Raw genomic sequence first — 71918 nt, 5'->3', positions numbered from 1 at the left:
CAGTTACATAAGATATCAAAGATCTCATGGTTGCTATCTGATGGGAAATGTTGCTGCCAGATCTCACAGACTATTTCCAGGGAGAGAAATCCTTGTTCCACTGGTTCCAAGTACTGTTGTGATTCTGCCTTCAGCGGGGTCAGGACTTTGCTGTGGCTCTCTGTTTGACTCGGAAGTCACATCGGTCCTGTTGAAAGCTGCAGATGATCCAGTAATGAAGCAATGTGTCAGCATGGTATGAGGAAACACCGTACTGCGAGTGCTGCCATCTTTCCAGTGAGGCACAAATACAAAGTCCTGACTATTTATGGTTATTAAAGGTCCCAGCGCACCTTTTGAAAAGTAAGGCTCTTAATCCCTGTGTGCTGGCCAAAATCTATTTTCAGTGATGCCACTCTGGCTATCAGCATTTCCTGTATTGTTCCAGATGGAGATAGTGTTGGCCTTTGCGTCCTGTTCCAAACTGCATGCTGGGCTCCTCTCTGTTTTGGAACAGCTGATACTTTCCAGAAACAACCATGCTGCACTGGTGTGTGAAGTGATCTCTATATATCCCTCACTTGTCTCACAGGAATGGAATGAGGATTAATCAATTATGACCGAATAATGATCCCAGTGAAGTCAAAAGAAGGTTTTTTTCCATTGGCATCATAAGGGCCAGGGTTGGCTTCTGTGTGGATATTGTTTTGAGATACCTGCATGTAAAAACAAATGAAAATGCAAAGCATTACCTTGTTGAAGGTGTCTGTGTAGTGCGAATTCCTTTAGCTGGAGAGGAAAATGCATTTCAAAGGCTGTTTCCTCAAGAGCCTAGTTACTTGTCACAACAGGCGTTATTGTGCATGAGAAAATTCCAGTTCGTTGAATGTAGCTTTAAGCATGTGGTGTTGGTTGGCTGGCATTTGTGGCTTTGCATGTCCTGTGCATTCAAAACATGCTTCGTTACGCTTTCAGGGCTGGCTCCTGCTCTTTTCCCAATGCAGCTAATGGTGTGGAATTGTATCTCAGAAGCCATGTTCTTAAAACCATCAATAATTCAGCTTTAAATACTGGAAGACAGTTAATACTGAGTAACAATAGCTGCAGGTTATTCTCTTTGACCAAAAGTTAATTCTTCTGGGCAAACAGAGGATCTAAAAAGAGCAACTCTGGCTAGATTTCTAAGAGATTGCAAAACAATTCCTGCTTAGATCTTCTGTCACATGCCACTTATGATGTCACATTTCAAATTGTAAATCAATTTACAAGTTGGACAAGTGATATCACTGAAAAACATTTTTGCAGGATCGACTAACTTCTTCCATGCAAATATAATAATAGTACATCTCTTGTGCAAATATAGGAAAGAGTGGTCATGGACTATTTTGGGAAAAGTGTACTCACCTGATGGACATAGAGAGAATATTGAGTCAGCCACTGAGGAGCAGAAGAACAGTAATAAATATTATTAAAGGTGGGTATGGGTGAAGATTAGCCTATTCCTGCAGGAAAACTATCAAATTAAACTTAGAAAAATGTTGGTACATTCACAACATAAATCATGTGCTCTTCTGCAAATGAACAGTAAATGAAAAATAGAGGATATGTCATCCATATTTTATAGTGTTGACTTAATTTTCTCAAGTATGTAGAAAAGGTTTTTATGTGTGTATATTAATATTTCTCTATTGACTAAAGATTAATTTAAAACAAAACATAGCTCAAAGCTTTTCTGGAAGTTGTAAGTGTTCTGCTCCACCTTCCACCAAGTCCCATGGAGTTAAACTGAATTCTGTAACTGCGTGCTTGGTGTCATCTCCCATGGTAGTGCACTGTGATCCCTCCCCTGGCTCCAAAGCCCTAACTGAACTGCGGCTGAAAAACTTAATATGATATTAATGCATGGCTGCTGCTGCCTGCCATCCCTTTGGTACTTCTTCAAAACCCAGCTAAGCACCCTGATTCTAGAGAGTGCTCCTCCAGGTGCTTGAGCTGCAAACATGTCCCTAAAATGTTTTTTTTAAAACATTTGCAAGTGACTAAAAATTTTCCTCCGACTTTTTAAAAAATATGGATTTTATACACCCCCCAAGGACTATGAAATTTCCTCAGAAAAGTGGAATCTGTGTTTACCATTAGATATGAGCACTTTTATAACTTCTGTTAACTAGAATTACACAAGATTGGATTTAAGAATGTTGACAGTAAATAAATACTTCCTGCAAAGCAAAATATGGAGCTGAAAAAAATCTGATTGTGTTTGTTTAACTGACTGGTAGTGTTTATATACTTTGTCATCCAAGTATAGTTGCAGAACAAAGTTATATTAGGTAGAATTAGGAATGCAGAAGCTCCCCTTGAGCTAGTTTTATCTAGGGAAGACATGCAGCCCAACTTCCCACCCAGTAGATTCTTTTAAAATGCCTTTCCTCATCAAAGTATTCCTGGCATCTTTCTTTGTGGGAGCTGTATTCTCATTGTTCTTTTGTCAAATAACTGTTTTTTACTTTTCCAGACTTTAATTATTAGTGTAGTAAAAAGAGAACAAATTCTGCATGATTTGTGGCCTTCTGGCTTCACTTTTATTATTGATTAATTATTGTAGTTTAGCAGGACCTAGACATCAGGACTGGTATAAGTCAAGGTCTTTAGCTTTATTTGAAAGTGGTATAATTAAGACCAGTAGGGTTTTTTGGTTTTGTTTTTTCTAATGCATTTTGGAAGCATCAAAATATTAGCCTACTTCTTAAATGCATCTGAATTGCTTTCTATAGGACAGTCTGCAGGGTGAAAAACTCAACACTTTTTTCAGAGAATTGTGCAAAATATAGCTGTTGTGGTGACAAACAGTTTCCTTCACAAATGAAAGTTATCCCTGTCTGTAAAAGACACCCAGAGCTGGGCACTTCCAACTTCATATCTCTGAGCCAGGTTTGGCTTCCCTGAACTCAAGATATTTTCCACCATTGGAGGAGAGAAGACTTGTGCTGCAGTGCCACTCGTGTCCGTATGACCTTTATTGAGAGCTTTGGGGTGCTCACCACTATACCTCAACCATCAGTTTTTGTAGATAGGCTTGAAATCCCATGTGGCTTCATTCCCACTTGGCACTCTGTCTGTACTGCTCAGTCCTTTGAGAAATTCACCCAGGCGAGGGATCCAGAAACCTCTGCCCACAAGGAAACATATAAGCCTTTATCAAGCCATTGGGCATTCATATAAATGACTCAGACCTCCGGTGTACCCAGGGAAACGTCCTCCTTTTCCTGTAAGGCAAGCAAGGACCTGATTGAGGGGCAAAGTCCACCAATGAGTAAGTTCTAAAGAAACACAAAGAATGAGGTATTTTGCACCAGTCTGAAGTATGAATTCCTACAAGCAGCCAAGGCAAGCAGTTCTGGAGAACTAAAATGCTCTGAAAAGTCTGGCCCCAGCCTCTCTTCCTCTGTCCCATTTTATATGGGAATAGTGTTTTTTTGGGAGAGTGAGGGTGGGGATACAGTGGGGAGTGACCCTTCAGGGAGGGAGCTGGGGGATGGAGACGTCCCTGCTGGCACGTCTGGGACCCTAAGAGAAGGGCGAGGGGGAGACAGGGTGTCTTGGAGGAGGACAGGCTGCAAAAAGAAAAAAACACATTTCTCACTACAGTCCCTAGAAACATCCCACATCGCCTTCTCATCCCCTCCCCTGGCTCCCACTCCCTTTCCTTCTGCTGTACCCGTCCCCTGTCCCCACATGTCCCTGATTACACTCTGAAATTGTACCCATTGCTGCAGAAAGTCAGGTGTGGGGCAGCAAAATTCAATTTTGCTTATGGCACTTGAGCTGGCTCTGGTCTCACGGGCAGGATTAGTTTTACACATGATGCAGGACCACAGCAGAGTCCCAGGCTCAGCAACGGTCCCTCAGCCTTGCAGCCCCCTTGGAGGCCAGACCCCCTTCCTTCTGCAGGAAAGCCGGCTGCAATGAGCCTGGGGGATCTTCTCCACCTCCCCTCTTCCCTATCCCCCCAGCCCCTGTGGCAGCACAACCTCCTTGCCCGGCTCGCCGACCCGCACCCACACCAGACATTGTTCATGCACCGTAGAGCCCGACGCAGCCAGTATAGCAGAATGGGCTAATTAAAAAGGCAGCATTTAAAATGCCAGTCCATGGTTGCTTGGAAATGTAATCCAACTTTGGTATTATTTTCGAGCTTAGATTTTTGAATCCAAAATTCCATGTGACGGAAGAGATGGGTATTTAAACAGATGTCTGCAATTTCTTTAAAAAATAGAGATTGAGTTACAGATGGTAGAAAGGGCCTGAGAATTAAAAACTCCTGAGCTACAAGAAAATTTACATGTGAGCAAAATGATTTGCTGAAATGAATGGTCGTGCAATGCTGCATGTTTGAAAATTAAGCTTCTTTCACCAAAAATGTGAATATCTTTTCCCTTCCGTATTATCTGCTTCTCTACTAGTAGCCTTGGCTGTCACCATCATCGTCACAGCCAAGTTGGAATATGAGGGTCCTTTCTCTAACAGACAAGGCATATAGTTCTTTCCTTCTCCTATCTCTTGTACAATTTGGCCTGCCAGGACCAAAAATTTTGATCTGAATTAGTTTAAAAGAAAACTAATCTACTCCATCTGCGTAACTGGTGCCTGATTGCTCTAACTTCCATTTTATAAATCACAAATAAATGGAATTTTGTGATGTAAGCCTGGAAGGAAACCAGAGTCATCATCTGTACTCACAGGTGAAATGGAATTTTTTTTTTCTTCTTTTGGGGATGTAAAGAGAAAATGACCAAAATAAACTTCGAGTGAAAAAGCTGATAACTTCTAAAGTGACATATGAAATGCAAAGCGCTGCATATTGCAAGGGAAAAACTGAACACATTTGGTACAGTTTTGAGGAGCAATTCAGGATCCAGCTCATCAGCTGGGAGACCTGTGCATTGCTTAAGCAGTTTTATGAAGATCTCCCCTCATGCATATGTGCTCAAAAAAAAAGCAGTATTAGGATGTATATGAAACAAGTACCTAGACTCAAATACAAGCTGTAAGGAGACTTTTACATGCAGTGCTCCTCACCTACTCTGCAGAGTCCCAGTGTGTCCATTGCAAAACCAGTTCAAATTAGCATGATTTCAGAGAAGAGCAGCAAGACCCACTAGGTGCAGAAAAAAGCTGTCATGTGAAGAGTGGCCAACCTTATTTACTTTACAGTAGAGTGGACATAATCAAAGTGTCTACATCAATGAAAACATTAAGAAGGAGAATTGGGAGTATCTGTTTGCTCTGTCTTACCTTGTAAGTACAAAGAAATAGGTCTGTTAAAGGGAACAAGGTTTGCTCCAAGTATGGGACCACCTTTACAAATGTTCAGGTTCAGCGTGCACTCCTGGATGTGTCCCAGGCTGGATTTCTAGGAGACCAAAGTATGGAGGATGCCTAGAGGATCTGTCCCAAATTGTTTATTAATGCTGACAGATGCTCTCTGACTACACCAGTATTATTAGAAATCCTAAATCAGCCTCTTGCAATTCTGCAGCCTTCAGCACTGTGCTGGGTACTCACATTCAGGGCTGGGAGACCTGTGGTGGCTGGTAGGGCATTATTCTGGTTTTGCTGGCTTTCTTTATGTGTCTATCTCTTTTCTCTCTAAAGTCTTATTTAATATTGTCTTCATTGAGAAGGCAGAGTATACCACAGTGTGACGACGACAGCTCTTTGCATTTACATAAAAATCTGCTTTGAACTGATATTTGCATATTTCACAGGACAACTTTTTGAAAGTGAGGTACAAACCGCTTGTGTACCTTCTATTACTCCACTTAGATAGGAGCTTCCTGGCACTAAGTAATTATACATATAAGAATAAACTGCAAAGAATAGTAAGAGAATGTGCAACCTACTCTTTTAAAGATGATTGACAAAACATTTTTAAATGGGCTTCTCCTTTTTTACTTTTAAAGACACAGAAAGTAGTCCTACATGATTGTTCTGGGATTATTTTGGTTTATTTCTGGAGGAGAGTGGAGAGGAAAACTGCTTTTACCTTAGAAATCATGTGTCTTGCTGGAGGACTTGTTGAAGGTCTCAGATGTTTATTGTGAGCTCTGACATTCTAATTGAAAGGACAGGAGTGTTGATTTTTTTAAACAAATAGATCCTTTGTCCAAATTGTTTATTAGGTATTGGATTAAGTAGGTTTTAACAACAAAAATCGTAAATCAGAGTGTTTTCAACAGTCTGACTTAAAATCCTTTCTTTTCTCAGTTGCTCATCTTTAAAATTTTATATCCAGTGATATTATAATTACATTAATTCTCCATTTGTCAGGGGATTTTGAAAACTAATTCTCTGTTTCATATGTAAAAATCAAGAATTCCCCAAAGCTTTTTTGGTTAAACTCCTGGATAACATTTAAAGCTTGAAAATGGTTGGTTATTTGTCAAAGAAAAAAAAAAAAGGGAAATGGCACCATTCTGTTGGAGTAAAAAATGCAAATTTCATCAGTCTAGTTGGAAAAAAGAGAAAATCACAGTATCGAATATTTTATTTAATACTATCTGCCATGGGAAATAGGGAGAAGACTGTCTTGAAGTATAATAGTTGAAAAAGACTAAACAGCAGGTTTTCTGAAATAAAATTATATCTAAAATAAAACAGAGTGGCAAAAGACAACAATAGTGAAAGCCAAACAAAAGGAGAGAACAAAACACTGAGAGAGAGGAAGAGACCGGTGAGCTCTTTGCTTTTCAGAATGCAGACTGGGTACATACTCCTGATTGCTAGATCAGTTTTCTGAAAAGGATATTCACCCTGTATCTAGGAATCAAAAAATTATATCTTTAGGAGGCCTGTGGGAATAGGAGAAATTTCTCGTCTAAAGAAGTTACATCCATTTACAGAATGTGGATATTTTTATTGCTCAGCTTGAATCATACCGAGGGATCCTGTGCCTTCAGTATTTTGAGTCTTCCTAACCGTGCCACAGTAATAAGAGCACACTTGTGAATACTAAATGAGGACTGAATTACCATCATGTACACATCCTGCATCGGAGCCAAATCGGAAGTGAAATATCATGTCACATATGAAAGCTTAAGAACTGATTAATTTTGATAGTATATTTATAGTTCTCATTTACGGAGAACTCAAAATACTTTAAGAAAATGGAATACTAAATTATACTAAAATAATGTAAATCAATAGGAACTATACACGAATTAGGACTCTGTGATGGTGGAGGAGTTCAAGATGGAACTGTCTGTAGAGCAATCGCTTCATTCAATATTGATAATGTTAAACGATTTCCATGAGATCTGGGCCTCATTCAAATCCATGGGACTTTTACCATTGACTTAAATTGAGGACAGGACTTCATCCTCTTTTTGGCAGAGCTAAGAGGACAACAACAGTGCACCACACTTCAGAAAGAGGAATATCTCATCCATTTGGAAGAATAGAGGGAATTTCAGACAAAGGGAGTGCACTTCTTACAGAAACCCAAATATGAGCAGAAAACTGGGTTAACTTGCTGTCTGCCAGACCAAATGTCTCAGGGTCCTTGAGAAATGGGACCACAACTCTGTCTCTTCTAGAAGACAGTTCTGAAAAGAGCATAAATCAAATGGGAAGACGTTATGAACAAAAGCAATATACAAAATTTTGTATCGTGAATTTCACAGCCAATTATGTTTCCACAAGCTTGAGCTTTTTGTATAATTGGGGATGAAAATACACTCTTGAAGGCAAGACTGGAAAAGATTAAAACATTAGAAAATGCTAAGGCAACTGCAGTTCCAATTTCCAATTTTCATCTTATCATGGAAAATAAGGAGGTGATTGGTGACAGCCAACATGGCTTCACCAAGGGCAAATCGTGCCTGACAAATTTGGTGGTCTTCTATGATGGGCTTACAGCATTGGAGGATAAGGGAAGAGCAACGGACGTCATCTACCTGGACTTGTGCAAAGCATTTGATACTGTCCCACACAACATCCTTCTAAATTGGAGAGACATGGATTTGATGGATGGACCACTCGGTGGATGAGGAATTGGCTGGATGGTTGCACTCAAAGAGTTGCAGTCAACGGCTCGATGTCCGAGTGGAGACCAGTGACGAGTGGCATTCCTCAGGGGTCGGTATTGGGACTGGTGCTGTTTAACATCTTTGTCAGCGACATGGACAGTGGGATTGAGTGCACCCTCAGCAAGTTTGCCGATGACACCAAGCTGTGTGGTGCAGTCGACACGCTGGAGGGAAGGGATGTCATCCAGAGGGACCTTGACAGGCTTGAGAGGTGGGCCCGTGCAAACCTCATGAAGTTCAACAAGGCCAAGTGCAGGGTCCCGCACATGGGTCGGGGCAATCCCAAGCACAAATACAGGCTGGGCGATGAGTGGATTAAGAGCAGCCCTGCGGAGAAGGACTTGGGGGTATTAGTGGATGAAAAACTGAATATGAGCCAGCAATGTGCGCTCGCAGCCCAGAAAGCCAGCCGTATCCTGGACTGCATCAAAATGAGCGTGGCCAGCAGGTCAAGGGAGGTGATTCTCCCCCTCTACTCTGCTCTCGTGAGACCCCACCTGGAGTACTGCGTTCAGTTCTGGGGCCCCCAGCGTAAGAAAGACAGGGACCTGCTCAAGCGAGTCCAGAGGAGGGCCACAAAGATGATCAGGGGGCTGGAGCACCTCTGCTATGAGGACAGGCTGAGAGAGTTGGGGTTGTTCAGCCTGGAGAAGAGAAGGCTCCGGGGAGACCTTATAGTGGCATTCCAGTACTTAAAGGGGGCCTACAGGGAAGATGGGGAGGGACTCTTTATCAGGGTGTGTAGTGACAGGATGAGGGGTAATGGTTTTAAACTGAAAGAGGGTAGATTTAGATTGGATATTAGGAAGAAATTCTTCACTGTGAGGGTGGTGAGGCACTGGAACAGGTTGCCCAGAGAGGCTGTGGATGCCCCATCCCTGGAAGTGTTCAAGGCCAGGTTGGATGGGGCTTTGAGCAACCTGGTCGAGTGGAAGGTGTCCCTGCCCATGGCAGAGGGCTTGGAACTAGATGATCTTTAAGGTCCCTTCCAACCCAAACCATTCTATGATTCTATGATTCTATGACACAGGTAGTAAGTGCATTACCCCATTTTGATCCAATTCCATTAGATATTTGTAAGTCACATACAGTGCTGGTTCATAAAACACAGCTTTCGGATACTCACAAAAATGAGCTAATTAATCAGAGAGGACTAAGACAATTCCTCTCTGAAGAATGGAGTTTGTAATTTAACAGAATTAAGTAAATGGTGTATAAACTGCGAGATAAAATCATCCAATTTATAGTGGGAGTTTTTTCCACAAGATTGCTAGCCTGCTATTTTTTCCCCTCAGAGAACACTACCCCTCGCTGTTTCCCTAAGAAGAGAGGAATGATCATATCAAAGCAATATTCAAGGCTGCAGCCCATCATGAACATGAAAGGGTTGTCACTTTTTCCATGGCTATCCCAGAGGAAATGGAACCTCGCCTTCAGCTGGCAGAATGGGACATGGGAAGTCTTTAGACATCAGTGATTAGGTAAGGAGTTAAGTCTCCTTCAACATCCACAGTAATCATCTAACCATGGTAAAGAGATATGTTGGAGTGGTGTCATCCCACAGCCTTTTGAAAATGTCTATGTAATTCACCCTGCTTTTTTTTCCCCACAGCATAGACTTGATTTGAGTGTATGGGATTTAAATTCCATTTTGGTGTTCCAGACATCAGGAAATAGTAATCTGTCAGAGTGGGAGACAGTTTCATTGTCCATAGCTGGCAGGTGCTAGGTTGCTGGTTAAGTTTTCCTTTGACGGTTCCCATGAGGTCCCCAAGTAATACTGGGGACAACCCCAGTTATTACACACAAAGCTAAAGCAAGCAAATATAAAGCCTTTCCCACAACTTCTAAACTTTCTTTGAAAGAAAGGATAAATCAACATTAGATAAAAAAAAGATTAAAATAATCACTCTTGATGGCAGAGTATTAATTATAACTTTGTGTGGGAGAAGTTAAAATCCTCTCTTATGTGTGAATTGGGTGTCTTTTCCCCACAAAAGAATAACTGTGTCTGTGTAGCACAGTCCTATGAATACCTGAATGAGCAGGTCCATGGCTTTCCTATGGATTTGTGTCCTGTGATTGCCTATCAGATGTCAGTGTCACCCTCGTGGTTGGGCAGCCATAACACAGCTCTTCCACACTGGCGCAATTTTTCCTTCCATGGAAAGGAATCATCCCTCTCTTTATTTTCATGAAACCTATAGGGAAATTATAGCTTTGGGACCGTGGCCGGCACAGATTTGCAGCGGGGCTGAGGACCAAAAGGGAGTCGGTCCTCCTGATGCAATTTGCACTTCTGGGTTGAGCAGCAGAGTGGTGGCTGGGTGCGACACCCAGATCAGGACTGTGGGGCTGAGTCTGCCAGGGCCCATTGCCCAAATGTGGCTGAAATTGCCCAGGGGCTCGAAAGCTCCTTGGGATGGCAGGGCGGGCACGCACAAACGCTCTGAGCTTCCCTTCAACCCTGGGAAAACGCTTTCAAAGCGCGAAAAGACGTGGGGAGGGCTCGATGGTGGGAGAGAATCGCCTGCTTGTGTTTCACGAATCATCCCTCGGCGGTGACATCGCCTCGGGGTCGGAAGGGCATCCCCGGGATCCGCTCTCGGACCGCAGCCGTGCCCGCGCCGTGAGGCCGGGGCTGTCGGCGCGGCGCGCTCCCGCTGCGGGGCAAGCCGGTCTGGGGACAGCCGGTCCCGGGACAGCCGGTCGGGAAGCAGCCGGTCTCCCCGGGGTATCCGGTCCCGGGAGAAGCATGTCCGGGACCGCCGGTCTGGGCTGCCCCCCTCCCGCCGTCGCGGCTTCACGGCAGCGGGTGGGGCCGCTCGGGAAGCAGCCCCACAACTTCACCCGAAGTTTTCTCGCCGCCCCGTCCCTCTCCGGCAGGTCGCGGCCCGTCCCCCCCCGGCGCAGGCACCGGGGGGGACGAGATGCTGAAGCCTGCCGCCGGGGGCTTCTCGCTCCCCACCCGGGGCACAAACACCCGCAGGGCGACTTTCGCCGCCGCCGCCGCCTGGGCCCGGGGCGGGGAGCGGAGGGGCCCCGGAGGCGAGCCCCGCCGCCCCGCCCCGCTCCGCCCCGCTCCGCCGCCCCCGCGCTGCCGCCTCGCAGGGCGGCGGGTGCCGCGGGAGGCTGCTCGGTGCCGCCGCCGCCCGGGAGGGAGGTTATGTAAGGGGGGAGGGAGGCGGCGGGAGGAGGAGCAGGACGCCTCGCCGCCGCCGTGCAGCCGGGCAGCCGCAGCCAGCCGGGGCCGGGGCCGGGGCGGCCGCATGTGCGAAGTGGGGACGCGGCCGCCGCTGGCCGCCGAGCGCGGGGAGCCGCCCGGGGGTGCCGCCGCCGCCGCCGCCGAAAGGTGCCGAGACATGGGGTGAGTCCGCCGGGCCCCGGCCACGCGTGGGCGCTGACCCCCGCGTGGGCACCGCCTCCCACCCCGGCCCCGCGTGGGCGCCGCCTCCGCCGCCCCGGCCCCGCGCCCCGACCCACGCGTGTGCGCCGCCTCTCGCCCCAGCCCCGCCGCAGGTGCGCCCGGCCGCCGCGAAGCGCTGGGAGAGCCCGGCTGCCCTGTGACCGCTCCCCAAAACCAGCGTTTTATAACGTAATTAATCATTTACCGCCCGCTCGGAGCGGCGGCGGGGAGGCTCCCGCCCGAGCCACCGGCGAAGCGGGCACGCAGCGGAGCAAAACCACCCCCGGCACGTTACCGGTGGCACAATCCCCGCTGGAATAAGCGGGGAGGAGCCGGGGGTGTCGCGGCCCGGGGGAGGCTGATGCGGGGCCGGGGGGTCCGGTCCCTCGCCGGGAAGCTGTGGGATGTGCGCGCCGGTCTGAGCAGCGAGTTCATTGTCAGATGTTTCATGCTCTGGTTCAGCGAGAGCTCTTGGCTGCTGGAGGCACACAATAAACTTGCCTGAACTGTGCCAGTTGTTCGCTAATTTGTGTAAAGATTCCCCCCTTGGTGTTTTTTTTAACATGCCAGAAGTCTCTGATCGCATGTGGTGGCCTCTTGGAGAATTCATCTTCATCTTTCCAAAAATCAGTCCTGCGTTTTTCCTATCCTCTAACTTTAACAAGGGGACAAAAGCCGAATGCTGGCATTAGAGCAGTTTGTGAACTAAGTATTAGGAAACAGAGGTTAACGTTGTGCTTTTGGCTTGAACTATATATAGATTTGAGATCCTCTCGACCAGAATGTCTTGGGGGATTCCAAACCCACACGTTTAATTTGCTTTATTTTTATCCTATTATGTTCTCTTACACCTTTCCTCTTCCTTGCCTCTCCTCACCCCCCTGTGGCAAGGAATCATTCTCCAGTTTCTGAGCTTCCTCATGCCGCTTCCAACTATGCAAACTCCCATTATAGATTTGTTTATTATTGTCAAAGTGATACAATTTGAGACAATATGGATAAATAATGAATTAAAATGCCATACATGTGTCTGAATTTGATGCCCAGGAGTACTGAATAGATGTACAGGGACAGAGGGAGAAATAAGATCTAAGTGAGTATCTCCCTGTGTTTCACTCAGGATTGCAAGAGGCTCGTCTGCTTCTTAATTATGTAAAGTTCCACTGGAAAATAAAACAGAAACTGTCCTGGGGGTTGGAGAAAGAAGCATCAAAACCTGGCTGGAGCAGCACTGCCCCGCTGAGTCCAGGATGGTCAGAAACATCCATCCAAGGGAAACTTGCCTCTGTCATTTTACCTGGGCATCTCTAAAGGCAAATATTTTTGTTGTCGTCATTTTTAACCATTTCCGTACTAGCAGATCAGTTTAGCTGAAAAGTTTAGCTGTGGCTTGGAGAGAATTGAGAGGAAGGTCGCAGTGGTCGCCCACCCCCTTCTGTAAGTCAGCCGTAGCTCTAGGCTCGGTGTGGTCCCACTCTGCCTCCAGAGCTGTTCAAGCTGTGAAGGACTTGAAGGCTTTTGAGTGCTTTGGTTGTGCTCGTGTCTGCGCTGCTACATATGCTGTGTTGGGTCATGCAGACTTGTACAGTATGAGGCATGTTCACCAGTCTAGTTCAATATCCGAATTTAATGTGTTTCGTTTCAAGTAAGTTATTTCAGTCTTACACCAGTGCACGTGAGATCAAGCTCCCAGCATCATTCATTCCCAGGGTTTTGGCGTGGGTTGTACACACTCATACACTCTGTACAGAGTGCAGACAAGGTGTTTTTTGGATATACATTTTGCCAGTGTCTCACTTGCCATTCACCCTTCTGAGACAGAGAACTTGGAAGTATGTTTGTGATAGCATTATTGCAGCCATGGCTTAGCACATGCAACACGGGAGCAACCCCCTCAGGTTCCTCCCTGTTCCATCTCTGCTGGCAAATCCTTCACCTCTGCGTGCTCCAGCTTTTCCTTCTGTGAAATGGGCACCTCTGTACTCATCTGGCTTTGTGAAGCATGTTGTGATCAGAGCACAGAGCTCAGTCTTTCTTACTTGAAAGAATATATTTTGTCCCAGGCATTCCAGTGGGATTTGCTTCCTGGGCATGTTTTGGTGTCAGGTATGGGGCACGTTCTCACAGAAATACTGACAATAACTTGATTCTTAGCCCTTAAAATATTTTTTCTTTTTTTTCTCTTTTCTTTTTTTTCCTGGGGGTGGCCATTGCTAATGATTCATTTAAATGTTGCCTATGGATTTGGCAGTGACTGATGGTGCTATGAAACCTGATATAGCTACTCGAGCTCAGCAAAGCTATTTAAATTGCTTATTAGCTGTGAGCTGAGCTATTTAAACTGTTGTTTTAGTTCAACTTACTAGGCAGCAAGGTAGTGTCAAGTTTTACAAAAGTAATTTACATGTTTTAAAAAAAATTAATGCCTGTAATTTAGGGGATGTGAAAACAATGTTGTAAAAATAAAAGCGTCCAGGGGGAAAAAAAAAATCTGCTTTAGTGCCCATTAAAGTCAATGCAAATGTTCCTGCTGGCTGAAAATCATCGTCTTTGGGTCAAGCCACTGTTAAGGATCTCACTGAACAAATGTTTACTTTAAAGGGAACAAATCTTTTCCTAAATCACCACTTTCTTCTACCCAGCATATCTGATAACTGCTGTTACCTCAATAGTCTCAGCTTAAACTTTAGCTATTTGAAAACCACAATGTAACGCATTTCCAGCTGTAGAAATCTTTGTCTGAAAATACCACCTGATTTGTCTCTTGATGCTGCAAGCCAAGGGCTAACACAACCAAGAAAGTGGCTCGCTTGTCTGTGGTTCTGATTTTAGTGAGCTCTACCTACTCATCTAATAGCTGTGGTCTGATTCAATTTGACCTCAATTTAAGCGGTCTAAGCTAACTTTCCAGTTATAAAGATGCTTCAGGTTTAATTATTAGATGATTTAAGGAGGCGTTGGATAGCTGCTTCATCTGTGCTTACATTCTTTTACTATTTTAATTTCTTTAGTATCTTGGTATTTCCTTATCTGTCTGTTACAAAATATTTCTTGTTATGAGGCGTGTGACAAGTATCCAGTTTGGATTAGACCTGTAAATCACTTCACTGCTGCTGAAGCTGTTATTTATATTATCTGTTGGATTAAAACTCAACAAATTTAAATACCCTCTAGCAATAAAATTGAATTTTAAATCTGTTTTATAAATCATATCAAAATGAAAATCAGGCCTCTAAGCGTTAGAAATTATTGCAGAAAGCTGTACAACAATGTAGAAGTGTGTGCTGTACAGGTTAATGATGAACTAGCTCATAGCACACATTTCTTTTGGCTGATATGAGATGGCTTCTCTGTGCTGTTTCCACAGGGGCTAATGTGATAAATTAGTCCCGTCTGGCTGTGATCCATCCATACGTCTCCCAGGTAGGCTTTGAGCCCACACCTTCCTCCAGGAAGGTGGAAAAAGATGAGTTTCCAAGCCTAGATCAAGCAATGAAGTAACCTCATCTTAAGGAGACTGGACTCATGAACAAAACTCTGCCCCTCCTGTAATATTTTCATGAAAAGGTGCAGTTGGGGGCCTATATTTCTGAGAGCAGTCATAAGTAATGTTTTTATTATGCAGTGACATTTAAGAGCATCAGGAAAGTCTGCCTTGCACTCTTCCCTTCTGCTGTTAGCAATAGTAAGGTCCATCGGCTAACATATGGCTTTATTTGGGGAGTAAGAGGCAAACAAATGGGAGGATGAGGGAAGAAGAAAGTGAAAGAAGCAGAAGATGTGATGAAGCTAGTGTTATAGGAAGACATTAATTTTGGACGGTGTTCAAGCTGGCCTTTCCCAGTACCAGCAGTACTTTAGATACCATGGTGATAAGCTTCGCCTAAGAAGCTCCGTAGCGGGGAATAGTGCGTTGCAGAGGAAATTCACCTTGGCCGTTGTCCAGCTCCCACTGAAATCCACAGGAGTCTCGCACCAGCTCCCTCCAAAGTTTGGCCGAGCCATCTGTCCCCGAGGGAAGGGGGCATCCTGGGACCCCGGGAGTGGCGGGCAGATAACGGCACCCGGCTTTCACTGCAGAGCTGCTGTCCCTCAAAGCAGGGCTGGGATGAGTGTATGCCCAAACGCAGCTGAGTTGGTACTGTGAGCTCAGGGACTCTCTTTTGAGGTTTTAGGGTCAGCAGCCTCAGTTCAGTTCCTAGCATAGCTCAGGGGGCAGATTATATCAGGCATCATCCAACTGGTGGTGAAATTGGTGTTCAAGGAAAGGGACTGAGATTTGATAGATGCTGAGGCTGTTAATCTCATGATTTTTGAAGCAACTGGCTGGGGATGCTTGATTCTTCACAGCCTGGGTTCCTTATGTAGCTATTCCCGTTTTGCAGAGTGAATATAAACGGCTGCTGTTTTGACTTGGAGAATTCAGTATCTCTGTGTACAGATACAGGTGTCTACAAAATCCAGTGGAAAAGTCAGGTCCAGAGAACTTTGAGTTCTGGAGCAATATGTTAGGTTCACTGAAATGGATGAGAAAACTCCATTGACCTCAACAGTATGTATAAAACCTGTTATATATAGTTCCTTTCTTATATTTAACACAATTTAAGTAAGGTTAGAGAGGCAGGGAGCTGGGGGGGGGGGGGGAAGAGCAAATAGCTGGATCATCGTAAGGATTTGTGTATGCTTAGGATTTTGGTGTCGTTGCATTCAAGTGAGTGAACAAACCTGTAATGTTGGAGTGTTTCATCCAAGTCTGCCATCAAATGAGAGACCTTGTCGCCTCTCACACGATTATGTGAGGAGTTTGTAACAGTGCAGATGATAGATGCACATAACTTGGGCAGAAATCTCCTGTGTGAATAAGCCCCAAGGAAAACATGGGATTGGGAGAAATTACGAAACAAGCTAATAAGAGTAGCAGAAAGAAATGATGAAGGAATGATTGGCATGAAAGACACAGTGGGTTAAGAAAAAAATTGTAGGGTCTGCTAGAGATAAGTTCAGCAAATTACAATAGGAAAAATCTGCCAGTACCACAACTAGTTTGAGTGCCCTGGTGCAAATTTCAGCAAAATTTGCTCACGTAGACAATGCTGTAGAAAGAGTGAACAGAAAGAAAACTTAATGCTAAGAGACTGATCATAGTCAAGTTGCTCTCAGCTCCTAACCTAATTAATTGCCACTGTTAATTGATTATCACTTGAGAAAAAAATTATAAATAAAACATCCTCCACAAAGTTGGGATGTCTCTCAAGCCCTTCTCTCTATTTGAAAACAGCATGGTGAGTAGGTTTCCTGATAACAAAGGCATCATTTGAAATGTTAAAAAGAATTATTTGATGTTCAGTTCCTTTAAACTGACAGTAGTTTTAACTGGTTCAAGATCTGACAAAGTGTCTTAAACTGTTCAAGCATATTCCCAGCATGACTGAAACAGGCAGACGAGCAATGAGTTTGCTGAGAACCCAAGAGCAAGGGCATCAGCCTGGTTTTGCATCTAGATTTTCTGCAGTGCTGTGTATTCATTTTGTTCATTCATTTGGCTCTATTAATGCAGTGCCTACAATAAATAGCCTCGTCCATGAGCATGTATTTAAGGACGCGTAAGCATTTTGAATCACCTGTTGGTTTTCCTGTTGACTCTGTGATAGGGTGTGTGCAGAGTGGGAAGGTCCTCAGTCCTGAAGGTTGCTACGCGGTCAAATCTCTACCTGCTTTCACCTTGAATGCTGTCCATCGCATTTGTGCACTGCAAATACAGTGGGTGACTTGTTTATACTGTGTTTTGGTCATGGCTCTTTAGGATGTAAATGTGCTTAGGGGAACATATTTCAACTATGTTTCTCTGATAATTCAGCTGTATACTGTAAATAGCTGACAATCCTGTTATTAAATCTCAGAATGTGACAAGGGCACTGCCTTCAAACGAAGACAGGAAGCGTTTAAGCTTGAGCATTAAAGAAGCACTTTTAATGGCAAGAGCAATTAGGCAGGGAATAGACCATTAGTATCAGGGAAGGTTACTGCTGCACCATAGCCACACATCACCCAGCACAGGTTAGAGACGGTGTGAGTAGGGGTTGTGTAATATGTACTCATGCAAAATGTACAAGATGAGATTGGATGATGCAGTTGATCTTTGATTATATTTTTGATGACACATCCTAGCTGCTCTCTGCCTGTTTGTAAGAGAGAAATCTGCCCGCTGCTGCTGGCTTGTGCTTAGCTCATGTGTGACATGAGTAGCTGGCTGCTTACTCCTCATTGACGTAGCAACTATTAGAGGCTATGGGACCCTCTTGCATCACTTGGAAGTGCTTCGTAATGGTAATTTTGCCACTGGGGTCAGGATTAAAATGAAGATAGTATTTTAAATAATTGATGCTTGAGGCATTTTAGGATTTGTTTAAAAAAAATGGGTATTGCTGGATGACATCACCAAGCGGGACAGCCTGCTTAATGACTCATAGGGGAGCAGGAGGCTCTGCTGTGTAGGTGTTTTAGGATTTGTGGGCTTCATGTTGAAGGCTGGCAAGACTGGAAGCTTTAGCTGCAAAACAACTGTGGCTTTATCATGGAGAAGAGCGAGCAGATTTGACACAGGGGAAAGAGGGCCTGGCAATGGAGGTGTGAGCAGAAGTGACTGCTGGTTACTGTGCAAAGTTTGTTCACTTCAGTGGCAACGCATCCTCCTTTCCTGCCTCCCCCACACACTAGTCTGATTTTATTTATTTGACGTGGCTTATCAAAATGCAAGATTGTAAGAATTTCTGAAGTGACAAACTGTTTTCTTTCCGTCTGGAAGTTTCACTGCAGCTTACAGGATTTAGAAACATGAACCCTGCAGCAATTCAAAAAGAAATTTTCTGTAGAAGTTGCACTTTTCTGCCTACGCATCAAGGGGCCTCAGAGAGCCCTCTGGAGCGGCTAGGTGTTGTTCCCCGTTAGCATTTGCATTATAATAATAGAAGTCCTGCAACTGCATTCTTATCAGGCGAGGTTTAGTACATCAATGCAGCAAGACAGCAAAGGCCTCTATGGAATATGTTTAAAAATATGTAGCCAGCTTGTATAATATTTTTTCCTAAAGCTGCTTCTAGTTGTACTGAGGATGCTTCCTTGTGGACTGTGAAATGGTGTGTATGAGTACTTACTGTATAAATACTTGTTGTTTGCCTCTGCTTAACACTTTGCAGTAGATTCTTCTCAGATATGGAACACTATTTTTTGGAGAAAAATACAAATTTAAATCTTGCATGGCTCTGAAGGGAAATGTTGATTTTATTATGTGGAGGTGTGAGCATCTTATTTTCAGTATTCATTACTTAGTGTTTCACCCCTGGAAGAAGGATGGGTAGTGTAGCCAGAGCGGGGAGTATTCAGCAAGGCTTTTCCTTTTGAAAACATAGTACTTCAAGATGCACACTGTCTCTCCTTCATATTAATTGCGTTGCAGTGACTGACTCAAGTTCTTCGCTTTTGATGAGTTGCTCTGTAATCTGTAACAGCAACGCTTTGTTGTTGCCTTTGTTTCATTCCCTGGTTTTATCAGGCTTTTGTATTCCGGCTTCCCACTATAAATCTATTGCACACATCTAAAATGTCTCCCTGCAGTTGTTTAAGTGGGAACATGTGATCTGTTTTGTGATATTGAAAATTGTCAATGAGAGCACTTGAAAAAAACGGGAGAAATTCTCTGAGACGAGACGTGCAAAATGTCCCCAACCAGCACTCAGGGGTGCGCTGGGGCTCTGGGCTGCTTGGAGGATGCATGGGAAATGTGGGGAGAGTCTGACACCTTATTATTGTTTATTTCAGAGATGGTGATGTCTAAAGACGAGGCAGGAGCTCTGTTCTGGTAGGTAGTTCAGACACTGGTGCAGAGATGGCAACAGCGTAGTTGTCCCCCGTGTCTCTGCCTTGACATCCCCCCATCTCTAACCAGGATGTACCTATGCACTGCCCCTCCCGGTAAAGCCCCCACCTCTTACACCTTCATGTAGTCCAAACCCCTGACAGCCCCAAAGCCAAAATACTCCTCCCTGACCTGCCAGGAGGTTTCTGTCCAGACAGGGCAGCCCCAAGGTGCCCATGGGCACAACATACACCCAAGGGCACAACCGTTGCCCTTGGGTATACAAGGAGGCGATAAAAGCATCTTTGGACTCTATTTATGTACATGTATAATCCAATGATTGTCATCATAATCCCCTCTCCTCCAGCTGGGATAGGGAGAAATTTATTCTTTTATGAAACAATAAAGGAGATTTAGTTGCCTAAAACTTTACAGCACACAGGTGAATGAGAGCTCTGTCTTTTCATGATTATTTTATTTTGTGTTTGACAGCTGTTTGTCACTTATGTAGTCCATTACAGGAGATAGCTAATTTTCTGTTGCCTGTTGTTTATAGAGGTGGCCTTTATAACCTTGTATTTAAGGTATCTTCTAAAAATGCTAATACATAAAAAGGAGTCTAACTTGGTTTATGGTCCTTTTCAAGATGAATAGAAACTAGATTGACTGAGAACAGGGATTTGTCACTTCACTACACCCACCCAAATTCAAGGAAATTCAATTAAAACCTTCAGTCTGTAATCTCAGTTACAATGAAACACAATAGCTGTGGAGCAAGGGTCAGATCCCACGTTCCAGAAAGGGAGCTGTTGGTTTGGGAGTTATTTGGGGTAGATGGGGAGGCTGCTTGCCTCCTCCAACGCAGATCCAGAAGCGTGCATGAGTCCGTGCTTCCTCAGGGAACTTTTCTTTCCCCTCTGTGCCTCTTCCACCTTCCTCTGTGCTGTGGAGCAGGGGAATGAGTGTTTGTGCATAATGTGAAACTCCACTTTGTCTTTTGAGAGAATTTAAGGACAAATAATATCCTTAAATTTTCTGTGTGATCCTCAAAGACATTCCCCAGACAGAAAGTTCTGAGCATCTGGGTTTTTTTTTTTTTTGAGACCTTCAAAACTGCATATTGTGGAAGATGCATCAGTTTTCAAGGACTTAGTTGTATGCAGCCCAGTGCTCCCAGCAATCTCTCGCGCCCTGCTTTGCCTCCCCAGACTTCTCTGCAAAGCCTGTGATTTTGCAGAGGGCTGTGGGGAGGGCTTCCTTCTTCAGCTGGACCGAGCTCCTCATGAAGCCTGGGGTAAACACCTCTCCTGCGGTTGTGGTTACCTGCTTTTCCCTCTACAGAGAAGGTCTGTTCTGAATTTTTCAGTCTCAGAGCAGTAATCCTGCATGCATATTGTTCAGATCTTTGCAAGAACTTTTCTCTATCGAGTTAGAAATTAGCATTTCAAATTCTATGGGGGAGAAGTTGCCAAAGTTTTTATATTTTAAGCTTAGAGTTTGGAATGGAGTCAAAATATCTAATCCACTATGCATTCCCTGCTTGGTCTTTCCTCCCTGCCTTATGAATTGGCATCCTTGTCCTTAGGAGGTAGAGCAATATTGTGCAACTCTGTAAGGCTTCTCCCTTGAAATATCAGAGTAGCATTGCACTGATTTGCAACACACTTTCCAATAACTGTTAAATTAGCGTGACATGGGGTTGTACTGGAAAGAGCTTATGCTCGTCAACTGCTTTACAGGATGACCTCTGAATTATTGGCAAGAAGAGAAAATAGACACATGACCGCTGGGAACGATTTGGGATGGTTCAGTGCTGCCTGTTATTCCTTAACAGAACGACTGATTTCCGTGAGTTAAACAGAGTGGTCCAAACTTTGCACGTTGGATCTAAGTTACTTTTCCTCCCTTTCTTTTCTTTTTCTGTCTCCTTTTGGCACTCCTCCTTCCCCTGCGGTGACGTTGGAGCTGCCGCAGCTCCCTGTGGGGAGGACGGTCCGGCTGGTGCCTGGGGCGGCAGCAGCTCCAAGCCAGGGTCAAAGTGTTGGCTGGGGAGGCACGTGGAAAAACACGGGGCTAGTCTGGGTTGTCTAAGGAGAAATGGGCAACTGAAATGCTCTTTTGCAGTCTTTCAGGGGTAGTAAAGCTTCCTAAAAGAAAACTGTGTTTAGAGAGATCTGTAATAAGAGGCCTTACAAGTCAAATTGATTTAATTCTTAGGGTGCTAAAGTGTGAATGTGCAAAAAGCATAGTAAGAATTTCTCACCAATTGGCACCTTATCCTCAGTGGCTGAGTGAGTACTTGATCCATTCTGCATACTAACACCGGGCGCTAATTTTAGATCACAAGGACTACGAAGAGTGCAGTTTCTAGCTCTTGACTTGCTATAATTTACTTATGAGAAATAGGGGAAACTGGTGCATAAACTTTTTTCTTCCCCAGCAAGCAAGGTGTCTTCTTCCCCAGCAAGCAAGGTGTCTGCTTCCACTAGCAAGGAATCTCCTACCATGAGAGTGCACTCAAAACAAATTACTGCGGAATGCAAGACATGATTTTTTAATCCTATTTTAAAACTAATAAATGTTCAGAATTTTGTTCTGAAAATGAAACAAAAAATCATTTAAATTGTGTAATATGGGTTATTATTCTGGCATAAAAACCTGTCTAGAATTTACGAGCTGATTTTGCTCACATTTGTTTGGTATAAGCAAGCAGTAACTTAGAGCAGAAGAGGATCAGGTCTCCTGCATATACTCTACCATTGTTTTGAAGGGTGAATTCACTGCTGCATAAATCTCAAAATGTTCAAAGCCCCACAGCAAAAGTATTAGTAAAGGATGCAGCCATAAGCAGGTTGTGTCATCTGGGATGTGTATCAGCCTGACGTATTATCCGTCGAGTGCTTTGTTTGCATATGGTAACTACAATGAGCTACCGGCTTCATGCTGAAGTAGCACTGCAGAACTTAGCAATGGCTTATCCAGTCGGCAGTGAGCAGGATGAGCTTCTGGTCGCCATCCAGCTGGTTTGTTCTGTTTCACAGGATTGCTGGGGCATAGTTCGGTCCTCTCCCAGTTGATTCCTCTTTTGGGAGCAGACATGGGGACAGCTAAATGTATATAGTGCATGTATATTCCTACTCCAGAGACCCTACTGTCCATGGTTTTGGCAGTCCCCCACTGTATTTGCATGGGCCAGGGCTGGGTATGTGGCTGCCTTTAAAAATAGGACAATAACTTCAATGTGTTTTCAACCAGAGAGCAGAGAAGGATTTAGAAAAAAATATCAAGAAAAGAAAATATATGTATGTGGAGACCAGTGACGAGTGGCATTCCTCAGGGGTTGGTATTGGGACTGGTGCTGTTTAACATCTTTGTCAGCAACATGGACAGTGGGATTGAGTGCACCCTCAGCAAGTTTGCCGATGACACCAAGCTGTGTGGTGCAGTCGACACGCTGGAGGGAAGGGATGTCATCCAGAGGGACCTTGACAGGCTTGAGAGGTGGGCCCGTGCAAACCTCATGAAGTTCAACAAGGCCAAGTGCAGGGTCCCGCACATGGGTCGGGGCAATCCCAAGCACAAATACAGGCTGGGCGATGAGTGGATTAAGAGCAGCCCTGCGGAGAAGGACTTGGGGGTATTAGTGGATGAAAAACTGAATATGAGCCAGCAATGTGCGCTCGCAGCCCAGAAAGCCAGCCGTATCCTGGGCTGCATCAAAATGAGCGTGGCCAGCAGGTCAAGGGAGGTGATTCTCCCCCTCTGCTCTGCTCTCATGAGACCCCACCTGGAGTACTGCGTTCAGTTCTGGGGCCTCCAGCATAAGAAAGACATGGACCTGCTCAAGTGAGTCCAGAGGAGGGCCACAAAGATGATCAGGGGGCTGGAGCACCTCTGCTATGAGGACAGGCTGAGAGAGTTGGGGTTGTTCAGCCTGGAGAAGAGAAGGCTCCGGGGAGACCTTATAGTGGCATTCCAGTACCTAAAGGGGGCCTACAAGAAAGCCGGAGAGGGACTTTTTACAAGGGTATGCAGTGATAGGACAAGGGGTGATGGTTTTAAACTGAAAGAGGGTAGATTTAGATTGGATATTAGGAAGAAATTCTTCACTGTGAGGGTGGTGAGGCACTGGAACAGGTTGCCTAGAGAGGCTGTGGATGCCCCATCCCTGGAAGTGTTCAAGGCCTGGCTTTGAGCAACCTGGTCGAGTGGAAGGTGTCCCTGCCCATGGCAGAGGGCTTGGAACTAGATGATCTTTAAGGTCCCTTCCAACCCAAACCATTCTATGATTGTATCAGTGCTGCCAACTCACAGGGCAGCCGGCACATCAAGCAGCAAATAGTGGCAACTAAATAAGGGCAACGCAGAATAGCTAAAATGAGTCATGCTATCCCCTGGCTATCACAACAGCACTGTACTCCAGCTGAGGACCCAGTACTCAGCCAGTTTCATCAATAACTGTGTGGTACCCGCAGGCCCTCAAGCCTGCACCGAACAGGAATCCTAGGAGAGAGCCCAGCCCCAGTGCCGGCCCATCCGAGCCCATTGTTTTTATCCCAGTTCATGGAAAAATTATTTTCGATCATCTCATCGCTTTAAACGTTTTGGTAAGTGTTAATATACTTTCAGCGCAGTGGAAATAATCACCATATGGCTGTAAGATTTGCCATCTGTCCAGAGATGCTGAAATACAATTAGTCCATGTAGTCCATTTATCAATCTATAAGTGACAATATTCACAGTCCTGGGAACTTTGGCTGCTGACAGAATCAGCACTTGTATAGGCCTACCTGTCTGGCCTTATTACAATCAATATATAAATGAGATGGAAAAAATGCCGTCTTTCAGCTGTGTCCTTCACCCTTGACAGAAAGAAAAAAAAGTCTATATTGGTATAAATGAGACTGAGGAGATGTTATACCTTAATTTTTGTAGCACTAATTGGATTTTTATGTCTAGTAGACCTTAATTTCATAAGGCAAAGCCAGATTTACTTGCAGTCTTTCAATCAAGAAATACCAGCAGGACAGAGTATGTCACAGGGGAAAAAATTATTATTAAATCCTCTCCTGTTGTATTAACTTCCAAGGCACAAAAAGCTAAATGTTAGAAACATGAGAAACGTGATCATTAGCATCATACAGGTAAGATTTTATTTTTCCAAGGTTTCTTGTTTGACTTCAGAAAAGTGAGAAGATGGCTTTTCAGCAGAGCGAACAATTTTTTGAAAAAAGGTCAAGGCCTTTTTATTTTAAAATTACTAATGATCTGACACTATAAGGGGTCTGACTTTTGACCGCTCCTGCAAATCTAGCCCCTGGCGGGTGTCCTAGCCTGGCCACTCAGGACTGTTACCGCCTTAAAACTTGGGTTAGATTTGTAATGGCTAATGCATATCCAGAAAATAACTTGAACTTTTTATTTGGTTTTACATGTTACCTGGACTCATCTTGCATAATAAGTTTATAATAAGAATGAGTGTTATGTTTTGTTTATTCTACAAATTTTCAGCCAGCCCAAACTGATTCTTGAGACCCTGCTGACATGAGAATGTAATTTTTTTTCCACGCATTTGCATTATAGTCCATAGTTATGGAACCTGCATCACATGAAAAATGCTGCTAGTTGAAATTAAATCCTCCCATAGCCCACACCTCATATAACCTGTACCTCACATAACCCACAAAGTTGGAGGCATTGGCATGCAGAAATCTGAAGTGCCGAGGCAGCAGGACTGCAGGGATCAGAAATAGGTGGCTGTTCAGGTTCAGGAATTTCTGGGTTAAGTTTCTCCCAGTATTACCTGCAAATATGCACAGTTTGTGGTGTTAGCAAGTTGTAGGGGTTTAGTTTTGTGTTTTTACTGGTATGGGTTTTTTTGTGGCAAGGGGAGTAGTGTTTTTTTTGTTTTGTAGATACCGTGTTCCTCATGAATAACCTGTTGGTTAAATTTTTCAGATTTAGTAGTTTTTCTCTCTGAAGTTCAGGAGATTACCAGAGGATCTTCACTTTTGCGCTGGGGTTGCTGACAGCTTTTTATACCAACAAATAAATGTACATATCTAAGATCTGTACTGTAAATCTCATGGCAACAGATGGTGTTATATTTTTCAAGATTAAAGTGAATAACATTAGCTTCTAAATGTTTGAAATTTCCTTTGTATTTTTAACTTGAAGCAGAAGAAATGTGTCATTCTGTGATCTTATTGGCTGCTAGTAAATACATTAGTTTCAAGAACAGTGTCCCCCAGTTCCTTAGAGAGGTGCTGCGTGTGTGCTAGCAGCAACCAAAATACTCTGGTTGTTGATAATATTAGTCTATTAAAATCACCAGAAAATGGAAATCTGCTTTTTTCCAGAGTGTCAAATTTAAACTGCATGGAGCGGGAAATGATGCTGGCTTTAGCTGTGCTCATTTGTGCCCAACACCTTGCCCTTTCCCGGCCACAGCTGTGGGGTTCCTGGCTGTGAGGACGGGGGATGTGCTTGCGCTGGAACCTCTCTTTGCTGTTTTTAATACACCATCTTTGGTGCTCTTGACTACATTTGGTGATTTTTGTCTTCTAGATGGTTTGCTCTAGAAGGAGGCTAGTAGCAACAAATCTATTTAAACATGGCAGTGCTGTTGCCAGCCTGGTGCTGTTCTCAGCACGGGCAAGTTGATATATGTACCAAAAACCCAGTGTGGGCATTGGTTTGCATCTTTCTAATCTCTTACAGAGTAAATTGCTTATTCTTTAATTGCTTTTAATTTTTACATGCTTAAGTTTCATTAAAGGCATGCATGCTTGTATTAAACTGTCTGTTGGCACCCTTTTTCTTGCAGTCTAATAAAGCACTCAGACCTGAGTGTTTTATTAGCTCAGGTGCCCTGGCAGCATCTCTGGTCACAGCGTGTAGCAGCACAGGGCACATGCCGTGCCCTGCCTGCGCTGCCTGCACGTGGTGGTGGCCACCGGGACAAGCAAAGCCGTATCATTTGCTTCTGATGTTACAGTTGGTAGAATTCCTTATTTGATCCTTTAGGCAGTAGATCAAAAAGAGTTATACAACTTGTTCTTTAAACTGAACTCATTGGCTTTTTTTTCCCCTAGTGTAAGTGGAAGAAAAGCCTCAGGGGAGAACATTTGAATAGGGCATGGGAAAGCATATTGATAATTACATGCATGGATTAGTGCACAAAAGTACTCCCCTCCAAGGATCCACTTAGTTCTGTAGCATTTGAAATAGTGGAGTGTTTAATCATATTATTTTGCCATAGTGAGGCTTTGATTATGCTACTGATTAAAATCACCTTTTCAGATTTCTTTGTGCAAAGATAACCTCATCTGCCATGCAAATTCTTATAGCATGGGAGGAGAAAAAGGCCTAAACACAAAGATGCTGCCCTGGTGGTGTCAGTGGGTTTTACATGCCCGAACACACACGTGGTCTTTCACTTCAGTCTTCTGTTTGCAGGTACAATGTATTTTGATCATATATCCTCTGACATTTAATCTCTTCATTTTTTAAATGAACACCAAATGGTGCACACAACCTCAAAGTATCCCCAGCCTTCTGCCACACAGAAGACATAGTGCAAAGGATTAGTAATAAAATAAAGACTCCACTAGCATGCTAAAGGATTTTCCTGCGTGTTTACAAATGCAAAATAAGTTACTCTCTTCCTCCGAAATTGTCTACATTATTTTCTCTTCTTTGATCATTTCTCACCAATGCTAACTCTAGATGTGTATGGTATCTGATGTGGGGTGAGGAGGCCCAGGAGTGACTGGGGCTGCTGGCACCTCATGTCCCCCAGCAAGGCTGGTGCTGGGGGCTCCTGGGCAGCGCTTGCCGGGCGAGCGAGGGCTCTGAGGAACGCTACCTCTTTTTTTGGATGGTGCTCGAGCAGCTTGACGCAGTTCAGGTCTGTATGCTGGCTCCTTATTTCTCCTTTGTAAAACAAACCAACCAACCCCCACGGTGTTTTACCTGTGCATGAGAAAATTCATGGTGGCACAGAGCTGCACAGCTGTGGTTTCGTTCGGGTTCGGCTGGGCTGCTCTGACAGCAGCAGAGGCTGAGGTGTGCCCTGTGGGGGCGAGCTGAGTGTTTCCCGCACATGGGGTACCCCTGGGCCGGCTCAGCCCTGCATACCCCACCATAATGAGCTCCTGTGGGGTCCCTCCTGCTTGAGCCTCCCTGCGCTGCGGCAGAGGGTCTCACCAAAAGCTTTCCAGAGCAGCCCCCAACATGTAAAATGCAAGGCTAGTGCGTGACGGTGCTTCATCCTTCCTAACACCAGCTGTATGGGGTAAATTTTGGTGCGTGCACACAGGTCTGTGAGCCAGAGCCCGGGGAGTTGTAACAAACCTGGCGTTCCTGGGTTTGTGTCTGGGTGGGGACTGCTGGCACTGGGCAAGGCGCAGAGGGAGGCTGCTCTCCCTCTCCTACAGACTTGTGCTCTCTCCTCCAAGATTTACGCTTTCAATTTACAATGGCAATCTCTTGCTGAAATATTACAACACAAACATTGTGCCACAGAGGAGGCTGTGCTAAAAGCATTAACTCTACTGGAGCTGGGGTGAACCCAGAGGATGTAATTTTTAACCGATCCAGAGAAATAGGAAGGCTTTGGGGGTCTGTTTATGTGCTGATGCAGCCTCATTTGTCAACGAAGGTAGGAGAGGTGCTGGAGGTTAACAGAGTACAAGTATTTTTTTCAGTTTAGTAGGGTTTGAATTTATCCCTGTGCAAATGGGCGGCTGTGTAAACATTACCGGGGGTGCAAATTTATGGATCCTCTTTCAATGTCTTCTCACGAAAAATCTCTGAAATAGTCAGAGTGACACAACCAGTTTCACGCACACGTGCCTCAACTTGTTTTTTTTCTAATAAATAACCTTACCTGTGGACGATTAGTTCACAGTCCTCTCAATTCCTGTCACTTGTGTATGAGTGTTTATTCACAGTGTCTTGAAAGGTTAATAGCTGTCTGGAGATAGCCCAAAAATAGTGTGAGCTTTTTCACTGCCCAGGTTAAGCCTTTTAATTTGTATATTGACTTCATAAAGGCATAATGGTATTGAGAGACCTCACAGATGTTACAATGATTTTCATACCGAGAGCTTTTGTCCTTAAAATTTATTCTTTTGGACTTAGCCACAAATCAAAAATGAGTTTAATTAATGTCTGTGCTTTTAACAGAAAATTCCTCTTTAGCTAGTTAGGGTTTTTTTCTTAATTTTTTCTGTCTAAGTAACTGGAACTATTATGTTTCCTACAAATGCAAGAAGCACTTTTGCTAAATATGTTCTGTCTGTTGAAATAATAATGCCTGTAAAAGAAGGGAGCTAAAAAGATGGATTTTTTGCATGAATTTCATATATTTCTGCAGGTGAGTTGATATCAAATCTAGTATAAAGTGGGCACCAGAGAATCATGACTGTGGTTATTTGAACGAGTTGCACAACCTTGCCCTCAATTAGCGCTGCTGCCGGATTCAGCACTTCTTTTCAACCTCATTGCGAGGAGATCGGTCTGCCTACAAAATAGGAATTTCAGCAGCTGAAAGACTGAAAGGAAGGACTCGTTTTCTTTTTTTTTTTTTTAGGGACGGTGTAATTTCTGTCCTACTAATCTGGGTTTTTCAGAAGTTGTTCCCTGTATCCTTGTATGTACCCACGGTTCCACCCTGCAGCAGGGAACACCACCCAGGAGCGCAGGGCTTGGCTAGCAGAGTACCGGCAAATGCAGTTTAAGGGGTGCCTGCGTATTTTTTTTTTTTACAGAGAGAAAAAAGAAGAGCAAAAACTGAGTGCAGTTGTCCCCCTGCTAGCCCAGCCTATCGCTCTGGGCCAGTTCTCCCATCCCTTGTGTACAACAGATATTAAGGCCTCCGTCTTCTCTCTGCGCTCACCCTTCCTGCCCTGTATTGCTCAGCGTTGCTTCTCCATCCTTCCAAGTAATTTTTGCTACGGAAATACCTGCGTGAGGAGGACTGTTTGCATTGCAGGACAAATGGGAGCTGCCCAGGTCTGTGGAGCCAAGCAGCTCTGGGCAGACCCGCATCCAGCCACCAGTGCTTGGCTGCAGGTGGGTGGTTTGCAGGGCTGGCATCTTGTCCCGCCTTCCTCTACATCGTGTAGGAGCAGTTGTTAAAACCACCAGTAGCTTCTCTCTGGTCTGTAAAGACTGTTAATTTTTGCAATAGTCTCTTTTGTTGAGTGGTGAATATTCAGCTGTTGATTTAGCCTTTTAAATTCATGTAGTCAAAAACTTCCCTGAGTGGAAGATCTGGTGTAAAACTGCCCTGCAATGATAGCGATAGCAAAGCTACAGAGAGGAAATGAGGAGATTTAGTTTTATTTCCAGGCTTGCTACTGGCTCTGTTATCCTGGGATGCCATCTCACTCTCGATGGCTGTTTCCTCAGGTGTAAAATGGAGCCATTACCCACCTGCTTGCTTAATGCTACAAGTTTTGCGCCCTTGCAAGTTGAAACAGGCTCTTCACTTCTGCTGGTTGTGCACGCTGGCAGCCGGCACCAGAACCTGCCTGTCACAGCTGATGAGATCTGAATTACCTGGGTTAATTAGCATATGCCAATTTGGGAAGGGAGCAAGCTGCTTGCTTTCGTAATGCCAGTTTGCTGCTACCACATCTGTAAAATGTGCAGGTTTAGCATTTGCCTCTCCCCAGCTCTGCGTATTGCCCATGCTGACTGGGCCCAGCCTGCCGTCCTGGTCCCTGACCCCAGGCATGAACTGGGCAGTGATGGACGTTGAGATTACAGTATCTCAGGGAATTGGGCTGAGACAGCTGAATTTGCTTTGTTTGTGGTGAGTGTAAGGGGGATACACTTGTCTTGACTGGAGCGCGTGTGGTGAGGCGAGGAGGGGTCCTCCGACTTCATCCTTGGTCATCATTAAGAAGCTAATTTGTGTGGTTTCTGCTTCCTGAAAAGGTTTGATCCAAGATGGCATGAGCCTTCAATATGTAGAGGTAACAGGCTGGAGGATAGCGGACTCTCTCTTTTGCTTTGAGCAAAGATTAATTTTGTGTATAAACTGCAACTGATGTGCTAATTACCACATGCGACACCATGAAGTGTTAACTTCTCCCCACAGCAGTTACGTCCTGCATCAGAGGTCTGCCTTTACTTGGATTTTGATGTTTTGGGGAGAGGGTTTGGTTTTTTTTTTTTTCAAGTTTGAGATGTGCATGTATGAACAAGCAAGTAGTGTTACGGGTAGATGAAACAGTGTTTTTAGGGGTAATTTTTAGCCATCATTACTTGCCTGGACTTTCATCAAGATGAGTATTTCAAGTAGGAGAAAAATCTCCATCCATGAACTCAGGGGCCATCATGCAACAGTAAATTCTAGAAAGGCAAGGCAGCAGCAGCCTGGCAGGACAGCTGTGCACCCCAAGGCATGGGGACCCCCGGTGCTGGCACTGCTGCCGGCTGAAGGGGGACATTTGGTGACTTGTGGGGTTTTGGAGGAGTGACTGGAGAGCTTGCTGCTCTCAAGGGGCAAGAAATATTTATTCAGTTTTGTTTGGGACTGAAGACACGAATTTGCCTCACTAGTGTGCTCTTAGCCTTTGGAGCTGTGCATGCATTTTTGAGAAGTCAGAGGCACAGGTAATGCTCGGTGGCTTTGGGAACTGGCGTCATTACCGTCCCACTTCCGCACAGCGTTGAGGGCAGCTGTCAGGCGGCCTGCTGGGAGAGCCGTGTGTGCGCAGCTGGCCGCGCCTGGGGAGGGGTGGTGTGGGAACAGTACTCCTCTTTCTAGCAAGGTTGCTTGCTTATTTTTGAATTACCATAAATAAATACAAATGGCGCTCCAAACTACATAATATGTGAAAATATACATAAAAGATTAGTTCTTTTTGTTGCACTGTCAGGCAGTAGTAGCAATGCTCAATCCAAATACCTATTGACACCAAGTTTATCATGTTGCATTTAGCAAATAAAATTTTTTGTATCATGACCAGTGATGAGGGATATGTCACAATGTAGGATTTTGCATTCATGCCTACTCTTCTTTCTTGAAAGATCCTCATTATCTAATACTTGTTATAGCAAATCACTGCAGATCTGCTGGCACTGTCAGGTGGTATAAACCTCAGCGTGTGCATGATGCTGGCCTGTAGCAGGAAGCACCATGTTCCAAAAACTCTATGCTGACACGCTGTCTGCAGGCATGTGCATCCTCCACCAAATGGTAGCTATATGAGGACATGTTCTTTTAAAAAATACATTTATTCCAATTGGTAAATTAGGCAGTTCATGCAAAGCTGTCTAGTATTAGTGTGGGGAGAGCACAAATAATCCTGTCCTGTAAACTAGGAATCTTTATCCCAGAAATTTTATGTGATCTGTTAATGAAAGTTTTAGCAAAATGTGCAAGTAGTGGTTTTGCCTCTGGTGGAGTACCAGAGCTTCTGTCACAAATACATTTGATGTTCCAGATCCTACAACAAGTAAAGGAGCTGCTTTGTTCTATTTACTGCGTGGTCAGCGCATCCACCCGATGTGCACTGGACACTTTGCACATTTCAAAGAATGTGGGTGCTGGTCCCACAGACACCTGCATGAGTCACTATGTTGTATTTACTACCAAAAAAGATTGCTGCAATACAGAAGTGTCACATCATCAGCACCTTGTTTGGAGCCGGAGCAGGCTCCACGTGGCCCCGCGCATGGCTGGGGTCCAGGGGCAGGGGCTCTCCCAGATACCAGCCTGCCACCCGGCCAGGGCTCGCTGTGCCGTGGCTCCATCAGCCGCCAATATCCCACAGCCTTTACAGTGCTGGCTGCCAGTCAGCAAAGGCTCTTTACAGCTGAAGTGATTTAAATCACTGGTTGTGCTCGTGATTCAAATGATAAACAAGGAATTTTGAATTAAATAATTTGAACTTTTCCTAAGTGAGAGCTCATTCCCGTTGATCAGGAAGAGTAATATAAAACACATGGCTTGCAGCTAGTCACACACTTGTAAAATTTGGCATGGTTGTATGTTAACCAGAAAGTGATACTGTAATCTCATATGGCTGTGGATGCAGTTAGTTAGCTCCAGAGTCTTTTTTTTTTTTTGCTTTTTAAATTCTTCAGAAAAGGTTTGTGACTTATTTCTACATTAATGGAGAATGATTGGTTTTTTTACTTGAGATTTGTCTCATATGACACAAGGATGGAAATTAAAAGTCAACTAAAATGCATAAAACCATGACTTGAAAATTGCAATCATATTTATAAAACATGCTGGCCATATTTAATAATAAAAAAAGCTTATCAAAGTGCATTTTCTGTCTTAATCTGCATTATTAAACAAAGAACTATTAGCTATAATTTAGGTCTCCATTTGCTACTTTTCAAGCAGCTTTACTCTAAACAGTGGATGTTACGGTCAAATTGATTTTTAAACAGATTTTTTTTTTTTTTAAGAGTATTTAATCAATCATTAACAACTTTGGTTAAAATTCATGAGATTTTAAACATTCATAAATTCTCCTTGTCTTCTGATTTATGAGTCCGCAGCCTGGCTGGCAGTGCCACTGCTCCCTGCCTCCCTGGGCAAACTGGCAGTCTCACGTAACGACCAGCTCACAGGGGCTCAAACGACACAGGATGTGCTGCAGGAATTTCAAGTTAGCATTGCTGTTGTTTTAAGCATAAAACTTGATAAATTCTGATGAAATTAAAAGGAGAGGAACCCTGGAAAACGAAGTCATTCCTCTATCAGTAAAGTGCTTTCTTGAATGTCAAAAGTTGCAAGTGAGTAATGCAGAATAATCCTTCTCAATTTGGAGCTCTGTAAGGCTGTGGTAAGTGTTTTAAAAGTGTCTAATTCAGCGTTTTGTTTGAAAATTGAGTGCCACAGTTTTATAGTTGCCTGTGTGTGCTTCACTGGTCAAAGGAGTTTGGGATGCAATGAAGGAGGATATTTCCCCCCATTATAAAGCTGCACCACTGGAGTTTGTCAACACTGTTGGCTTTGCTGACCTGCCGTGGTGTGAGGAAAATTATGGTGGCACCGGCTCCCAGTGCCAGTGGTGTCGGCTCATGGGCCCTGCTGATGGGTTTGGGCTTCTTGGGGTGACAGCTGAGCACAGACCTGCGGGTGGATTCAGCAGCAGGGAGTGCGGCAGGGCAGGCACGGCCGCAGAAATGCATCTTCTTTTCTTAATTATTATGAGCCAACACTGGGAAATCCCAGTGTTGATAGATGGCTATTTCAAGCCCTGAGCTTCATTATCCATTAATTTATCCACTTGGATGCATGTACATAGCTCCTGTTGACAACAGTAGCTGCTACAAGACTCCTCAAAAAATGGGGATGGATAGTTTTTCCCTTCATTCTTTTATTATCTCCAAATCTACTTTATATGCTTACTGCTCCTGCTGCAGAGAAGCCAGACATAGTTTTAACAGTGTTTTCTGATATTGTTAAGATGAGTTAACAGAGTTAAAGTTGTTTGTGAAATAGGTTTGCGTGGAGGAAACTTCTGAAAATTTAGGCTGCAATATATAGGTCATGTTACCATTAGCAAAAACAATTATTAGTAGAATCCACTAAAAATATAGAGCTAAGTAAAAGGTGAAATAAATTCAAAATTATTCTTCACTCAGGGAAAGTACATATTTTTAGAATAAAAGAGTAAGCAGCTTGGGGGAAACTTCCCTTCCCTGCATTCCTTATTGCAAACAAATTCCACGACCTTCGTGGGCGTTACGCTGCTAATCCTGTGTAATGAATGATGGAAATATTTAAAAAATGTTATGGAGACCTGCCCCTTCTTTCCTCCCAGCTGAGGACAGCGTCGATTTTAGCGTGCAAAATGAGTCAGGTTCAGTGAGTTACTGAAAAGGAAGAGCTGAAGCAAATGCTACTCTTTCACAGCTGTAACATGACAGTCCCATTGTAATTTCAATTTATTTCATATAAGTATTTTACAGGGTTCAGCACAGCTGTCCATCCAGAAAGCTGCATGGCAGCCCCTGCAAAAATGTAAAACTTTGCATATGTCTTGCAAGGAGAAAGCCATTGTTTCATTTTCTCCCTCCTGAGGCCTTGCTGGGCTTTGCAAGCTCACTCCATCTTTCTTGAACTAATTCTACACTTAAATCGCTTCATCTGTTTGATATTCATAAATTTACTCCCGTCAATTTTAATTTAACTGCAATGGTCAAGATCATGTGTGATGTTTGATACAGTTCCTACATAGAGCACCTGAAGTTGTTCTGTTCTAAAAATGCACGGGTGGATATACAAGGAGCTGAAGATTATAGAAATCTTAATAAAAACATAATAGAAGAGAATTATTTATATGAATAGGAAAGAATAACATATGAGAGAGAGAGATCTCTCTGGCCTTTCACCTACCTCTTTTCAATTGCTTTGTGCAAAATTCAGCCTGGCAGCCTTTTCACTTTCCATGTGGTAAACATTTTGGGGTGGTAAGTCCATAGTAGTACAATTGTTTTTGAATCCTGTCATAATTCTGTCAAGTGTAAATATTCATGATATAATATTTTATATGTGATAAGAATATATTGAGCGGTACACTTAATATAGACCGTTATATACTGTAGCTTTTAAGAACTAAAAGCATAAAAATGTATATAAAAGCACAGTAGAGCTTGATTTGCAGTTCACTTCGACTTCTAAACTTGGATTAAAGGTATAGTTGGAAGTGAATTTAGTTTTATGGCCTTTAAGTGAGTCTTAATTCTGATCTTCAACCTAGATGTCTTTGTGTGTATCACATTTTGTTCTTTTGGTCCTGCATCTTCTCTGCTTTTATATGTGATTTGCATTGTCATGTGTTGAAGGTAAAACAAAACCCCTCCACTGCGTACACAATTTTCTTGATGAGAAAAAGCATCCGAGGAGGGCTGGTGTTTAGGAACAGGGTGTCAGGGGCAGTATATCATCCACTGAGAGCTGAACTGAAAGGCAATATATATCAACCCAGGGTTTTGGTTGTGGTTTTTTCCCCCTCACTCCCCAGGATGATTGACTGTTCTTGCATCTGATGAAATTTTCATGCACATCCACAGAACAGTGGGATTCTAAGGATAGAGATTAATATTTCAGTAATTATGCTGTGCCTGTAGGTCACTGGAGTCCTTGGTGCATCCACAGAGGAACCCTGGCTGTAGGTAGCGGTTCAGAGGAATGCACAGCAGGAGGAAATCCAGCTGGGGGGGGGCTTGTTGTTGCTTTTGGCAAAATATGTGGATGGGGAAAGAAAGAATGCATGTGAGTGTCCTTTCCTGGAAATAAGTATTTTGAGGAGAAGGCGGGTACTGAGTTAGTATAACATGGGGAGAAAAAAGCCAATTGCTTCCTGGGTTACAGCAGTAACTTTAGGGCACTGAATGTCACTTAGCGATGCCAAGGAGATGTACCCAAGGCTGGATCATGGCTCAGCAGTGTCACTGCTCTGCCTTTTCACTTGGGGGATTGCCAGGTGCTCTCTGTCTTGTGCTTTCAACATGCCTAGTCAAGGCTGGGCTTCTGGGACATTTCATCTTCCGCAGACTCATGCATCCATTTCTCCTGTCCCTCCCTATTCTAGAGAACAGCCCATCTTCACCACCAGAGCCCATGTCTTCCAAATTGACCCCAGCACGAAGAAGAACTGGGTTCCCGCAAGCAAGCAGGCTGTAACTGTTTCCTACTTCTATGACAGCACGAGAAACAGCTATCGGATTATCAGTGTGGATGGAGCCAAGGTAGGAGGCTGATGGTACCCTGGCGTGTTTACTGTGTGGAGAGGATCGTGACTGTCAGCCCTGGCTGAAGATAGACATAGATGGGTTACATTAAGCACTTAAGTTCATAAATACTCACTTTTTTTATATAATCCATTATGGACACTTGTAGTGATAATTGGAAAAACACAGGGCACCTTAAAAGTGATTTTGCCAAACTTAATTGGTTTTATCTCTGACTAGTTTGACTTCACGATCTTAATGAGCCAAGAGCTTTAAGTGTCCAAATTGAATCTGTAGCACAGTATCTAAAACCACCACCTGTATTAGGTAGATAAGGCTGAGGCCTTTTTGGTGAAAAAATGTTCTTTTTCAAGGGAATGAGGAGACAGATATGTGCAGACTAGAGCTTTTAATGTAAATGCCAACTGCATATTCACTTTTGCCTGGTTGAACTGTTTACAGGTTAGCACTTAATTTTCTTCAGCTTTTGCACTGGCGTTCATCAGCCTTAGGTGACAAATTAGGCATGAAGAGTTCCCCCCCCTCCCCCCCTTCTTGTCTTATTTTGTTTTGCATTACCAGATAGCATGCTGAAGTATTTCCTGTAAGAATCCCAGTTAGTCGGATTGATAGAGTTTCTCAGACAACTGTTTTTATTACATACTAGATTTATCCCTCTGATTAGTCCCTCCAAAGTAACTTGTAAGGTGACCGCTTTCCCCTAGCAGACCCCAGTCAGAGGTGTAAGTTAAAACATTTCACTCATGTACAAAAATCATCAGTCATTTCTGCCAAAGCACGAACCACAGGGTAAAGAGACAAGTTTACAGCCTGTTTATCTGTGTTCCTGTTTGGATGAGGATGTTAAAATATCACTGTCCTGGGAGAGAGAGATCACAGAAGTCATCCCTTAATAAAGCTTTTCTATTTGTCATGCCTGTTTCACATACTTGTTTTTCCAAACATCTCCTGTGCTATATTTGGTTATATATTGGCTTATAAATCAGCCATACTGCCTGCTTAAATTGATGGTAGTGTTTCATTGACATCGGTACAGCATTAATATATCACCATCATTACGCTGTTTGTGCCGGTGGGTTCATTTCCAGAAACGCCAGCTAACCGCCCCGGCTGCCTCGGTTTGCAGTCAGCAGACACAACCCCTGCAACTTGCTGGGGAAAGCTGAGCCCCCCAAAATTTGCTTACGCCCCATGGATACTCCTGCTCGGGCGAAGTTGGTGCTGGTGGTAGTGGGCTGTTGGCTTTACAAACGCAGGCGAGTGTGAGTTCCAAGCCAAAACTGCTGTACTCGCAGCAGTGGGTTGCTTGATTTGTGGATGTGCATGCATGCATTAAGACCAATTAATGAAAAAAAGTAATTACTGTATGTGGCAGGGGAAAGCTGCAGGAGCAGTGTATGCCCACAGCCAGAGGTCCTGCCCAGAACTGCAAAGCGTGTGCTGAGAACAAGATGGGCATCCAAGCTTTGCTTTGTAATCTGCCCAAAAGACATTCAGAAGGAACCAACCCCCTGTTTTAGCATGTCCCAGAAGAAGGTGAGCTTTCCACGATTAAAATTCTCCCCCGGGGCTTCCCGAGCAAGAATCAATTGCTGGCCACATGAATTATTCCTCTTGTATTGAACCTTTGCTGGTTAAGGAACAGGTCGAAAAGAGATGCTGCCTTCACGCTCGCCTCTAGAGAGTCCCCAGTTACCCTGCCTGTCCATTTTAAGAGTACTGATTTGGAAAAAGAAGGGTGTTTATACCCAAATAAGTTAAAAGTTGCTTTTCTCCTGCAAAAAGTATTGTTTAATGTTCTGACCTACTTTTCTAGCCAAAAATGAAACTGGGTAGGCCTGTGAGGAAGAATACAGACAGCATCGGTTGGTGTTGTCCTGCTTTCTGTACATCTCTCATATTAGAATAAAGTCTTCTGTGTGTTGGCAAATACCAGATGGATTAACATCATGGTATCACTGCGGGCAGAAGTTATCTCTGTTTTAAAGACAAAAAAGCTGAAGCTCAAGTAAATTAAGGGACTTGGCCCTAGAAGGAAGGTGGTGACAAAGGTCGTGTGTCTCTTACAACCCTCCATCCTTGTCTGAACTGCAAAGGGGCTGTTCTAACGCTTTATTTTAGACAAACATATACGATGCACATTGGCTTGCAGAGAAATCTCACTTAAATCCAACTTGTATGCAGCTGTTGAATTAATTTGGGGTTTTTTTTTACCTCATGTTGACATTACATAGTAACAATAAAAATATTTTAAAGTGATCAAGAATACAGGGTACTTCACTTAAACATTGTTCATTACCCGGTTGCATAAGCTTTATTTGACTTTTAGCATTCAACGTATCACTCTGGGCAGCGTGTTGAATTGCAAGTATGCGGAGTAGCATAGGGCTGCTGAAACCCGTTAGTGCTGCTGTCGTGCAGAACATGGGGCAGGCTGCGTAGTGTCAACCTGATGAGTACTTAGTTTCCTCCTGATGCACCACCGATGGGCTGTGATTCTCGCAGGAGTGGCTTCCTCAGGCTGCTGCTGCTGTCCCTGAAGGTCTGGACCCTCTGCAGTCCCCTGTCCTTCAGCCCCATCCTCTCTTCTCCCAGCAGGTGTAGCCTGTCCCCTTTTCGTTCCTGGCAGGTCCCTGTCCCTCGTCCCCAAACCCCCAGGGCGCAGGAGGGTGAGGAGGGGTGCCGCAGGGCAGAGGGGAGCGGGAGGATTTAGGAGTGGGCTGAAGGGGGGGATTAAGGGAACCGCTGAGCCCATGTGTTTGAAGGCGTAAATATTGGGAACTCATTTTGTGAGCATGGCTGGCAGAGGGGCCCAGGAGTTGCTTGGCTCTGCTGCCAGGCACTGTAGGATGCTGCTTTCAGGTCCTTACCATTTGCCAGGTGGTGGGGAAGGACAGAAGGGCCTGGCTGGTACATGCAGAGGTGGTGAAGACAGACATTGCAGCAAAGAGGAAAATGGGACAGAAAGGGAGTAGGGTAAAGGTAGGGAGCAGAGAAGTCAAGGGAGCTTAACTCTTCCCTTGCAGAGGGATATACAAGAGGTTCATGCTGAAAACCAGGAGTCCGATACAATGGAGGGCAGCCAGGCGAGAGTGTACACCTTCCAGATGCCAGGTTTCTTCCAAATCCTCCCAGCCCAATGACAAAAAAACCCACTGAAATGCCTGGGGAGTCAAGCACTGAAAAGTGGAGACCCTAGATTCAAAACAGCTTGTACGACTTTAATTCCTCATGTTTGCGAAGCTAGAAGAGAACAGGTATTGTAATTCCTGCATCTTCCACAGAAAAACAGGTACTGTGGACAGTAGCTTACAATTTATACCAAAAGATTTCACAAATACCATACAAGTATGCACTGGATGATCTTAACCAAGATACCATTACCAAACAAGGGAATAGATTAGTATATCTTCTTTTAATTACATTATAATTGACTTGTATGTTGTCGAGAAAGTAATTTCATCGTGATGTTTTAAGAAGTTTCTAGCCAGAGGCTGTTTAAACTGCACATAATGAATGCTGGAGGAAATGATACAGTAAAATGCAAGGGCACACACTGATTCAGAGTTAATGAGGCAGCCAAGAGACTTCACCATATGAAAGTGTCCAGTGTTGTGGGCAAAAGTCAGCCCTGTTGAAAAATGACAAAATACAGTGATGATACAGGGAGAACATGAACTCATAAGTGCCTGATTGCTGTGTAGTGTGTGGGGAAAGCCACACACAGGGCTCCTCATTAAAAGTGACCTACATTATTTTGCCTTTTGGAGGTGAAAAGGAAGTTTGAAAACATGAAAATTACTCAGATCAATATCCTCCGTCCTCCTCTGGAATAATGCATGGTAGTGCCCTGGTTGGTGGGTTTGTTTATTTTTTATAAATTGGAAATATGTGTTATCTAAACAATACAGACAAGGAGGAAAGGATGAGAAACTTGTTTCTGTATAGAATTTGAGAAGGAAATATAATCTCTCAGAAACAAGCTTCTGTCCTCATTTTCAAATGTTCGGATGTTGTATTTCTACAGAACCTGTGATTGCAACAGCATCATTTTTATTTTTTGAGAAATAAGTTGTTAACAAGGAACATAAAGCTATCTTAAAAATTAATAGCCAGCAATAAAGTGTATAGTGAGACATTCTGAGACGGCAGCCGCAAAGAAAAGTGACGCAGCAAGAGTCATCTCAGTTGTCAGTCCTAAGTTGTGTCTGTGAGGTGCTTAAACAGATGACTAGAAAAAATTAAAATCAGGGTTAAAAAGATGAATAGATTGCAAGAGTAATTTTGGTAAATACATGATACAGAAACAAAGACTTTGTGTTTCAGAGAAAAAAAAAAAATTGTTGGCTGACACTCAGTCCCAGTTACTAGATCATTTAAAAGAATTTATTACCTAACAATTACCTTGCATATTGAAGATCAGCAGCTAAGCTGGGCATAAGCGTGTCAAAGTATTGAAGAGAGAACCAGAAAAACTGCTGTGCTGGGAAAGCAAAATCAGTGGGTCTATTTCTGAAGTAAATTGCAATTAGTAAGAATAAGAATATGGGCCTAGTTTTGCCAGTCAATATTCGGATGACGTTCCCCAAAGTGAATACAGTACGCTATATAGTATGATGAAGCTGTTTGATTAAGTGGCGTATATGCCCTTATAATGGGTTCTATCAGTGAGTGTCGCAGCAAGAACGGACAGTATGATTTCCAGAGCAGAATGGAGCTGGCAGGGACGGAGCCCCAGCAGCATGTGGTAGCAGATATTTAGGGAGGTAAGAAGGGGTGATATGTAAATCTGCTAATATTTGGTGTATTTCTGGCTTTCTCAGTTCCTGTACCAGTCCTAATTGCTACCTGACTTAATAGCTGCCCACCTCTTTATGACCACGCTTTTTTTGTTCTCACGATTGGAGGCAGGCGTCCTCGGTGCACGGAGAGGAAATTCAGAGTTCTTCCAGTGCTGTGTTCAGAGACTCAAAACAAATAATTTTCTTTGCCCATGGAAATGGAATTATTTTAAGACATAGTTGTTAAAAATATCCTAGAGTATTTTGCCAAAAGGTGACTCTCAGATTCAGGAAGCTTTCCTTTCACAGGAAAAAAATTGCAGGGTATGGTAGCACGGATGAAATTCCTTCATCTGGCTAGTCCTTTATGTTCTTTTTTTTCTTTCATTGACGTCAATTCAGCCATTGAACCAATAGCAACTCTTTCTCAGGAAAAACCTACCAAGTAGTTTAGATATTACAAAATTTTTGGCACTGAATTAAAAAAGGCTTCTGGCAATGTGTGCCTCGCCGGGGGCCTGCGTTGGTGTGGCAGCATTTAACTATGCCTCTAAGACCTCATGGATCTGTTTTGCGATAACATGTAGCAGAAACAATGACATCGCCTTCCCCCTTGGCATTCAGAGTATCAGTGTGTGTTCTCCTGAACTCGTGCTCGATGAATTAGGTGATGTGCCGTGTTTTAAATTTTTTAAATACCTAAATTTTTTTAAATACCTAAGTTTTTTAACTACCTAAATTTTCAGGTTTAATAATTTTGTAGTGAAATGATCAGAGGATGTTTTACAGCCTTGGGTAGCCAAAGATAAAGGGATGTAAAAGTACATGAAAAGTGACCTTACAAAGTGGTGTGTTTGCCTTTTCTTTTATGTATATAAAGTGTGTGTATATATAGTATAGAGAAATCCTGAATTAAATGCTATGATTTTGAAAGATGTGAGTGAGCATATATGTGTGTTTTGTCAAAGGGACGGAAATTCTTTTATTTCCAGTTTTGCCTGCCCTAGTTTTATTTATGGCCATCACTTGTCAGGAGTGCTGTGTGCATCCCGGAGGAGCGCGGCGCTGCTGGGGTCCGAGCCGGCTGCCCTGTGCCTGCTGAAATGCCGAGAGGCCCCGCTCCTCACCCTGAAGATTATTTTGCTGATAAAGTCCAGCGCTGGCAGGACTATGATTTCCAGAGAGCCCCTGCTGGTAAAATCTGGTTAAATTAGCAGAAAATTGTTTTTATTCCAGCTTCTCAAAGCTTTTTTCACCACTGGGTAACTGAGATGGATATTTCTTTTTTTTCAAAACTTTTTCTGCCGTGCTCTTTTTTGCCCTTCACGCCGTTTCTTCCAGGCTAGGTGGGAAATCTGTTCTTTTCTGGTTGTCCCAGAAAGAGTGCCAGCCATCAAACAAGGGTGTGGGGGGAGCGTGAGCTCAATATTACTCATACTTCTGACACTGAGAGCCAACACAAAAAGGACCTTTCATGAAAAAGGCAGTGTGTGACACTTGTTACTGTTTGAAGAGCCCGAACATATCCCAGCTTAAGGGTGGTGCCACATTAGGGTAAGCCTGTGGAAGGGTGGCCAGGTCTTGACCTCTGAAAATCTGAATTGACTGATCCAGTATTCCTGCATTCTTGTCCATACCTGTCCACAAAAGAAACCTTCATATGCTATAAGAAAAGATTTCTGGTACTGGTCTGGCTGAGTATTGTAATGCAGAAATTTGAGCATATTTAGTGGCCTTCATCATCTTTTTATCATAATATGTTAAATATTTTGTGAACTGTTGGAGCTAATTTCAACATGATTATTAGCACTGGAGGTGATACTGGAGCCATAAAAGAGTAGTTCCAACAAATGGAAGTAATTAAGCCCCCACATAAAAGGAAGAACATCTTTTGAAATACAAAAACATGGTATAAAATGTAATTTTAATGCATAATCCTGTCTTCCAGTGTGCATAGTTTGTGTGTGTGTTATAATAAACATCTCATTGCTTTTATGCTAGCGAGATGACTATTAAGTAAAAACATTAGTTGTGGTTTTATGGTTTTTATATATACATCATATAATAGATAAGTACTTTACTGTTGAGACAGAGCAACTATAATAATATCAGCATGTATATACTGTGAATCCATACTAGAGCCTTTAAAATAATTTGATGCCATTTAATCACTCTCATCAGATGAGTTTGCTTTGTAAGGCAGCTGTAGCGTGGACTTTTCCCAGTTCAGATTTCCCAGCCCGTGCTGGAGAACGATGCTCGACTGCTGGAGACATATTCTAGTACCAATTGTGCTAAACAAAGTACTTTGTAAAAGATGCCTGAAGAGTCTCTAGCTGCTTTTTGCAGTCCCTTTTGGGCTTGTTGTTGCTGTAAATAGTGAAGCTGGATCGGGCTGCTCTCTGAGAGGCAGCTGCTCCTTTCGTAGAGAAGTTCTCCTTCATGTTGTATGATGAGCAGATTAAGAGCAGGAGAACATCTGTCTTGCCCTGAGTCATAGCACACCAGCCTAACCTAATCTGGAACCGGTTTCTCACTCAGGCGGTGAAACAGCTTGCACTAAATAATTAATATTTTTAATAGCTATTTCCTGATTTCATTTAAAGATGTTAAGAGTTGTGGTGACAACTCTGTAAGATACAACTTCCAGATTTTTTAGCATCACTTTGAATGATTCAGGGGGAACTCTCAATTTAAGGAAAACTTGCCATCGTGGTGGCACTTGCCTGGTGCCTCCTAGGCAGAGGTTGCTGCTCCAGTGAAGGCTGGGGTGCCGGTGCCGGGTCAGCAGCAGCCCTGCAGCTGGGGTGCGGGTGTAGCAGCAGGAGGGTGTCTGCATGGGGTGGCGGATCGGGCACCTCAAAGGTGCAGGGTGTGCCCAAAGTGTTACGCTCCAAAGGGGTCCTGTGGAGACCTAAATCGTTCAGCCTGTGGAGTATCAAAGAGAAGTGTGAGTGTTGGGGTTAATGGAAGTTGAAGCAGGACAGATGCAAATAGAAAATGAAATGCACATTTTAAAACGAGGATCAGTATCTATGTGGGGTGAGCACACTGAGGTGTGCACTGGATCCTTCTGCTACATAGACTAGGACTTCACATTCTTCTCAAAGACATCTTTGAAATAAGAGTGAATGAAATTAAGGAAAATAACAGTCCCCGATGTTCTTAAAATATTTGTGTTGTCTATGTTTGTGGTGTACTTGGTTTGACTAAAGTTACTTGAGTTTTTGTTTCTCTCTAGACATTAAAATAATTTGAGAACGTTTTCTTTGGAATTTGGTGATGAAGAAATACAGCATAAAGGAGAAGCAGAGCTGTCAGCCAAGGATGAGACTACCCACTTGCATCATCCTTTATTTGCTTAAGGTGATATCAAGCATTCAGAAATTCAGGCTGAGGGGAGGTGTAGGATTTAATAATTGGGTGGATAGTACATTGCCTGGAGTTGTGTCTGCAGGAGAGTTTCCAACAGTTGCCAAGACTGGTTTAGATAGGTAGAGCTAGTAACATTGGGTGCGCTTGTGTGGACAGGTCCTTGAGTGTTCAGAGGATAAAAAAAAAAATACTGTTAGGACTTAACTGCAATGGTAGTTTCAGAATTGCTAATACTGATGGAGATGAGCTGGGAATGGAAGGAAAAATTAAAAATGTTTGCACAAACAAGAGCTGGGGTTCTCAGGTGAAAGAGAGCTTGTCAAAAGCTGAGAAATGGAGCAAAGTAAATGCCAGGAAATATGGTGGGTCCCTTGAGACTGCATCAACCAGAAATCATGATCATCTGCTAAGGATGTGTTTTGGTTTAAAAAAAATAAAATTCTAGAGCTGTAGAACTCATATCACTTAAATGTTTCTCTATTAATCTCTTTCCAAGTTATTAACTTTGAAATGTGAAAAATCCCCTGTTCATTGTCTGGATTATTTCTGGAAGTAAATCTTTCTGAAGCCGGTTAGTAAGCTTAGGAGAAAAGATAACAAAGTGCTGGCAACAGCTGTATCCTTGACAGAAGAACAGAAGCACATCTGCCACTGTTCGATCCTATCTGGCTCCTTTTTCTGCTTGTATGTACAGTGCGTGCGTGTGTCACTGGCTCTGGAAAGACCACACACAGCTAAATCAACTGAATCCAGGAGACTGCAGAAACCTTTTCAGAAATGCAATTTTAAAAAGGGGAAAAAAAAAAAAAAAGGAAAAGATAAAATTCCATGCTAGAGGATTTCTTGCTGCAAAGCTCAGCAACAAGTAGGGAAACTGGTCTGAGTAGATTTTTCCTTTTCAAAACCTCTCCATAAGATTTCTCGGAAAAGCTCTGTAAAAGAAAGTGTTTCAGCACGTAACTGCCTCACACAGAGTTGTTTCTGATCACCAGACTGGAGTATGAATGTGGCATCTGAACTTGCCAGAGAGGTTAATTAAATCATGTGATGTTATTGTAAAGAAACCTGGAATCAAGCAAAGGATGCCTGGTTTAGGTCATGGTCCTTGAACTTAGCAAAGCTTTTGAAGAATCTTGAACAAATTTTTGGTGAAAATAATCCGTGCCTGTAGTTAGGTGAAAATTGAGAAAAAATTCAAGGTTTTTACTAACATCATCAACACAGGCACAACATGGTAGAGTTTACAGATGCTTTCCCTCATCTTTTTGGTTTCATTAGCTGATCAAAGCAAAACCTGTGGGATGAGACTGAAATAGGCAAATTTATGGTATAGATGGTAAAAACTTCCATACCTGCTCACCTGCCTCCGGGGAGCGCAGTGGTGCTCAGCTTGCTTGCGGGTTTTGCATTGTGCCACCTTTTTCTTCCAAAAGAAACTATAAGGGGGCTGAGGAATCTTGTGCCCAAAGGTGAACTAAGCACATGCGCAATCCCCTTGAGCTTTCCACAGCTTCCTCCCAGAGTATTAGGGACTTCCATCAAGAATTGCAATAAATGCAGCACTGGTTAGCTGTTGGTTTCCTAATCTGGGATTTTTACTCCCTCTTTTTTTAAGCTCAGCTACTGAAAGTAATAAAGAATAATTCCTATAAGCTGTGCTTTATGAAACTCTAAGGATTGCTTGTCCACTGAAACAGCTATATAAATTATTTGTTCCCTTCTCCGCCCCCGCTGTAGTGCCAGAGGTATCTAATACTTGGAAATCCCTATTTGGAGAGCTAATGTATCAGACATGCTAATCAAGACATGCCAGATGGAGTTTATAAATAAACTACCCTGCATTGTGTATTCTTAAAATTTAAGCATCAAACATAATTCAAGGCAATGTTTTCCTAGTTTTACAAAAAAACCCCCGAACATCCCTTCTTTCTTGATTCTGGATTGTGAAGTCGCATCCAATGGCACAGCGGTTGTTAGATGGAAAATGAGGAATAGTATAAATGACTGTCAACCATTAAATACTAGCTGAAGTCCAAAGCTGATTCTCCCTGAGGAGTGAACAAGATGATCACATGAGCCCCAGCTAACCTCCATCTAGTTTTATTTTTTAACAGCAAAATAAGGGATGTGGCATTTCTGAGGACGCAGAAGGACTGGTATTTTATATTATCTCATAGATACCTTGTATCTTCAGTTACGCTAGTGTATTGCTCCTAAGTGTTGCTGGAGCTAGTTGCCCTTGATTGTCATCTAACAGTGACCACTTCGAGGTGCTTTAGAAGATGCCAAGTAGATCCTGTCATCTCCTAAAACTAATGTAGCTGTCCTTCTTGGCCATTCCTCATGCCAAGGGACAGTTTTTCCAGATTTTAGAGAGGAAACAGTAAGCTATCCTGTTGCTGACCACTCCCTGGGGTGTATAAGTTGTTAAAGAGTAGAGGAGTCTTTAATGATGCCACGTGGCCGTGCCATTTCTGACCTCTGCAAAGGGACCTTCAGGCTTAAGTGAAGCTGTTGTCATACACCTTGAAGGATGCAGAAAATGATCAGTGCTTAAATGATTCATATGGGGATGTGGTTATACTCTACACAAAGACTATATGCTTTTATTAAATCCTCCAAAGCATGAATGTGATATAACTATGGGGGTTTTTTTAATTGTATCTAATTGTAGATAACGCAACCTTCTCCCTCACCCCAATTTTAGTCACTAGGAAAAAATAGAGTCTCCACTGTATTCTTCTCTCTGTCTCTGATAAGTTAGAAATCTTATTTCTCATGTGAAAATAACACACAAGCATCCTGGTTTATATATTTTGTAAAATGTTGCATGAAATTCCTGGGTAACAATTTGTTCCAGTGTAGAGGGTTTGAAAATCCTTGCTGTAGATTTTCTTCATGAAACAGCTGCTGGTGCTTTGAATCGTGTGGGTGGGTGGATGTGTGTGCTGTGCCTAAAAGGAAGAAAAATTCTAGTCAGATGTCAAAGCAAAAATAGGAGATTTTAGAGATTTAGACTGGGTGGAGGAGGTGGGAAGCCAACTCTGCAGAGATGTTAATTACCTTGGGAAGAAAGAGAGCACAATGGAGTAGGTGTAGCAGGAGATTTAGTTAATAGAATTCACATAATCATGAACCCACTTTCGTTGCATTTAGACAGGTTCTCAGTGAGGGCTTTACAACAGAAATATTTTACCAGAGGAAAAACAGTTATTAGTCTTTTTATTGGAGGAGGGGGCTATTTTTACATCTCTTTTCATGAAGGAGGACAAGAACTGTATGGGTTTTGTTTGATTTGTTGGCTTTTGGGGTTAAAAATGAACCTTATCATTCATTGAATTATCCTGGGGACGCAAGGTGATGCAAGATAAAAAAGAAAGCTATGTGCAACTGTAGGAATGGCCCTTTTCCCCATAAAGCAAGCAGCAGCGGCAGCGTGTGAGATCCTTTATCCATAAAAGGTGAGTCTCCCCTCTGGAGAGGGAGCTCAGGTCAGGAGGTAAATGCTTCGGACTGCAGCAAGTCCTCTGCAGCTTGCAAGGCATCCTGGCATCTTCCCCTTTGCAGAGTGCAGATGAATCACTGTGGTTCCCGTTCCACTCCCGCCTCCCGCAGAAATACATGATGTAGGTATGGAAGCTTTTGGAGTCCACTGATGGGTGAAATAGCTACTGTCCTGGTTAACTGTGTAGAACAGAAACTCTTGAAAAGCAGTGGCTGGCCAGGCTTACTAGCACTGTAGGGATAAAACGATGGGTAACCAGAGCAAGAGTCTGGTACTAGATGTCCTGCCAACTGTTGCCTACCCTGTGCTCTGCCCCACCTGTCATGCACAAACAATGGAGCGGAGCAGGAGGAACAGCAAAATGGAGAAACCCAATGCTGCTCTTATCGTATGTTTACAGTGCTCCCCATCTAATTAATCCATACCCTCAGCCTGTCCCAGGTAAAGCACAGTGTACGTGTCAGGTGCAGCAGATAAAGCAAAGCTAGAACAAGTGCCGTTGCTACTTTCAGTTTTCTGAGGCTTTTTTTTTTTTTTTTTAGGACCTTCTACAAAGGCTTAGCAGGAAGGGTGGGGAGAAAGATTTGATCACATCTGCTGGCCCTGATTTGTAAAACAACTATAATTAATCCTCCTGCATTACAGGTTCACTGTTTTGGCCAAAGGCTGTTCTTTCTTTCATCCCCAAGTTCTTACACTGCCGTGAGCATGTCTTTGTGCTGCTCCTGCTTTACTCTGTTAGGTGGCCTCAGCAACGGACTCTCTTTTTTCCATTTAATAGCACTGTCTTGTTTAACAATGTGTGTGTGTGTGCTGGCTGTGTAGGACTAGAAATGAGATGATCGGTTTATCACCAGTGACATATTGGTGAAAAGATGTTACATCTAAGTCTAGAAGCTCTCAGCAGAGGTAGGAAGGATGGTAGATAGCAAAGGATAGTGCAAATCATGGTAACGTAGGTGGGTTAATTCCACAAGGGAGTTGCTCAACATTTGGGATAGAGGGAGAATTTCTCTGCAAATCCATCCCTGTCTCCTCATCTTCACATCCAGTGTCACAAGCCTTTCTGATTCACGTTGACTTGATGAGCTGGAAGAACCTGCTGAGCCTGTGATAGCTGTGGCCAGAGGATTAGCAGCTTCTTTCCCTCTTCAGTTCTGTTTTTAGAGTGGGATGTATCTTTACTGAAGATTAGCAGCCTGATGGGTTGGGGAAATTAAATTTCACAAGGGCTGCAAACTGGAAAGCACATATTCAGAGGTGTGAAAATGAAATGGGGAGTTTTAATGTAGTGACTTCTTAATGAGTAGATCCTATGGCCTCGAGCCTTGGGGCTTTTCTGGAGGTGAGGTTACTTCAGAGTAACAGGTGATGTGAATTTAAAGGGGAAATTCCAGAATAATTCCTAATCTGGCACTCTTGTCACAGAATAAGGGGCTCTTTTCTGATTTAATTTAACGCAGTTCCAAAATATATTGTCTAATATATTCATTAGCTATTTCATAGCTGTTATTTCGGTCTTTTCCCAGGTAGAGAAGCTTGTGACAGGGCTGGCTGAATTGGCTCATTGTCCCCTTTGGTGGGTGTCTCCTCAGAGGGAGTGTCCTGGCCGATTCCTGCCGGTGCGTTGGCCCTCCTCTTCGGGGCTGTGCCAGTGGCTCTGCCAAATGCCTACTGCGATCGCTGCCTTCCTCCCTTTGGAGCTGAGCTTGCTCTTGTCTCTGCTTTTCCCACTTGTGAATCTGGGAAGCCGGGGCCGATGTGACCAGGGCGTACGCTGTGAGACAAGCTGGCAAACCCCCGTGTGCTGCCCCAGCTCCACTCCCTCTGTACTCCAGCCAGCCGACATGCTTGTTCACCTTACATTAATGAAATGGTGACTTGGGAAAATGTATTTTCAGGAGCCGTATCAGCTTTTCCCCTTTAGTGCGCTGTTGTGATACGGGGAGTGTGGGAGAGGAACCCTTTAAATACTTGAAGCATCCCCTGAAAGAAATGGCAGCTGTATATGTGGGCACTGGTCATATATTACGAGCAGCGTGAGCTGCCAATACAGTTTTTTTCCTTCTGCGCACTCAGGTCGTCTTGTGACCTCTCCCTGCTTGATTTATTTGGCAGTTTCTCTCCATGGGAAGGCAGTGGGATGGGTGTGTTACAGCCTATGAATGTTCTGCTCTACGCCAGCTTATTTGCATTCACTTTTACCTGATGAATATAGCCGGTGTGTTTCTAAATGTCTGGAGTAATTTCTGGTTGATGGAGCGCTACCTTGTACTGTGAACATTCTGTGTCATCATCAAATAAAAATTTAGATCTGTCAGGATTGTTTTTCTCCCAAAGGAAGTGAAATTAGTATGAGATTTTGCTTGGCTTATGCGGATGTATCAGGGATGTTTGCCATCTGATACGTTTGCATGTAGATGAGAGCAAAGGCAGATTTTTTTTTTTTTTTTTAACTGCATGTAGACAAATCAGCAAGTATGATGAATGAGTTTATTATTCTGTAAGGTGCTTATTATATTATGCTCTTCTTTGCCTTTGTCTTTAGGGAGAACTCTTTAACCGCTTCAGGGATTGATTGCATTTGACTAGAGAGTAGTTTGTCTTTTGAATCCATTATCTTGGATGAAAGTCCGCAAGTTTATTCCATTTTCTGATGCAGCTGGAATTGCACGCTGTGTGTGTGGTACGAATAAGGACCAAAGGCAAAGTTATTTCGTAAGAGGCCATTTGAATTGATGAGTGGCCTTTACTTCTAGAATTATAATACTGGATTGCAGGTAGGGGTGGAAGACAGCCCGCGAGCTCATCCTGCCTGCAGCAGCTTTCAAATAACGCCCTTTCCCTTCTGCACCCTTCCTCTCAGCGCCTTCTTCCTTTGAAACTTGAAAATTCTGGCTCATCCTTTAATGAAACAAGAAAATTTTCCCAGTTTGGTTGAACTTACCTGTTGTGGTGGCCACAAATGCTTCCCCTGCCTTCTGGCCTGGCTGGAGACCTTCTGCCCGGGAGAGGGAGGAGTGGTGGGGAGTACTTTCCTTCTGGTCTCACGTAGCCAAGGGTGAGCCACCTTTGGGAGGGAGGATAGGCTGGGTTACCTGGCAGGAGCGCTTGCAAGCCTTGCTTTTCATTGTTCTTTGAAATCATAACACCCTTTCTTTCTCCTAAACACAACCAACATGATTGTTCCCTGGCCAATGTAGCGTCTCTGCTCTGAAATGATGACCAGATTTACCTGGGAATTGAATGTACAGGCTGATGCTCCCAAAGTTTAATGTTACGGCGTCTTCGTGCGAGCATGACAAGGCAATGGGGTGAGGATGGGGAGGAAGACCGGGTGGATAAGTGCGATGTACCCGCAGCATCCAGCTCCTCTGAACTGTTTCCATGAGTTCTAATTTAATCTCCTAAGCTTCTACTTAGGTTTTCACTTCTCTGTAGGAACGCAGCATTTCTGAAGTGCCTGACTGACAGAGGAGGATTTAAGGAAAAAAAGGTACAGCCGGCTTCCAGGCAGTTTCACTAATTGCAGCTTATTATAAATTTAACAGATGAACTGTCAGTTTCATGAAGGTGTGTGATCACCACAACCCTTTCTTGGATTCTGCGCTGGCTATAGAAAAAATTAACCTCTAAGGTGCTAAGCTAATGTAGTGCATTTCATTGCTCAATAAGGTGTTCCTTGGTTTACAATTTGTAGGCTTCATTATTCCTTTTATCATGTCTTTGATAATATTGGACTGTGGTCTAAAAGATATCTTTGGTGTGTTTTTTTTATATATTTGTATTTAGTCAATGATTATTGTAGGAGGTATGGAAGAATTTTATTCTTCTCAGAGTCTGCTTCCAGTGAGTGAAGCTTTTGCCTTTCAATAAAACAGGTCATTTTATTAGTTTTTCCCCACAGATGTCTAATTTGATAGGCACAGTAGGACTGAAATAACACTTTTTATCACTTGAAATTTCTGGGTATTTCATAGCTTCTAAAATAAATTCTGTGACTTGAAAAGCTAAACATTTGTAAGTAGTTCATCTGTCTGATGTAAAATTCTTAAAGAAGAAATATACATGTCGCGCTTTCCTTAAAGTTTTTGGAAAGCATCCTGATTTTTCTGGGTTGGTGGTAGCTTTTCCTCCTGTTCTTGTGACTCTCTCTCATGCAATCCTCATATCACCATACTCCCTTTGCATTGTCAAAACCCTACATCAAGTCTTTGATTTTCTTTTAATTTAAATCTCTGAAATTGCACTTAGATTTTATATTGGCTGCATTTCTGTTGTGTGACTTAGCCGGAGGAGAGCACGTCTGGGCAGCTTTGCTTATACCTCTGCCTGTCAACCAGCCATTCAAAAAGATGTTTTGACCCTGAAAGCTGATGTCTGTATGGTGTGTGTTGGCCAGCGCTGGTTGCAGAGTCACCTCTCCCCTTTCTTGCCCTGTTTATTCCCATGCAAAAAACAATTTCAGGCGTACCAGCCACCTGGCCCTCCTCTGGTTTGATCCTTTTGGTGAAACTTTCAGTGGTAGGAAATGGCAGAAAATCGTATGTTTACTTGAAAATGGTGATGCAAAAAGAGGGAAACACTGAGGCTGAGCAATTTCTAAGAAAGCAAATAAAAGCATCAGCACAGAGGTCAGAAGTTAGGGAGGGGACAGAGGCAAGTAAAGATCTTTCTCTGGTAAATTTAATTCACACTTTTTGCTAAATGTAAATGATAGCTTAGGAAAGAATCTGCTTGGAATACATAGTAAATGATGTTGCCAGGATACTTCCTGATCATGTTAATTAAACTGTCCCACAGATTTGGCTTAATTACTGCATAATTTGCATAGTGGAAATGATGGTACGCATTACTAAAGAAAGCTCCTATTCTGTTAGCAGAAAGAACACCGTACATGAATTAATTTCCAGGGGAAGAAGTCTCTAGACTCATATAATGATGTATCTTGAAAATAAAGTTAAGATTTTTGATAATGAACTGGCATATATCTCATTCATTTTTGCAAGATTACATTTTATGCTTGTTCCACTAAGTTCCTTAGAGACCTCATCCCAACAGCCTTCCTCTTGTTGGCTATTTCTTTAATTACAAGAACCACTGTTGCTTTCAAGGTTGCTGGTGGTGAAGCAGATATTAGTTAACTTGTGTGAAGTGGCAAAATATTTGTCTTGAGGCCCACATTTGGTACTGCATGTGTGTTGTTGGTGATGCACTTCACCACCCTCCCAAGTTAAACTCACTATTAAGCTATCAGTTTCTCCTTGTCTTGTTTTTTGTTGTTCGGGGTTTTTTTAATTTCTGACGTGTCTCTGGCATCCTACTTGTGGAGGCCCGAGGCAAAATAGAGGAATGCAGAAATATCTCTTTGCTCTTCCAGTCTGAGGGCAGGTGTTGCTGGTGGACACCGTGCTCAGAGGCCTCGGGCCATCCCGGGTGCCTGGCGGGGCGGTGGGAGTAGCCGTGTGCCTTTGTAATGCTGAAAAAAGAGGATTTTGCATCTGCATTTCTGCCAGGGTAATTTTATGCTCCTGTCCCTGCTGCTGCTTTGAGTTCAGTGACATTCCTGCAGCCGTGTTTAACTGCAGGACTGTGATAGTGCTTTGGAAAAAGGAGACGAAACATTAAAACTCCTGCATGAAGTAAGACAAGATAGAAACTGTTTTGTTTTGGAAAAAAATCTTCTGAATACAGCAATTTCCCAATTTAGACTGCTAATTGCTTTGGATTATATCATTGCTAGGATATGCATTTCCGATGTGCCTTCTACTTTTTGATTCTTTTTTGTTCTGTTTTTAAACAGGTGATCATAAACAGCACAATCACACCCAACATGACCTTCACTAAAACATCACAGAAGTTCGGCCAGTGGGCGGACAGCAGAGCGAATACTGTGTTTGGTTTGGGCTTTCCCTCCGAGCAGCAGCTGACAAAGGTAACAGGGCTCACTGAATTTCTGCAAAGGCTGTCTTGTTTCTTATTAATGAAGAATTGCATATACCCATCCAACCTCTTCTGAGCTGCATGCTTCTGCAAGTCCTCTTCATCCATGCAAGTTGCCCATCTCCTATAATTACCCAATGTCTGTATATACAGAAGCAGGCAGTATTGCAAACTTTGTAGTCAAAACTATAAATTAAATCTGACCACTGACAATGGTACTAGTGATCTTGACGGTATCTTGCCCAGCGTGGCTGAAAGCATTTGTGTTTTCAGATGTTTACAGAAACAACCTCAACTCTGTAGTACTTTTTGGCGTCTCCCTGGCCTGTGTGCTCCTGTCAGCTGAAAGTGGCACCAAAAGCAAAGGGAACGATTGATATGCCAGGACTGTTGGCATTTGGGCTGCCTAATGTGTCTGAAGGAAGAAAGTTGCTGTCCCAGCCTCAGAAATGTGTGTTTTGATGACTTGCTGCCGTTGGTAGCTAACTGAGGTAAAGGAGTTGCCAGCCCCTGGGGCTCGTTGGTGCCCTCGTTTTGCAGATACCACTGTTGGTGGGGCCGTGCTCTCAGGAGGCTCGGTAAACTGATCTGGGTTAAAATAATGCTGCATTTTTGGCATTTCAGCTCAGTGGTGTGATTTGCAGCCCTGACCCAAAGCTGCTTTATCACAGACCTGAGGAGGTGGCAGTGAGTCGTGGCAGTGACAGGGGGATGAGTAGCCGGGGAGGTCTGACGCCAGACCTGGCATGAGCTGGCAGAGCTGCCTCTCTCAGAGGGCAAACCTGGCCATGGGTTTGGTATTAATGCAACACTTCCCTGGACCAGGGACTGGCTACAACAGCAGGCTTGTAAAGTCTAGAGCTGCCTCTTGTCATGAATAACCAGCAGTTTAAAATACATCCTCTGCCGTTAGATTAGTGGTCTTGCGAAGTGCTCATCAAGCAGCTGAGATGTTTGTTCATGTAGTAAAAAAAACCCTACTTATCTAACACATAGTTGACAGCTGAAGCATGGCTACTTGGCACTGGGTTTTGTCAGTTAACATTGTGTCCTTGGGCATGGCACACAGTCTCTCGTGTTGCTGTCCGCTTGTGTGCTTTGATAAGAATCAGGAGAACAAGATGTTTCTTGTAGTGTCTAAAATAGCAAAGGCAGACCATTGCAATAGAAGGACTTTTCCATCAACTGAATTGTTATAGGAATTTGTTTTACTAAGTCTGTCTTACTGAGTTTTTGCAATTTCCAGAGAATTCAATTTTTTGCGAGTATTTCTTAAAGGTAAAGGATATTTTACTTTTCAAGTTAAATTATTTTTGGACTTGGGATGTCCATAAATGTGCCATGGCAATAATCTGCTCTTCTGGGATACTAAGGCCACCCAATCAATCACATGCAAAACTGTTTTTTAAAAATGAGGTGCTGGTGATGGTCATGTTTTATGATGCTTACTCAAGTGTAGAGAATTGCTCATTTCACCTATGCATGTTCTCCACTCCTGTGGCAAAGAGGTGTTCATAGTAGCTCGTAAGTCGTATGGGAATATGGGAGGATTGAGGTGGACCTAGGGGAATAGTTTGTTTTGTGTAACAGATAAGCATGATACAATGCAACCTTTGGACACCAAATTAAAGCATTAGCACCATTGGATAGTAATTTTTAATCCCAGATTACTGAAGTCACACCTCTGCAACGTGATAGGTGACCACACGGTACCTCGGTGCTGGCTGGGGTTAAACATGCACCACGCGCCGTGTGGAGCCGGTGATGCTGAAGCTGGCCTAGGAGGCAAGAGCTATAACAAGGCACAAGGTACCTTTGGAGGTCCTTGTACCCTAATCAGAGAGATTTTACCATATTCTCCAAAACTGTCCAAACACATACTTAGAATAAATTTAATGCTGGTATCAGAAAGCAGCTCTTTAATGTTCATGTGGCCAGACTAGAGCCAATCTGAAAAACATGTTGTGTGTGCACAGGGGCCTCGGCAGCAGCTGTGTTTCTCTCCAGATCAGTTTGCACATCTGTTTGCACTGCACAGTCTGCTGAAGAGTCCACTGCCAATAATACACCCTTCTACTTGCAGGAAAAGCTTTCCAAATCAGCAGAAAGACTTTTTCCGGTCAGAATATCAAAGGGGAGCTTAAGGGGAGCACTTCTGAAAATGGCTCAAGATGATCTATTAAAAAAAAAAAAAAATCTGACAGTTATCTAGCTGGAAAATGTAAGAAAACCTGGTTTATTGCCACCGTGCAAAGCAATGGGACAAAGATATCCCTTATCATCCATGCTCCTCAGTTTAATTATTGAACCATTAGTAAGAAAGATCAGACATGGTGGAGAGATTACAGATGTGTAAGTGTATTGGGAATAGTAAAATCAAGTTTCATTTTATGTTGATATCATTATACTCTTATAAAAGATATCAATTAAACCTTGCCAGTTTTACTGGAAATAATTGAAGCCTTTAGTCAGGAATTGGAAAGACACGCTAAAACACCACTAAACCGAGATCAATAGCCCTGGCTTTAAATAAATAAATAAATAAAGCTGAAAAATGTCTGCTGAAAACAATGAATAATAATGAGACAGGAGAAGAGATTAGCACGCCTAAAAATGTCTGCATTTTTAAGTATGTGGGTTGGCCTAATAAAAGATATTGCCTCTTTCTAATGCCTTGCTTCCCTTGAGATACTTAAGCATTAATCCATACCTATAGGGAAAAGCAGTTCAAATTAAACATGAGCCATTAATGAAAACTGCATTCAGTGACCTAGTAACCTAATTACCATTCACATTGATTGGAAGAATCCCAGGGCTTAAAGTTGATGTCCTACTCAGGCTCTTTTTCCCCTCTTGCAGGACTTGCTGACCCTCCTTTCCCCCCTTCCCACCCTGTGCCTCAAAAAGGTCTCAAGACATTATTCAAACATTGCTACAGCCAAATTGAAACAGGAGTCAAAAGAGAATTAATGGTGTGCCTGGGTTTGATAAAGAGGCAGGGCTGGTGCTGTAAAGGCAGTGATGTATTTTGCACATGAAGCAGTTAAGTACAATTTCTGCTATCATTCAGGATGCTTTGATGCAGACATGCTATCTGAGGAGCTGTAGGTAGTCAAGGGCAGAGGGACAAAGACTTATACAGGTGAGAAACCCAGTAAACCCAGACTTTGCACATCATAAAGCAACTGCATCCAGCATCTGGGAAGCACTGGACTTTATTCTATGCATGCACGCACATTATGTGTGTGGTATTTGCCAGGCGCTGTGTTGCAGGGGAGAAAGCTCGGAGCAGAGCCTGCCCCTGTTCCCAGCACGTGGCACAGGCCCCACAGTCCAACCGGCGTCGGTACTGGCAGCACACTGGCTGTGCTAGAACAAATTACTGGCCACATTCTGGAGTAAATAGTCTTGTTTGCTGCCAATCTGCTCGGTACTGAGGGCTCATCCAGAGAAAACCATGGGCAAAGTGACGTGTGCGTTGTGGGTCACGGCATGGCGGTGCTCCCCAGTGGGAACATCGCGTCACCCAGCCTTCTGCAAACCGAGAGGGCGATGAAATATTTATGAGACTGCTTTGGGTGGGAGCAGCTGTTTCATCTGACACTGGCACAGTTTGTCAGTAGGAGACGTAAAATATAATGCCAGATCAGGAGCTTAAAATTTACGCATGCAACATAACACTTTTTAATGTATAGAATGTTAAGAAGGTCTATTTAAATATATATGTATTTCTCCAGGTGACAAGCTGGCTGCAGATTTGAACAGCCTTTAAATAATTTGTGCAATGCACAGTAGCATCCTTGAGTTGCCGTTAAATTTCACTGGCCAAGACTCATAATCAAACAGTGCTCATGGGCTGCAGCAGCCTTAGAGTAAAAGGCTTCACAAGCGTTGGTAGCAGCAAATCTTTTCCATATTGCAGCTTAGTCTCACAGCTTCCTGGGGGGGCATGGGAAGACACGTCGTATAATCCATGATGGACTATTGGCGTGGTGTTTAGTTGGTGTTTCTCCTACTCCAGTCTTTTTTTTGCTAATTTTGGGGAACTTTGCCCACGGACAAGGGTAGAGGAAAGGGAAGATGAAGGGAGTAAAGATGGAAGGAGAAGGAGCATGATGATTTTTTTTTTTAGTTGGTTTTGGGTATTTATACATGCATTGCTCCTCGAGACCACATTTACCAAGTTTTCATTTACTAAACAGAAGATTATTTCACTTTTTAACTAGGAATTTCGTGTTTAAAAAGCACTCCCTATTGTTGCAATGGTTTGATAGCTCAAAGTCAACTTAGATCTTGGAGGTGGCACATGATTTTGTAGTATCAATTATTTGTCGATTATTTATGTTTGGGACAGAAGAAATCAGTACTGGAGAGAAAGCATCTCTCTGATTTCTGCCAGCAATTAGACACCGTGGCCATGCCATCACTCTCAGAGACGACCTCGGGATCTGGGCAGCTTCAGAAACACCTGGGCTGCTGCTGTAGCAGTTAGCGTTGATAATGCCACACAAGTTTGGGCTGTCACCATCGTGTTGCTGCGCTCAGAAGAGTAATCAAGTGAAAGGCTTTAATTTTGTAACAAGCCAAGTGATCCTCTGTAGCTTTCAAAAATAGACTGTTAGTAAAATCTAGCAGGTATTAATTAGCTAAGAATGAAAAAGAAGCAGCAGCAGAACTCTTTATGGACTGACTGTTTCCAAGTGTATGGGCTAAATAAAAACCAGAGACAGTCTTTCACCACCGTTTCTGTTACAGCCATCTTTACATTTGTAACAACGATGAGAATGAACGGTAATATTTTGACTCTTAAAGCCAAAGATCTGTCGCTAAGATGGTGAAAAATTCAGTTATTTGTACTTGTTTCTAAAAGCAAATGTGTTAAATACATGTGTTGGTAAACTAGAGACATGACTGAAATCTATTGTGCAATGAGATCATTATTGGTTTTGTATTGAAGATTAGCTTTGCTCAGTCATATACAATTTTTTATTATGGAAATATGGAAAAATGTCCTTTTCTTCTCAGCTCACATAATTTTTCACAGCAGTCCTCTGTGTGCTTTATGAAGATAGCTGCAAAAATAAAATTTGATAGATCACTTCCAATTCTTTTTGTCTTTTCATATTTCATATAGTCCATGAAGAACCCTCATAAATTTTTCATACTTGCCCATAAAGATTTATTGTAAAAGAAATACTCAAAACAGCCCTTTACTATTTGCAAGAAACCCAAGTGTAGAACTTACTGTTGATACAATATTTTAGAAATAATCAGTTTGTTATAGCTGTTTTATCACAGCAGGAGATACATTTTGTGTGAAGTTGGAGTTAAATCACTTAAGGCGAAAATGTAATGTAGTTGTTCTTAATGATCTTTATAGTGCTACAAAGGTAGTCAAGTCATTTGTGTGTGTAGTGACTGCACATGCCATCAGATAGCAACTACTGCCATCCGAGAGCACATACTTTGCCTATGCAATTTCAGCTGTTGTATAGAAAACAGCTGGATTCGAGAGCTCAGTCTTCATTCATAAGCATTGTCACAGATCGTAGTCTACACCCAAAATTTCACTCAAGTTTGAGAATGTGCTCGTCCATGGGATTTAAGAATGATGTATGTGTCTTTGTTGGAAATTTCCATTTGTGAGTGTTATACAAAACACGGGTGCCTCCACATATAAATCCAGATTTCTTAGACCAGTTGGAGAAGATTTGTTTTATCAGTCTTCGTAGTCCCAGTATTTTACTGAGCGAGAGCATGCTAAATACCTGCTGTAAATCTAAAAGTTAGAAGATAAGATTAGTAAGTGGATAATGCTTCTTCCCTTTCCTTGACTATAAAATGAGGTGTTTTTTTCATGCTTTTATTTACAATTTTGTTGTAAGTGTTCTGAATTATCCAAGGATATAATGGCAACCCTTTCATTCACAAACTGTGCAATAAAATACTTCTATTTATATTTTTACTTTTAATATGTCTTTCCTTTCTAGCATTTCAAGTTTCTCAAAACACAGGCAAGCAAGACCAAGCTGCTTTAGCAGAAAGACAGTTACCCATTCTTATACTGGATACATCTTAATTAAAAAAAAAATTTATGTATTATGCCTTTTCTTCCATCTTTGCAATCCTCCTTTTAAAACTTTAAACACTGTTTAAAGTGTTCAAAGCCCTGCAACCCTGACTGGCTGTGATAATACTTGTATTTCAAAAGTGCCAGACTGGCTTCGGAGCAGATGTCCCACAGCAACTTGCAGAGAATGGAATTGTTACTTTTCATCTTTATCTTCCCTTTCCCCTGCCTCCCCCAGTTTGATATAACCCTCTTACAAGAAGCATTCAAGCCTTTCCCGAAGTCTTCTACCTTTATTTTTGCCAGTAATAAGAAAATTAGACCAGAAAAGCTGTGTTTTCATATGACCCCATCATACATTCAGATCTACCACCTTCTCATTTTTTATGTGTCCTGATAATCCCTTGCTTGCATCCTGCAGATGAGCTCATTTGCATTCTTTAATTTAATTGACTTGCTCTTAGGAGTAGAAGACATGGATAATTTTTTTATCCAAACATATGCCTTTTATACTTTCAACTTTAACAGACTGTCAACACCAAGTGAACCAGAGGAGGGGGAGGAAATAAACAAAACCAAATCAAACCAGGAGACACTGATAGTTCCTTTTTCTTCATGGGTTTTTACTGTGATTGGCCAGAGGTACAGAGATGTCCCTCTTTTAGAAACACCCCCATTCCTTTTGAAAGAACCTCCCTGCCAAGGAATTAAAAAGCTTTTTCTTGCCAAAAATTTTAAATTCTCAAAATTCGTTGTTCACTTTTGGAGATCTATGAACCATATAAAGACAGTAATCTGAACAGTTTAATAGGTGATAAATCATTTTAATAAATATCTTTCATGCTTCTTCCAGTTTGCAGAGAAATTCCAAGAAGTAAAAGAAGCTGCCAAACTAGCAAGAGACAGATCTCAAGAGAAAATTGAGACCTCAAGCAATCATTCCCAGGTTTGTAATTTAGCTTTAATACCTGTATGCATACAGGATAAATAATTTAAAGTTAATTTTTCTAATGGACTGTACCAGCTTCTGGCAGCAAGCTTAAAGTATATAAAATGAAGATTGCCAAAGGTAATTGTCAGCTGCTGGACATTAGCATTGTCAGAGGAATATTTTTCATCCATCCATGCTCTTTGCCTTCATTTAAGTCTAATTTTTTTCACCAGTTCTTGCTGAACTTTCAGCAGTTATATAATAACAGGGAAAGCTACACATCCTTTGATTTGTACTGTTACACATAGTTTGAGTCACTGGAAAGTAAGTCAGTGTAGTGCTTCAGCAGACGGTAAATGAGATTCATCGAGATACTTCGTTGTGTCATCTGTCTAATCTACTTTTGTAGGAGTTCGGTTTGCCGATGGAGAGACTGACTTTGTGGCCATAGTGTTTCATTGCCTAGGTGTGACTAATGGAAAGCTGCGGTGTGGGAACAGAGGCAGTGCTTTAGTGAGTGGTTGGAAGAAGCTTGTGTTGCATATTTGTACAATACACTTTTCTAGACAGCGCACCTTGATATAGCCAAGTGCCTCTGTGTCCAAGGAGGTCCGGGTTTCTTACAAATTGAAGAAATTGAGTGTTGTCCCAGTCTCTGCATATGTTTGACTGTAATTTCGTATGCATTGCATTAAGTAAGAACAAACCCTGTTTGTTCAGCGGGCCTTCTTGGCCTGGGCTAATGTTTGGAGGAAACTTAGACGAATTTTGATCAGAGAGGAATTCAGATGCATCATCAGAAAAAAGCTGCTGAATGCTCTTAGTCTTGCAACTAACCCCCTTTGGGGGGTCTACAAATATCGATCTGAGAGGCTGACTTTGGATATTCATTTTTTAACCACTTTGGTCATGGCCTTTGTGGTTCACTTTGTTTGTTCTCTGTTGGTGAATCAGCACCAAGCAGTGTATGCATGTGTCGTGGTTTAACCCCAGTCAGCAGCCAAGCACCCCGCAGCCATCCCTCACGGTGGGATGGGGAGGAGAATCGGGAAAAAAGGTAGAACTCGTGGGTTGAGATAAGAACAGTTTAATAACTAAAGTAAAGTATAATACTAACAATAATAATAATTAAATATAATAATAATAATAATGAAAAGGAATATAACAAAAAAAGGGGGGGGGGGGGGGAACAGTGATGCCCAATGCAGTTGCTCACCACCCGCTGACCGATGCCAGAGCCGTGATCCGCCCCTCCTGGCCAACTCCCCCCTGTTTATATACTGGGCATGATGTTCCATGGTATGGAATACCCCTTTGGCTAGTTCAGGTCAGCTGCCCTGGCTGTGCTCTCTCCCAGCTTCTTGCACACCTGCTTGCTGGCAGAGCATGGGAAGCTGAAAAGTCCTTGGCTTAAGATAAGCGCTACTTAGCAACAACTAAACATCAGTGTGTTATCAACATTATTCTCACACTAAAGCCAAAACCCAGCACTGTACCAGCTACTAAGAAGAGAGTTAACTCTGTCCCAGCCGAAACCAGGACAGCATGGTATCTCTTTGGAGAAGCAGTATCTTCTTTTTTGTTACTTTTGGTTTGGACTTTGTGTGCTTCCAGGTGCACTGTATTGTGTCATTATCTTAAAAAAAACAAACCACCTTTAGAAAACACAAGCCTTGTCAGTTAAAACACTTAAAATTTTTTTTTAACACTTTAAACTTCCGTTTTGTGTATGGCTATCATTTTTTCATTCTTTTTAAACAGACCAGCTTTGCAGCCAAGATGTAAAGGGTATGTGTTTGTTACCACTGTTCTGCCAGGAGAGCATACACAGCCTACATCTCAGGAAGGTGGTGTGGGATCAAGATTACAAAGAAATTGGTGTTGTGGTGTTGCAGGAGGTGCAGAAGACACCCGGTGTTCATTTGTGTGTTGTGCTGCAGGAATCTGGACGTGAAACACCATCTTCCACTCGAGCGTCTAGTGTGAACGGGACAGATGATGAGAAGGCATCACATGGTGGTCCTGCTGAGGCACATCTCAAGTCTGAGAATGATAAATTAAAAATTGCTCTAGCCCAAAGGTGAAGTTCCTTTAATACTGAAATTGCATTGGAATAGCGTGCTGTAATTATCTGATGGCTAATGATATTAACAGAAATTATTCAAATGTAATTGCATTAACTTAAAATGATGCAGCAGAATGGATGAATGAGCAGATTTTAGCAAGTACCTCCCGGTATCCAGTTGAGAGATATTTACCATTTAGATTTTTCCTGATCTAGTTTGTGATGAAATAAGATCTCCTTTATGCTGCTGATGCCAACTCTTATAACCACCTTCGTTTGTGAAGTTTTAGAACTACAGAAATAACATTAAAGCCATGGGGGAGCAATTGCTACTGATAACATGTGAAGCCAATCTCTCTTCCTCTTTGAGTTTGCTACGTTTACTTTGATGAAAATAGATATGGATATTTAAAATTATAAAAGGGAATGAACTCAACCATAAAAAGCTGAAGTGAGAAATGTAATTTCACCAGGCTGCTTAGAAGTCTTAGGGGGATGTTGCTAAAGCTGTGGACAGTGCCCCTTGAAGTCACATTTTTCGCTATTTGCTTTGATAAATTATTTGAAAATGCTGAGAAGAGTAATTTGCAGCCATAGTGAAAATACAGGCGTTGGAATATACAAAGTTACGACATTAAAATAGAATAATTCTCTACTGGGATCTTGCCTTGTCTGCCTCTTGCATGTGTATATATCTGTGAATGGAAAGAAAATCTAACAGGATCAAGCTACTCTTAAAAAGCTATTTAAAAAATAAGGCAGCAGCACCATAAGCAGCGTTACCCAGTGAGCAATTCTAAGGTTGCATATATTATATTTGAAGTACATCATCTCTCTTTATTGACATTTCGATAGTGTAATCTATTTCAAATCATAACATTTGCTCATTCCTCCTGCTGAAGACACCTCCACAGGCAAGTAGCAACTAGCATGTACGGAGTTTCAAAGCCGTCCTTCCATTCACTCTCTAATCTTCTGCTCTACGCTGCAGCTTGAAGCTTTGGGGAATGAGTAGTTTAATACTTCAGCGTTATGTAACAAACACTTTTATATTTAAGGTTGAGCATTAAAAAAAAAAATCAAATCTAGATAGTGTCAACCCCCTGACATCTTCTGACTTATTGTACCATCTGCACATGTGTAGAGTCGCTTGGCTGCAGGGGTACCGCGTCCCCAGGCCTGCACTGCAGCAGGTGCTCAGCGAGGCACAGCCGCGCAGCTCTGGAGGTGAGCACAGACCATGCACAGCGCCGGAGTAAAACCCCTGTTTGCAAATGGTGGAGATCCCAGCTGTCAGCTTACCCCTACAGCCTGTTTTGACAGCAGGACTTTTGTTCCAGACACACAGGTCACTTGCTGAAGTTGATAGATCCCTTTGTTTTGGCAGTGACAGTCAAGCTAAGGCTTATGTTCTCCTTAGGCAGGCAATGGCTAAAGGCAATTACATACATCTGAGTATTCTTGATCTTATAACAACAAATTATTGGTAAACACACACCATGGGTGGATGAGTTTGCAGACAGGTAAAGAATAATGATATGCAGGATTATAAAGTGAAGGCACCTAATGGCGCCCTGTTTTGCTTAGTTCATCCAACGTGAAGAAGTGGGAGACGGAGCTGCAGACGCTGCGGGAGAGCAATGCCCGGCTGACCACGGCGCTGCAGGAGTCCGCAGCCAGCATCGAGCACTGGAAGAAGCAGTTCTCAGCCTGCAAGGAGGAAAATGACCAGCTCAGGAGCAAGGTAGCAGAGCATACCCACAGGAGAGCCGTCTCTTCCAGTTAGCTGCTTCTGCAATTGCTCTTTCTCTTGGATTTCTGCTGCTTTATCTTTATGTGTGTTAGGAGAGGGATTTTGTCTTTGAAAGGGAGGTGGACGCGGGGGTTAAGGCAGCTGCTTCCCTCTGCACACCGCGGGCAGGGAAGTTCAAAGGGCTGGGGATCAGCGGGAGGACTGGTGCTGCCGCATCACGTGAAGCTCCCTGCCTCTTGATTTGGGAGACTTGGTATCAGCAGGGGTTGCTGGCCGGGGTGATAAAACAAATAGGTTTTATAAGTAGGATTACTATTGCATATTTCTTTCAAAGCTCACTTAAATGCTGCCAGATGATGAATAAGCAGAAGGCATGGTTATGGCCTGGGTACCCACAGGAAACCAAGCTGGGAACCACTCAGTACCAGAAGCAAATCCTGACAGCAGGCAGGGGAATGAGGATGTGAGTTACGTCCTCAGCGCTGCGGGCCGTGAGCTGGGTCCTCCAGCACTAACGCTGGGCACATCTCATCCAGCAACCTGCCAGAAACCTTTTCCCCTCCATTACTGAGCACAACGTTTCTCAGTAGCGTAAGACTGAGGGTGAGCAGCGGCTACAGCAGAGAACAATTCAGAAGTTTAAATTTTTAAAGCCTCAGTTTAGAGTAGTCATTGGTACTGTCCCTCAAATAATACTGAGCTGTCTGTAACAGCTCCACACAGGGCTGGCACCAACCTGGGCACGGGGGAGCCTGGTTTCCGTGAGCACTGCTTGCAGGGATAATTTCACTCCATTCATCTTAAATGTCTTTGGAAAAGCTGGATCCTTTTCCTGCTTGCTTAGATGGATCACTGGGACATTTCAAGTAGAGATCAGATTGTATCAGTCTGGTGAGAATTTTTTTTTGGTTTAGTGTTTGCTTTCAAAGAGGGAAGGAATTTCCTATATTTTTGTATATCATAGGCTGCAAATAGTATTTCAGTGTTGGAGGTGGCCTGGGTTGTCTGTTGGCACTGAAAATCCACGTGGAGCAACCTTTCCCCGAGGCAGATACTCTATTTGCATGTATTTTAGGTGTGCACAGTGATAATTCAGAGATCAAACCAGAGCTGTGTTAACTGATGTTACATTAACAAATTAATATTAGTTGTTACATGATTTGGGTTCCTATATCCAGTCTCTTTTGGATAGGGGAGAAGTGAGAGACTGGAACAGTATGTTATAAGAAAATATCATAATTTGCAGTGTAGTTTTTTACTTTTCTATACTGTTGCAGAGAAAAGTTGTTCTCATTAACATTAACTCATGAAACATGCCACGTGTCAGTAGCTGTAGCCTAGATATGAAGAGATTATCAAAACACTGCCTTACTACAGCTGCAAAGTCATCATATCGGTGACTAGCCAGACTGCAGCAACGCTGTCTGTATAATGCGCTGTCTTTTTCTATACAGAGAGGTTTTCTGAGCTTTTCCCCCGAGTAGGTTCCTTGCTCACGCTGCACCACTGCAGCACCCCGGCACGTTCCTTCTCCTTTGTTAATTGGGTCAGAATTTTTTGCATATTGCTCTACCTTCAAATGAGGGAAGTTATAATCCCAAAACAACACAAAGCTGAGAATTAAAGTACATGCTTTAATGAGTTGGCCCATCAGCCTGCGGGAATTGCATCTCCTGGGAGCTAAGTCCAGAGCTGGCAGGAGGAGGTATGGAGAGAGCAAAGCACGTCCCTGGGCAAGAGAACAAAGCGGCATACGTTGCTCTGAACTGGTTCTCCCCCCAATGTTTTGATGTTGTGTCCCTTCTACTCCAGCTAGAGTAATAGCAACCCCTGGGGAGGCAAAGCTGAGAGCACTGGAGAGATTTCTTCTCCTTGCTGCATTAAGAAAACCCATCCCTTATAGTCTTATGTTGGATTCATAGAAGTGAAGTGCAGATTTTATCCCCAGTTCCACTTATTTTAGCAGCTCAGTGTTTTGTGCATTGCTGAGTACTTATATGAGATAAGAGAGAATAAACACAGTCCCAGGGCTTCCTAGTGGATGTGTAAATTGGCTCTTTTTAAGGAAAGAAGCGATAATTTGGTTGCAGTGAATCAAGTGCTATGATCTAGGAAACAGATCCATTGCAAATTAAAGTTGTCCGTGCTTCCCTCTGCTCAGTGGAGCAATGCCCATTTACATCTGCTGTGTTCTGCCCCAGATTTTCAGAAATTTGAAAAAATTTCACCTAATGTCTGACATTTCTTAAAGATTGAAGAACTGGAGGAACAGTGCAATGAAATAAATAAAGAGAAGGAAAGAAATGCGCAGCTGAGTAGACGTCTCCAGGAACTGGAAACAGAACTTCAGGACAAAGAGCTGGTAAGCGCCCTGAACACAGAAATGACATGCTTTAGAGTTTGAGTGGATCTGTCTGCTTCTCACTTGGGTTGTAGATTTATGGACTGGCTCACCTACAGCCAGAAGCGGCCTGATGTCTCTGGGTGTTGCCTGTTTCTAGATTTTTCCATGTACGTCTCCTTAGCGACAGTTTGATAATGTTCCTCAGTCTCAGTTTCATGACGTGTTATGCGCTGTGACAGCACACTTTAATTTGGCAGTGGTTAACAAACATGATACTTTTATGTATACAACACTTTACTCCGAACAGAAGAGCTGGAGTGGTGAAACTTGTTGCCCAAAGCCAGACAGATGTATGCTGAGAACAGTTTTGTTTGCCAGTCCCTATGCCCTGAATTCCCATAGACGTCAGGGCCATCATTCAAAAGACGTCATTTACAAAATAACTTGGCGTTTGTGTAAGAAGTCCTGTTTCTTTTTCCGGATGGCTCATAGTCTTCAGCTTTGCTGTTTTATGGTCTCCCTCTGATCTCAGGGCTAATGCCAAGAGCGAGAAATTCAGATTCATTTAGAGTACCCCAGTTTGTCATTTTTGACATACAGGGTGTTCATTTTTCTAAGGAGAATGATGTTGATGGCTTGGAGCCCTTGAACAGTGGGGAGAATAATGGGATCCTTGGTTTTGTCCTTCATTGCAGTGACCAAATGCTCTGTGCTGGCTGAAGAGAAAAAGCTGTCAGCACATGCAGTGAAGTTTGCCGTGTGCCATTACAGCATCTCTGCTGGTCCTCTTAAAAGCAGTGCTGTTAAGGGATTTTAAGCTGGCACAAGGAAATGGTTGAGAGAGATGGATTTTGATGCACTGTTATAATACGTTTTTCAGCCCCATATTTCAAAGGAAAATGTCATGCTTTCTTCCCAACCTTTCTGTGGTAATAGCATGTATAATAACCCTTATTCTCTGCTAGCATTTTCCTCAAGATTCACATTTTTACGGTACCAAACGAACCAGAAAATTGATTGACTTGTGAATATTACATGGCTATCTTCCATTTACACTGACAGTATACTAACTTGTTTTCAGACTGCATATTTACATTAGCAGGTTCTTGATCAGGCCTAAACCACCCGTAAGAAACCTTTTCATGGTCTGCAGTTCAAACCAGCATGAAGCCTGCTCATGGATGTTGCCATGTAAGAGGAGCTGCTGATATCCTCTTCATGCAGGAAATGAGGAGAGAGAAATGTAAAGACATGGGAATCAGGATAGAGCTATCTAGTGAAATATTTATATTTTTATATAGATATATATCTCATGCCATATGCCATGTACCGTATATATAGTGTATATATATACACACACAGTATTATACTATATATAGTAAGTATACAGTATAGTAGTTATCTATATAGTAGGTATATATAGTATAATATATTTATATTTTGAGATGTGAGCTCCCAGGCATTATTTATGTATATACAGATATATATGCACGGGAGCTCATATCTCAAAATATAAATATATTTTGGGGTATAGGGGTAAATTACCCTTTCTTTCCCTATATCAGCAGCTGGGACATTGCCTGGATATAGTTACTGTTACATTAGTTAAATTCTTCAATGCAGTTCACAAAAAATCTGTAGTATGATATGATTTGTCTTCTTATATCAATGTAAACTAATGCTGAAAAATGGGAGTAAACAATAAAAGCAGTTAGAGTTGTCCTAGAATTACAGAATTTCTCAAAAAAAAAAATTTATTGATGTAATGGTGCTTTTGGCAAACCTCGGAAGAAAGCGATGTGCTCTCCAGGATACGCTGGATTCTTGTGAAATTTGGGTGAGACTGGAAGTGCTGAGTATTGATGTACTTAGAACAAGGGAACTGGGGGGGACTTGAGAAAAAACGTTATTGTCTGGTTCTGTGGAAGAGCTTGACTTATGGATTCTGTTACACTCGTATTATGCTGTAAGTTCACCTATTAGGGAAGAAATCGCCTTTCGTAGCCAAGAAATCTGCCTTTCAGATAGGTCTGGTTTTGCTGTCCTGTGTCAGTAGAGCTCAGAGAGGATATACTCCTGCTTACTCTTGAGACTGTCACCTACATGGGCAGTTTCTGGAGGAGGATCTTGCACTCTTTTCAGGTCACAGAGTTTCTCTTGGACCTGCAAATGTGCTTTTCAGATGCTCTGACAGTCCTTCTGCAAAATGTACAGGCTTTCTTTGAGTCTTTCCCTACTACCCACATTGGTGGTGTTCATTTGTGGTGTTAATGTATTCGAGTTGTCTTAATTGCCATCAGAGACATGGACTCCTATCAAGTCACGTTGCTCTTTTCATGAACTCCTTTCAGCTAGTCCTCTCAATTTGGATAGTGATGCTAGAACCGAATACAAATTTCGGGGGGGCGGGGGATGTCTCAGAGCTGTACAGTGGAGGAGAGCCCATTACAGCTGTGCTCTGTAATGATGCCTCTATATATGCAGCTCGTAATGCCATTGGCCATTTTTTGCTGCCATATATCACTGAAAATTCATGTCTAATTTGCTCTTTGCTACCATCTATAAATTGCTTGTAGCATTACAGCCCTTCAGATTTCTGTCTTATTGAATATATCTTTTGCATAGGTATGTGTTTTAGGTTAAGATTTCATTAATATAAGTAATCGCGTTCATGCTAGAGATTGAGTTACATTGTCTGTTTTAGAAATACAAAGTAAAAAATGTAGGGAAAAAATGTATTCTGGTAGAAAATTAGCATGTGTTTTGGAATGCAGACATGCTATTTTGATTATTTTACATCCAAATACTGTGCAGAATAAAATAAAATATGCAAAGCCATTTCATATTCTTAAATTTTCATTATGTTTTAAATTGAAGCTTGCACTAATATGTTGTTTGGTTTTTTTACTGTTTTCAAAGGAACTGGAAGAGCTCCGAAAGCAGGGTGAAATTATACCACAGCTAATGTCAGAATGTGAATCTGTATCTCAACAATTACAGGTACAGTTTGGCAATGAAATTAATTTTAAAATAGTTGATACATTTACTTTCTTTCTCGTAACTATATGCTTTTCTCTGTTCAGACTTCAGTGTTTGAAGGCAAAAGAGCTCCGGTTTGTAAAAACAAAAAATGCTAATTACATGCAAAATACACTGTGCCCTTTCCAGCACAGGAGTAATTAAATAGCTCCTTTTCTTTGCCTTGCTGTCTGCAGAAATTGGTTTGCCTGGGATCGTGTTGCATCTATCTCCTGCAGATTCCAGGCTACCCTGTATCCCATATTTCTGCTGCTCTGGGCTTGTGGAGCCGCACCGCAGCCACGTGTGTCGAGCAGCACTTCAAGACCTGTGGCTAATTGCCGCAGTGGCACCAGGGAAGGCTTTTTGGCAAGAAACAGATGAGCGTAGCTGCACACCACCAGGGAAAGAGTTCACCTGAGGATGCATTTACATGCTGCGTCATTCCTTTCCAGCAATGCATGGCTCGCTGTGGCTTGGTTTTGCACATGTGGCTCCTCTGCTGGGAGGTGCTCGCTCAGAGTGGAGCTCGTCGGGCTGTGGGAGCCCTGCCCCAGCCAGCGGCTGGGCTTTGGGCATCACTTGTTAAAGTCAGGGCTTGTGTCAATGCAATAAATTAATACATGAAAGGAGAACAAATATAAGCAGTCTCATCAATGAAATAAAATCCAATCAATCAAATAAGCCATCACTCTGATCATCTAAACGATCTAAAATCATTTAGAAGGCTGCTGAGGAGTGCGGATGCTGAAAATGCTTAAAATATGGTTTTTGTTTGATTCACAATGGTAAAGTATGTCGTCTATGGCTTTTGGTGAGAATAAGCATGTGCTTACATGCATGAAATAGAGAACAATAGGCAGAAGAGCTAACGAGAGGGGAAAATAATAGAATGAACTGCAGCAAGGGAAGTGTTATGTGGCTGCCCTGTTCCTTGCCTGAGTGCTCACACAAAGTGGAACTTTAAAAAAAAACCAAAACAATAAATCCAAAAGTGCTGAATAAAGCAATATTATTCCTCAGGCAGTATTTTCTAAGCTTGTTTTTCAAGGTTAAACCACCATAGATAATTCTGTATGTAATTGGTGGCACAGTGTCTAATTCTGCAACTGTAGCAGTGACAGAAATATATGCACAGTGCATGATTTAAATCCAGCTGAATTTTAAGATATCAACCAAATGACAAAATCTGATGCAAAGCATCTTTTCCAGTTAATCTGTGTCCTTTCCTGCATGGGCTTTCTTTCCTTTTAATCTGACTAGCACATGTCGTTTGCTTTCAGAGGTGCTTGTGTTAATCAGTTTGCAGAAGTCGAAGCAAACTTTTACAGCCCGGCTGTCATTTGTTGCTTTACCCTATTAAATGCTGTTCATCCTTCTTCTCTGTGATTCATCTTATTGTCTCTTTTGTCTTTAAGGCTGCTGAGAAAAAGAACAAAGATCTTGAAGAGAAAGTCAGAACGCTAAGGACAGAAGTCGAAGAGAGCAAACATAGGCAGACCAACCTTAAAACTGAATTAAAGAATTTTTTAGATGTACTAGACGGGAAGATAGATGAATTACATGATTTCCGACAAGGACTGTCTAAACTTGGGGTTGACAATTAGATGGCAATAGATTTTTTTTGTAATCTAGGGTCTGGATGTTTGATGTTTTGTTGATCCCAAACATGTGTTTTACAAAATATAACTAGAATGTTCCACTTGTTTGCATTGTTTTTGTACATAGAGGCTGAAAATTTGCTGTGGGTTTGTTTTGTTTTGTTTTGTTTCTTTTCCAAACCAATCGTGCTGCTCACTGAATTCTGTTGAGATTAGCAACTTTCTATATTGCTGCTCTGGCTTCATGGGGTTGGGAACAGGTAGAGGGTTCTGTCTCAGGAATCTGGAACTAGATCTACCTTAAAATGAATATGCAGTTAGTTGTTGCAGGGAAATTTATATCTTTCTTAAGGGCTGTTGCAACCATAGAAACAGAAAACAAGTCTTTTTCTTGTCCAGACTATCAGCACTCCTAGCAACATCCACTTCTATTCCTTGGTGGAGCAGAGAGAAGATTAGCTGGAGCTCCTG

At 42.8% G+C, this 71918-nt stretch overlaps 1 protein-coding gene across 1 annotated transcript; it reads left to right on the top strand.

Moving 5' to 3' along the window:
* The first annotated feature begins 11309 nt into the window (after nucleotides 1–11309).
* HOMER2 (homer scaffold protein 2) lies at nucleotides 11310–71548 on the top strand. The gene is made up of 9 exons (XM_050903111.1): nucleotides 11310–11433; nucleotides 35902–36058; nucleotides 53526–53657; nucleotides 60589–60681; nucleotides 62607–62746; nucleotides 64319–64475; nucleotides 66736–66846; nucleotides 69748–69828; nucleotides 71265–71548. The coding sequence occupies exons 1-9, from the start codon at nucleotides 11336–11338 to the stop codon at nucleotides 71451–71453; spliced, it is 1158 nt and encodes a 385-aa protein (XP_050759068.1). The 5' UTR covers nucleotides 11310–11335; the 3' UTR covers nucleotides 71454–71548.
* The last annotated feature ends 370 nt before the right edge of the window (nucleotides 71549–71918 follow it).

The sequence above is a fragment of the Gymnogyps californianus genome, chromosome 11, assembly GCF_018139145.2.
Source record: "Gymnogyps californianus isolate 813 chromosome 11, ASM1813914v2, whole genome shotgun sequence".
NCBI classification, from domain to species: domain Eukaryota; kingdom Metazoa; phylum Chordata; class Aves; order Accipitriformes; family Cathartidae; genus Gymnogyps; species Gymnogyps californianus.
This window is presented reverse-complemented; position numbering and strand designations above follow the sequence as displayed.

Excerpts from the sequence above, each read along its gene's own strand:
- HOMER2 (XM_050903111.1), top strand. The coding sequence starts at position 11,336 with ATGTGCGAAGTGGGGACGCGGCCGCCGCTGGCCGCCGAGCGCGGGGAG. Across the intron at positions 36,059-53,525 it reads TCAGTGTGGATGGAGCCAAG|GTGATCATAAACAGCACAAT; the intron begins GTAGGAGGCTGA and ends GTTTTTAAACAG. Across the intron at positions 60,682-62,606 it reads CCTCAAGCAATCATTCCCAG|GAATCTGGACGTGAAACACC; the intron begins GTTTGTAATTTA and ends GTTGTGCTGCAG.